General features: G+C 42.2%; 1 protein-coding gene across 1 annotated transcript; it reads right to left on the bottom strand.

Moving 5' to 3' along the window:
* Positions 1–35,274: 35,274 nt before the first annotated feature.
* On the bottom strand, positions 35,275–45,902 carry LOC131483229 (cytochrome P450 3A6-like; the record flags this gene model as incomplete). Its single annotated transcript, XM_058680737.1, has 6 exons — positions 35,275–35,352; positions 36,962–37,124; positions 39,986–40,212; positions 41,955–42,115; positions 45,478–45,544; positions 45,762–45,902. Coding segments are annotated over 6 exons (837 nt in total), but the record flags the coding sequence as incomplete, so codon positions are not given.
* Between the last annotated feature and the right edge of the window lie 26,187 nt (positions 45,903–72,089).

Here is a 72,089-nt window from a genome sequence, read left to right as displayed (position 1 = left end):
TTGTGGAGGATTGGGGTCAGCTCTCGTTGGAATGTTTTGTAGAATTCTATAGTGAAACTGTCTGGACCTGGGCTTTTCTTTGTTGGGAGATCTTTAATCACTGATTCGATCTCTGCCTCAATTATAGGTTTGTTCAGGTCTTTTGTTTCTTCTAGGCTAAGTCTTGGTAAGTGGTGGGAGTCTAAGAACCTTTCCATTTCCTGGTGGTTTTCTGATTTGTTGGAGTACAGTTGTTTGTAGTAATTTCTAATTATGTTCTTAATGGTTGCAGTGTCAGTTGCTATTTTGCCTTTTTCGTCCTTGATGCTATTAATTCTTGTTTTGTCTTGTTTTGCCTTTGTCAGTTGAGCCAGCGGGGTGTCTATTTTGGTTATTTTCTCAAAAAAAAAAAAAAAAAAGCTTTTTGAGCCATTGATTTTGTCAATAGTTTTTTTTTAATTTCAGTTTGGTTTATCTTCTCCCTTGTTTTGATGATTTCTTGTTTCCTTTTGGTTGCAGAGTCATTTTGTTGCTGTTCCTCTAGTATCTGGAGGAGCGTGTTTAACTCTTGTAATTGGTAGCTTTCTTAGGCGCCGGTTGCTATGAATTTACCATGCAACACTGCTTGGCGGTGTCCCATACGTTTTGGAATGTTGTATTTGAGTTTTCGTTGGTTTGCATGAATTTTTTTATCTCGTCCTTTATTTCTTCTCTGACCCATTGTTCCTTTAGTACCATAATGTTCAGCCTCCAGGTATTTACGTACTTCCTGTAGCATTTTGATTTATTGATTTCCAGTTTTACTCCTTTGTGGTCTGAGAAGGTGCATGGTATGATTCTGATTTTTTTGAAGTTAGTGAGGCTTGCTTTTTGCCCTATCATGTGGTCGATTCTGGAAAAGGTGCCATGCACTGCTGAAAAAAATGTATATCTGTATCCGTGGGGTGGAGGATTCTTTAAATGTCTACCAAGTCGATTAGTTCTATGGTCTGTGTGAGTTCTATTGTTTCTCTGTTAAGTTTCTGTTTCGTTAATGTGCCTATTGGTGTTAAAGAGGTGTTGAGGTCTCCCACGATTATTGTGTGTGTGTCTATGTCCCCTCTTAAGTCCATCAGCAATTGCTTCATGTAGCTGGGAGCACCTGTGTTTGATGCGTAGATGTTTATAGTGGCAATCATTTCTTGCTGGAAGCTTTCCTTCAGCAATATGAAGTGTCTATCTCTGTCTCTTTTGATGTTTGTCACGTTGAAGTCTAAGTCATCTGAGATTAGAACAGCTCCTCCAGCCTTTTTTTTCTCATCTGTTGGCGTAAAATATCTTTTTCTATCCCTTCCCTTTCAGTTTCTCAGCATCTTTTTTGGTTAGATGTTTCTCTTGTAGGTGACATATGCTTGGGTTCTGTTTGTTGATCCATTCTGCTAGTCTGTGTCTTTTGATTGATGAATTTAGGCCATTTGTGTTTAGGGATAATATTGAGAGGTTGTGATTTTGAGCTGCCATGAGCATGTGTATGCGTGCAAGTGGGCTTTTGCGTCTGTTAGTATCTCTGATTTGTTGACTTTCCTCGTATGGATTCTAGTGGGGAGACCTTCCCATTTTTTCTGGGTTTATCATCTTCCTAAGGAGATTTTCTAGAGCTGGTTTCGTGCTGATGTATGGTTCGAGTCTCTCTTTACTGTTGAAGAATTTAATTTCATTCTCAAATGAAAGCTTCACTGGGTACATTATTCTTGGTTGGCAGTTGTTTTGTTTCAGGGTTTGAAATGTTTTACCCCATTCTCTCCTTGCTTGGAGTGTTCCTACTGAGAGGTCGGCTGTCATTCTGATTTGCCTTCCTCTGAAAGTAATCTTATCCTTTCTTCTTACTTGTCTTAGAATAGTTTCCTTGTATTAGCTTGAGGGGAGCTTGAGGACCACATGTCTGGGTGATGATCTCTTTGGGTCGAATCTATTGGGGGTTCTTTGTCCTTCCTGGATTTGTGCTGGACTTATATTTCCAGTGTTGTGGAAGTTCTCCTGTATTATCTCATTGAGCACCCGTTGCAAGCCTATCTCTTTTTCCACTCCTTTGGGAAGGCCCATTATTCTAATATTTGACTTTTTGAGGTTGTCTTTCATTTCCTGTGTGGACCTGTTGGCTTTGTTCAGGTTTGCCTCCAACTGTTTGATGAGCTGCTGCCTTTCATTCTGGTTGTCTTCCATTTCTGATATTCTGCTCTCTGCTGTGTTCATTCTGTTGGTTAGGCTCTCAATTTTGTGCTCTAGATCAAGGATTCCCTTTTTGACTTGAGTTATTTCTGCAGTGACATGGTTTTTTAATTCCTTGGACTCTTCCCAATGCTTCTTGCTATCTCTGATGAATTTTATCATTATTTTCTTAAATTCCTTATCTGGTAATTCCTCCATGTTTTCATGTTGCATCTCAGAGATTGAGATTAGTTTTTGCTTGTATTGGGAGGGAGTGCTTGATCTTTCTTCTGAGTCATTACTTTTTCTGATACTTCTCCTCATTGTGTTGTTATTTCTTATCATTTTGAGATTTTAGCCTCTGACTTGCTTGTCCACAGCTGCTGCCTTCAGTGCTGTAGCCTAAAGCAGGTGTAATCCAGCTACTGCTGCATGGAACGTTGGCAGAAGCGTAATTCTTCTTGCTCTATTGGGGACAGCAGGCGATGGTGTGGTGGGGGTTGGGTTGTTTCGTTTGCCACTGGGTTTATGTGTTTGCAATCTGGTGCCATTGCAGCTAATTGGTTAGGTGTTGCCTTGCATGTGCCCATGGGGATAGAGTATAGATAAGAGACTTTGTAAAGTTGGGCTTCTTGACTTTGCTCTGGGTGGATGTAGAGCGTGCAGTTCCGCTCCCTAATACACTCTCACAAATGTGCTCCCTTGTGGGGAAACACACTGCTATGCCCTGCTTGCCTATGCCTCCACCCAGGTCAGCAGACTCTTCTGAATGGCGCCTGCCTCTGGGACTGGAGCTGAGCACAGCGGGGAATTCCGCCTGAGTCTCCAGCCACTTGCTGCTCGGAATCCACAGCCCTGGGCTTGGGTAGGGAAGTTCTGCAGCCTGGCCTCAGTGCCCGGCTCCTCTTCCTGTTACACTTTCACAAAGGTGTTCCCCTGTTGGGAGGCGCGCTGCTGTGTCTCTGCTTGCCTGCACCTCTGCCTAAGTCGGCAACATCTGTTGAGTGGCTTCCCGCCTCTGGGGCTTTTGCTGAGCACAACAGGGAGTTGCTCCTGAGTCTCATAGCCCTGAGCTGGGTCTGGAAGTTCTGTAGCCCCGCCCTCGAGTGGGACTCCAGTCGCCTCTGCACTTTCTCAAAGGTGCTGTCCTGTTGGGAGACACGCTGCTGGGAACCTCCTGCTTGTCCTCTACCTCTGCACAAGTTGATGGCCCTATGTTCAATCCTGCAGCCACCTCTAAGGTCTCCAGCACTCCAGTGGTCTGTGGCCCCCGCTGGTGTGGGTACTTGTTTTTCTAGCTGACTTTGTCTTGCCTGTATCGGCTGAGACTCCACCGGCCTTCCCCGTGCCTCGGGTCGCAACTCACCAAGTTTCACATAACGTGTTGCCTTTCCTTTTTTTCTTTTTCTGGCTGTTCCTCCAAGCTGTGTGGATCTTCTTACTTCAGTGAAGTCCAGTGACCTTCCCACTCCTCTCCCTGCAATTCTGTGTCTCCTGGTTTGTTCTTCTGCTGGATCAGTCCTTCTCTCTCTGTACTCCACCTTATACCAGCTCTTCGCGGTCTGCCATCTTTCCTCTCCTCTCCGGACAGAAGATCTTTGTCTCTGTTTTTATTCCTCTATATATCTGACTTTCTAATTAAAAATAAATCTTTAAAAAGTTAAATTCATGTTTTGCAAAAAATTTGAGATTGACTCACAGGTTTTCCTTTTTTTTTTTTTTTTTGATGGTCAATAAGTGAATTTTGTTAATAAACATGTCTATAGAACCCTTGTCTGAAAGGATCTCTTGTTTTGTATGTCCAATCCATTATTCCCAGATAAAGGTTATCCAATCAGTTGTTTTTAATACAAATGATCTCCAATCAATTGTCATCCTACAAATCTCCATTCCCTATTTTGTAAATTAAGCTTGAATATAGGTTTTTCATAATACATTTTTCATAAAATTTTTGAAGACCATTATACGCGTAGATTTCTATTCCTTGATTAAAATATCTCAATTTCATTTTCCATGAACTTTCAAAATTCATTTCTTTATCAGAAGATAAAGAGAAAGAGACACAAAACTTGTATTCACTGGTCACAACTCAAACGACTTCAATGTTCAGGGCTGGGCCAGGCCAAAACCAGTAGCCTGAACTCCATCTGGGTATCCTACACAGTACAGGGAGACAAGGGGTTGGACCATCTTCTGCCTCTTTCCCAGGCATATTAGCAGGGAGTTAGATGGAAGTGAATTAGCAGGGATCCTAACCAGTGTCAGCATTGCAGGCCTTGGCTTACCCACTGTGCCACAATGTCAGATACTCCATGAATTTTTTGAAATACGTTTGTATCATGATTGGCTCCAGCCACCAGGACTTGGGTACTACCGGCTTCTTAAGTTGTAGGAGGCAAGGAACACCAGAAAGTATTTTATTTCATGGCCTAGAATTTTAACTTCTTTCATACCTTTTAGTGGGCTCATTAAGTCTGTTTACAAAGCATGGTTTTGGAATATGGCATCTAGAGAATGGGTCAACTGACTACATCAAGAGCCTTTACCACGTTAGCCTCCATCATACTGAAAGCAAGCATCCTGAGAAAAAGCTAGGGAAGGTGAAAGGCTAGCTTAGTTATCAAAATGTTTGCAGCTGCAGTGATTTGATTTTCTGTTTTCTGTTTACAGAGGAGAGAAGTGGACTCATTCACATCCTGCAGCACAGGTCACTTTGCTCCTAGCATAGGTGTGGCTGCTTGTGGGAACTGTGAAGCTTCAAACTGGCATCATCCCACTTCTCAATGATCTGGTATGTTTCAATATCTGTTAGGCTTCAATTCAAGAATCTTCTCCTTCCACCTTGCTCAGGAATTTTTCAGCTTGAGCTGTTGGACCCAACATAAAACCTCTGGTGAGTTTGATAATTCCAATAATTTAAAATATACCATTCAATAGACATATGGTGGGATTACTACCATGCTGGGAATTTCAGTTCTGTTAGTCTAGGTATTCTCCAGCTGTAACAGAACAGAGCCATGGAGGGTCATTCACTTCAGCCACAGAGGCTGAGAAGCAAAGGACATGGTGCACAGGTTTGAGAGCCACACATACTTGGACTTAAACCCTGGCTTTTAAGTCTCCCTTGTTGATTTGGCAGCTCCTCCTCTGTTTCTTCACCTGCCAAATAGTATCAATAACCCTTGCCTGGTGATTGTTCTAAGAGTTAATTGCTGTGACAAAGCTGGTTAAGCTGCTACTTGTGACTCATATTGGAGTGTTGGTTCATGTCCTGGTGGCTCCACTTCTGATCTGGCTCCACACTAATGCTCCTGGAAGATGGCCCAAGTACCTGGGCCCCTCCCACTCATATGGAAAACCTAGATGAAGCTCCTGGCTTCAGCATGAACCAGACCTGGAAGTTGGGGGCTTGTAGGGATGTTGGGGCCTCCTACTCCCTCTTACAGTGACAGTAGATGAAGATTCTCTTCTCTACTTCAAATAAATACATTACAAAAAAACAGAGAAAAGTGCTGGCATATGATAAGTTGGTATATGATAAGCCTATGATTGGTATTGGTTTCCTTTCCATTCTCTGAGGAGTACTAGTTCAAGTACACGACTTCTACATGCAAGAACACAAGCATATATGGTGTAGTTATAGTCACACTCATACAGTCTCACCACCTGCCACATGCAGACTCATGGGATGATAAGGCTGCACTTAGGCAGGAGATGCAAGGGCTCTGACAGCTGGTAATAAGTCAATTCCAACTCATGTGTATGGCAAGCAAGTCCTTTCAGTAACCCTGCTTTTTTTGAAGATTTATTTATTTTTATTGCAAAGTCAGATATACAGACAGGCAGAGAGAAAGAAAGGAATGCTTCCATCTGATAATTCACTCCTCAAGTGTCACAACAGCAGAGCTGAGCCAATCTCAAGTGAGGAGCCAGGAGTGTCTTTTGGGTGCAGGGTCCCAAGGCATTGGGCCATTCTCGATTGTTTTTCCAAGCCACAAGCAGGTAGCGGATGGAAAGCATGGCAGCCAGGATTAGAACTGGCTCCCACATGGAATCTGGCACATTCAAGACGAGGACGTTAGCCAGTAGGCTATTGCTGCAGACCCTCAGTGACCAGCCTCCCTTTTTAAGATTTATTACTTATTTGAAAGAAGAGTGACAGGAGAGGCAGCGATCATCCAACACTGATCACTTTTCAGATCCCCACAATTCTCAGGCTTGATCCAGGTGAAGAAAGGTGTTCAGGTGTTAGGAACTTCATTCCAGTCTCTCACATGAGTGGCAGTAGCCTAAGGAGTTGGGCTATCTTCTGCTGCTTCCTCGTGTGTATTATCAGACAGTGATCTGAAGCAGGGCAACTGGGACTCAAACCCACGCTCTGACATGGAATGCTGGAGTTGCAGATTGCACTGGCTTATATACAGTGGCGTAATACTGGCTCTAGTCTTTCAGTCTTGTTTTTTTTTTTTTTTTTTTTTTTTAATCAATGTGCACTTTATTTTTTCTGGGCATCGTTATACTAAATTTTTTTGCAGGGCAAGCAGGAAGGCAAATGTTACTTATTAACCGGACAATAGCACAAGCCCCACTAAATAGGGATCACAAGGAATTTGGGAAGCAACCACCAGGCTTCAGGCAACAGCACAGCAAACATGAGTTACAGAAACCAATATCAGTAAACAAACATATAACAAGAAAAGCAACATAACAAAATAAGGAGAAAGGGTTGCTCACACATCCAGAAAATATAAATGAGATCACAATGAGACTGAGTGGAAGCACAGATAAATGTACCATTAGTGGATATTCGCTCAAACTGGCCAAAGACCAGGAGAGACCACCTCGTTTTCAGGATGTCATGCTGCTTTGCCTTGATTTGTCACGGTTAATTGCCACAGCTGCCTCCCTTACCTCTCTTTCCCTCTCTGCTGTTGCTTTGTCTGTTTCCTTCAAAGCTACATGGCAGTCTCTGGGCCACCCATCTGTGCAAGTTATGTGTACTAATGACTTTCATACCCTCACAGTTTCTTCAGTGTTGGATGTGTGCCACTGGGCCACAAGAAAAGCAGGCCTTATTGTAGTGCATTTTAGATGTTCCTGTCATGTTGACATTATGATCCACTCTTGCTTGACTTTGATTCCCATTTCCTAATTCTTTGTTGTTGTTGTTCTTGTTGCCTTTTCTCTTTATCACTGATATAATTGCCTTTTTATGATACAGTTTCATAGGCCATTCAATTTCCCTTATTCCCTTCTCCAGTTCTGTGATGCTGTTATGGGTTTCTCATATTAGTCTTCATTTGCTTCAAATAATTTTCTTCTGTAGCTACCTAGTTGCATTTTTTTTTATCTTAAGAATAATTTGAATCTTGAAAAAATTCTGTCTCCATGTATTTAAATCATCACAGAGTTTGTTCTTGATACTGTTTCCGTTTTGAATACCACATGCATTGAATTCTGAATGTTGTCACCTACTTGTGACATTGGGATAAATTCCACTTTATCATGGCATACGATCTTGTTGACAGAAGAAACAAAATGGAAAAATTCACAGTGAATTAACTCTAATATACCTTAAGAATCAATCTGGATTTCCTGAAGAGACTTCACACATTGTGTTCGAGAGGATGCAAAATGTGAGCTGTTGATTCTCACCAACTCAGTTGCATAGATTGCCATTTATTTATATATTTATTAAAATATTTATTTATTTTTATTGGAAAGGCAGATATACAGAGAGGAGGAGAGACAGAGGGAAGATCTTCTGTCTGATGGTTCATTCCCCAAGTGACTGCAATGGCAGGAGCTGAGCCAATCTGAAGCCAGGAGCCAGGAACTCTTCCAGGTTTCCCACAGGGTGCAGGGTCCCAAGACTTTGGGCCATCCTCTACTGCTTTTCCAGGCCACATGCAGGGTGCTGCATGCGAAGCAGGGCTGCTGGGGTTAGAACCAGTGCCCATATGGGATCCTGGCACGTGCAAGGCAAGGACTATGCTATCGTGCTGGCCCTAGATGGCCATTTAAATAGCCAGAATGTATTAGAAGAAAATTTTTAAAAGAAATTGGCATATTTAATGGATATTTTCTAGAGAATAATACAAACTATTACAATACAAATTACACTACTAGGGTGACCTTATTTATTCAATTCTATTTTATAATTACTGAAAAACTAGTAAGAATATTTAGTGTATGACCCAGCTAAGCAAGGGGTGAGAAGACTAAAAGAAGAGGGAGACAGATGATCAACAAGAAATAGAGAGTTTGAATCTACATATCTGGCACTGATTTAGTCAGCTCCTCTCTAATACACAAAAGAGAGTACTCTGCACACACAGATGGTTGTATGTGCCCATTCCCTGCAATGCTTCCTTGTGTGCCACAGGTTAGTTACAACATTATTTCCAACCATTATTATGAAAATGCATTGAGCTCTCTGGTGTTTTGCATACACTGAAGAGCAAGGACGAAGTCCAGAGGACAATCAAGGTCATCTCTTGACACAACCTTTAGAATAATGGGCTTCTCAGGCTTGAGGAATCCTTGTGTGGTTAATTTAGGGGAATCTGCAACAATTAAGTAAACTTATAAAGAAACAGGAAATGAAGCACAATCAATAACAGATGCAAAACAGAAAAGTTACAAGAATAATGATACTGAAAAATGCTAACATCATTCCTGAATATGGTTAACACATTTGGAAAAGTCTCATGAAGTTAATTTTTCTACATTGAAACATAAATAAATCTTGAGTGGGCAACACATTTTAAGTGTATAAATAGATCTGGTCTTATGGAAAAAAATTCCAACTTTGTTATGCGAAATAAAATGTGTTTTTGTTTGTTTGCTTGTTTGTTTCTCTCATCCCTTCTTGCTTTCCAACTGTATTGTTAATGGCAATTAGGAAAACTTGGTAGTTCTGAAGAGCTTTCATGAATCCTCTTAACGTCATTCTCAAGGAACTATTCATTCAGTGTGGGCAAGTAAGCAATAGGTCTCATCTCAGTAAAGACAAGCTGCATCAACTCCTTACAACGTGAGGAACAGCAGTATGAAGATGACTGGAAGCCTGCCAAGGAGAAGGTATCCCATAGCACGTGTGGCAGAGACCTGCTTTCCCAAGTGATGACTCCATCTCTTCATACACTTATAAACTTACACACTGGATTTCAGTTGGTGACCAATTCTACTCTCCTAGGTTCCTCTGCAAAAATCATAATGAAATCAGGGACATTGATGTTAAATGCAACTTAAACTCTAGACATAAGTTTCCTTGGGCTTTCCCTGGTAGGAATCAAAGAAACAGTCAGGTGAGCTCCTCACAAGACCAAATCCAGAGAAAGATGGAAAAAGATGAACACTGGACAGCTCCTGACAACCACTGGAACTGGGATTTTTAGCAGCCATTCCACACAATCACATGGCAGTTCAAACCTCTGTTACTGCATTTTCATGGTATTAACAGTTTGCAGTTGAAGATAGAATCAAGAGGGCTATAAACTGAAACATCCTGGGAGAGGAATTAAAAGCACTAAATCAAAAGTAATTGTAAAAATGATAATATTCACCTGAGGGTTACGAAAGTATGTACTTCAGAGCATCAAATATAACAATTAATTTGCCTTCTAACGCATAGGCAAAGTCACAGATTAGTTCTCATCTATCTTGATCGTCACGTTGAAGTTCTGAAAAAACCCCCATACGTGTGATGCTGATGATCAAATATAATGAGCTTTTGATTCTGTTCTATAAATTCTCACATTAATGGACATGAAGGAAGAAGATCATTGTTTACTATGAACATGACAAATGATTATATTTAAATTTGAAATGCCAGTCATGCACTGTCCTTAAGACATACACAGATAATTTGGTAATATTGTTTCAAGTAAATTCCAAATCAAAGTCAAATCATTCTTTAAACATGTTTTTTGCATGCTGTCACTGTGATAAGTGCTCACAAAAAAATACATCATTGAGTGTTTATTCAAGGACAAAAGTGACACTCAAGAGTACAGATTTGGCTTATTACCAGGCAGCTTTAGCACTTTTTCTTATGCCTGATAACCATTTGAATTTGTTCCTTTGTAAAGTGTCTGACTATTTAAAACATCACTGAGGTAGCACCTAACTCCAATAAGAATGTCTAACATACAGAAAGCCACCAACAACACTTATGGGGGAAAAGGAACCCTACTCCAATGCTGGAGGATTACAGGCTGGTGCAGCCTATATGAAAATCAGTATGGAGAATCCTCAGGCAACTGACAATCTGCATACCATATTACTCAGCAAAATCATTTCTAGGAATATATCTAAAACCTGTTAAATGAGAAAGCAACTTGCAACCCTATGTTCGTAGCAACACAATCAATAATAATAATAAAAAAAAAAAAAACATGGAAGCAAATAAAATGCCCGTCAACAGAAAACTGAATTAGGAAACTATGATACATCTACTCCGTGGAATACTATTTAGCGACTTATAAAAAATGCATTTTGGGCCCAGTACGATAGCATAGTGGTTAAAGTCCTCACCTTGCACGTGCCAGGATCCCATATGGGCGCTGGTTCTAACCCTGGCAGCCCTGCTTCGCATCCAGCACCCTTGTTGCGGTGGAGTTCCAACTGCCACTGCAACTCAGATATCTACTTACCTAATGCTTCTGGTTTTTCAGTCACTGCAATGCTACACCATTGTGTCTACTGCTGTCCTGTGTCTATCAGTCCACTGGCAACCCTCTGCTGTTGTTCTGTTCTCTCCAATTTCCTGGAATGTGCCTTCTCTGCTTCACACTGGCTAATGTTTCTCCATCTGAGTAAATGTATCCTTATCCTGTTCCACCATCTTGGTTGTTCGGGTTTACCATGTACAATTTCTATAATATGTTTAGGACATCCACGGCCATTGTGAACATTTAAGGAGTTAATGGATAGAAGTGCATACTGGGGCCCGGCAGCATGGCCTAGTGGCTAAAGTCCTCACCTTGAACGCCCTGTGATCCCATATGGGTGCCGGTTCTAATCCCAGCTGCTCCACTTCCAATCCAGCTCCCTGCTTGTGGCCTGGGAAAGCAGTTGAGGACGGCCAAATCTTTGGGACCCTGCACCCACGTGGGAGGCCCGGAAGAGGTTCCTGGTTCCCGGCATCAGATCGGTGCAGCACCGACCCATTGCGGCTCACTTGGAGAGTAAAACATTGGATGGAAGATCTTCCCCTCTGTCTCTCCTCCTCTCTGTACATCCGGCTTTCCAATATTAAGAAAATCTTAAAAAAAAAAAAAAGAAGAAGTGCATACTGGTTCACTTGCTGTGTCCTACTTCAAGAAAAAAAAAATTAAAAATTTCCAATACAACTAGAATAAAGAAAAATTAGATTGAAATGTATACAAAGATATAGTTACATGGATGTACTGGGATCAGTCTATTCTACTATCTAAGCCAACTATGAGGTTCTTAATTATTTTGCCAGATAGTTTGTGAAACTATCTTCTTGAAGCTAGTAGGTTGAAACTTAATATGATCAGAATATTTATGTTAAAGAAATAGGTTCCGGATTGGGGACGCTTTTGAGAGAGACAAAATAATGCGACATGGAGAAATTAAAAAAAAGTTCACTGACATCACTTGGTATGGTATCAATGGAAGTAACTCATTTCTGGTTCTCTGTAAATAAATTTGATTTCCACATTTTGATCACAGACATAATCTAGAAAGGCGACAACTCGGTAGCAATGATCAGTTCTAGCTCTCAAAAATCAGAGATGTAAGAAGTTATTTCACATCCAGCACAATGACCATGAGTTAATTTGAAACCCATCATTGCATGATCAAACCAGTAGATAGAGGTTTCAGAAGAAACTGCAAATACACAAATTCTTAAAAGTGTTCCCAACAGGGTGCATGTGTACTACAAGCATAAAAAGGAAATGTTATGGGAGATTAGGCCAGTAAGCACAACTTCACCAAGTAGTCCGACTTAATAAAATAGCTCTGGATACAATGACTGATTCCATGTATAAATGAACCTTTCCAGGCTGAGACTCTGACACAGGGATATTGATGTGACTGGGGATCTGCCACTGTTCTACCGATAATGGTGATCCATTGGCCACTCACCGGCTTTCTGGTATGAAATGCTACACTTCTTGTGGTCATGGCACTGGCTGGGAGAATTCACTCTGGCTACCACTGTCATATCTGAACACACATCCTTTTGCAAGTTGGAAGAATTGCTCACTTGCCTGGAAAATTGCATGCATATTTTGGAACAAATCCTCCCTCAGAGGCTCCACACCACAGACCTCACAGAAATCCATGGTTATCTTTTTAGGAATTTACTACTTTATAATTCTGGTATTTAATCATCAGTTGCAGAAAATCCACTTGGTGCTGAAAGAAAATTTTAAAGACAAAATAACCACTTGTCAGAAATGCATCAGAAGCTCAGGACTGCAACTGCTCTCTGAGAAGACCCCTCACAAGTCCAGAGGTCTGTCTGGAGTCGGGTGAATCATCATCTCAAAATTATCACTCAAAATGCTAATTGTCATACCTATCATTTTATTGTAAATGTTGTCACTGACGGCAGGGTACAAAATTAATGAACAAGAATCAACAGCCATAGTGTATGCAAACAGCCTCAAGTTGGAAAAAGATCTAATCAGCAAAATACCATTCAAAATAACAGAGAAAATTATGAAGTATCTGGGTATTAACCTAACCAAAAATGTAGGAGACCTATTTGAGGAAAACTGCAAACTACTTAAAAAAGAAACTGAACAAGACCTCAAAAGATGGAGTAGCATCCTATGCTCCTGGATAGGTAAAATCAATATCATTAAAATGTCTATATTGCCAAAGGCAATATATACATTCAACGCAATTACAATCAAATTGCCCAAAACACTCTTCACAGATCTGGAAACAATGATCCAAAGGTTCATCTGGAAACACAAAAAACCACGAATAGCTAGAACCATCCTGAAGAACAGGAAGTTGGCAGGGGGAATCACAGTTCCAGACCTCTGGACATACTATAGAGCAGTGGTTATCAAAACAGCCTGGAACTGGCACAAAGATAGAGAAGAAGATCAATGGAGAAGAATAGAAACACCAGATGGGAACCCACAGAAATACAGCCAAGTAATCTTTGACAAAAAGACAAATGACAATCGAGGCAAATGGGAAGGTCTGTTCAATAAATGCTATTGGGACAACTGGTTGATAGCCTACAGAAACAAAAAGATAGACCCACATCTCTCACCATACACCAAGATCAAATCTAAATGGATAAAAGATCTAAACCTGTATCCAGAAAACTTCAAACTTTTGGAAGAAAATGTAGGAAATACTCTGCAAGATCTAAGGGTAGGTCCCAACTTCCTAAAAAGGACTCCAAAAGCAATAGAAATCAAGACCGGATAAGGAGGAAGCTTGGATCCCAACCATGAAGACTCTCAGACCTTCACCACAAACTATTAATATGAGCAACAAGGACTGCATCCCAACTGCCAAGGAGGCCAAGGGAATTGGATGCCCTCAGAGGCCGAGTACTCTGAGGTCACTCACCCCTAACAGGAGCTTCCCCAGGGGATGGAAGAAGTCCAAACACTACCGCGCAGAAGCCAACATCATCGGAAAGACAACCAGAAGCCCTGAGTGGTCCGCAGAAACAGAAGAACAATAAATGTCCTTCGGGACCAGGGAGGAGAGCTTTCTCTGGTCCGAGCCTGGCTCCACTTCTGGACCCCCGCCCTCCCTCGCAATGACCATCGGGATTGCTCCGAAAACCCTTCAAACCAATCAAACAATCATACAAACTAAAAAAAAAAATCCTAAAATAAATAGACAAACAACAGAAAGTAGAGTTTGAAATCTGACAGGAAAGAGCTGGCATGGATTGGCTCATGCCTCACTGGGTGGGACAAAAATATTAGTTACTCCTCACCGTGGTGTTGAGGATTTTCCTACACACCCCCTCAAAAAACAAAACAAAAAAATGTGTTCTGCACCTTAAATGTCGACAAATATCCTGTTAGAGTTCCAAGCCAGTCTAGATTATCCTAAAATCTGCCAAGATCAGCAAAATTATACTTTAACACAACAAATGGTTAAATACTAAAATGAAATAGACACGAGACAGCTGAATGGTACCTTATAGCCATTTTAAGCTATATAGCAGCTGGTCCTGTATGTAAACTAAAATTGAAATGTCAATGAACTAATCATAGGTTGTGGTTGGAACATGTTTTTGTTTTTTTTTTTAACATACTGGTTACTCAAAACCATGTCAATTCCATAATATTGCAAATTGCTTTTGATGTTATATTAGGACTCTTAATTAACTGGGATGATATTCTACCAGCTCTAACTTCAGACCAGAAATGGTCTCCCCAAGAAACTGTTCAACCCATCTGGACAATAAGTAGCTGGACTCTATGCTTGGTATACGTTTTCAAGGAAAGAATTTTGATATACTTTGAACTGTAATACAGCATCAAGGTGGAGGAAGCCACCAGGGGGGAGGGGAGGGGGGGGAAGGGGTGGGGAGATTTCCAGAGCCTATGAAACTGACACATAATGCAAAATAATTAAGAAAAAAAGAAATCAAGACCAGAATAAACAAATGGGACCTCATCAAACTACAGCTTCTGTAGAGCAAAGGAAACAATCAATAAAGTGAAAAAGCAGCCCACAGAATGAGAAAAGATCTTTGCACTCTATATAGGTGATAGGGGGCTAATCTCCAGAACATACAAAGAACTACAAACCAGCCGAAACACCAAAATAAACAAGCCACTCAAGAAATGGGCATAGGAAATGGGCAGACACTTCACAAAGGAACAAACCCAAATGGCAAACAAACATATGAAAAAATGCTCAAGTTCCCTGGCAATAAGGGAAATCCAAATTAAAACATCAATGAGGTACCACCTAACGCCAGTAAGACTGGCCCACATGAAAACCATCAACAACACTTGTTGCCGAGGTTGTGGGGGAAAAGGTAACCCTACTCCACTGCTGGTGGGGCTGCAGGCTGGTACAGCCTCTATGGAAATCAGTATGGAGAATATTCAAACAACTCAAAATTGACATACCATATGATCCAGCTATAGCACTCCTAGGAATATGTCCAAAACACCTGTTTTATGAGAAACCAAAGTGCACTGCTGTGTTCATTGCAGCACAATCAGTAATTGCAAAAACATGGAAACAACCAAAATGCCCATCAGCAGAGGATTGGATAAGAAAGCTATGGTTCATCTACTCCATGGAATACTATTCAACTCTTAAAAAACACAAAATGCAGTTCTTTGTGGCCAAATGGGCCCAACTGGAAACCATAATGCTAAAGGAAATGAGCCAATCCCAAAAGGTTAAATACCACATGTTTGCCTTAATTTAAGAAGATATATTGTTATGCATAACAGGTTACGTTATGGATATTATGTCATATGTAGTATATAAACTAAAATGGAAATGTGAATGGGGTGGTCACAGAAGGTGGTTAAGAACTCTCATTTATTTTTAACATGTTGGCTGCTCAATACTATGTCAATTAATTCCATCACGATGTTAATTGTTGCTGATAATATGTTAGTGCTTTTATTTGATCGGAATGATACTCTGCTGGCTCTGCCCTCAGACCAGAGAGGGTCTCCCCAATAAGTAGTTGGACTTGACTGGAGTATAAGATGTTGGACTCTATGCTTGGCATATGCTTGCTAAGAGGGAATCTCAACTGAACTTGAACTATGGTTACGCAACAAGGTGGAGGAACCCACCATGGGGGGAGGGTGTGGGGAAGTGTGGGGAGAATCCCAGTTCCTATGAAATTACAACACAATGTAATTAATGAATAAATTTAATTTAAAAAATTCACACACACACACACACACAGAAATGTTGTCACTGACTCATTTTCATATCTCTTTTACAAACCCAAAATTCTTCATCACTCAAGAAATACAAACACTCACCTTAAACCTACAACTAACAGGCTCAACACAATAACCTAGTGGCTAAATCCTCACCCCAAATTCCATATGGGCACCAGTTTGTGCCCTAACTGCTCTACTTCCCTTCCAGCTCCCCTCTTGTGCCAGGGATAGCAATAGTGGAGCCCAAAGCCTTGGGACCCTGCACTCACGTGGGTGACTGAGAGGAAGCTCCTGGCTCCTGCTTTTAGATTAGCTCAGCTCCAGACATTGTGGGCATTTGGGAAGCGAATCAGCACACAGAAGATCTTTCTCTATGTCTCTACTTTTCTGTGTTTATCCACCTTTCCAATAAAATCAAATAAACGTTTGATTAAAAGATCAATCATAGTTACAGTTCCCAAAACTTGCCAAAAGCAGACCATTCTCATGTAGTATTGAATTTACCTCTTTATTCCTGAGGCAATTTTTTAAAATTTTTTCTACAGACATTTTTGAAAAATCTGTCCCGTCTTTGGTTTACCTAGTGATATACACTGTTTCATATACTGGAGTGAAGAAAGAAAGAGTGGTATAGAAAAAAAAACAATGAAAAGCAAATTCCATGTGGTACAATTGTGGTTTCTCATTCAGAGGAGTAAAAGTCATCAGGGTTCTCAACCAGGAAGCATTCCCTCCACACTTGTTTTGACTGCCAAGCTAATGGATGAACAGTGGCACATTCACACAAAGATGCCATCACTGGAACCTAGAGCATCAATGGTCTTCTCTTCATCTTTGCAAGGACCACAAGAATAGATGAGATTCCCAATTCCAGATGCCTTCAAAGATGGACACAATAATATATTTAAAGAACTAGTGTCACTTCTTAAAAAAATTTGCAAACCAGGGAAGAAAAATGAGTACATCTAGATTTGTTCTATGAAACTGGCAGTCCATATGGGCACTGTTTCATATCCGGATTGCTCAACCTCCCATCTAGCTCATGCTTATAGCCTGTGAAAGTAGTGGAGAATGGACTAAATTTTTGAGCTGGGAACCATTCACGAGGTCCAGAGGAGAATCCTGACTTCTGGTTTCAGATTTGTTCAACTCCAAATATCGTGGCTATTTGAGGAGCAAATTGGCAGATGGAACATCATTCTCTCAAAATTCCCAGTTTTTTTTAAAGATTTATTCATTTTATTACAGCCAGATATACACAGAGGAGGAGAGACAGAGAGGAAGATCTTCCATCCAATGTTTCACTCCCCAAGTGAGCCGCAACGGGCCGGTGCACGCCGGTCTGAAGCCAGGAACCTGGAACCTCCTCCGGGTCTCCCACGTGGGTGCAGTGTCCCAATGCATTGGGGCGTCCTCAACTGCTTTCCCAGGCCACAAGCAGAGAGCTGGATGGGAAGTGGAGCTGCTCGGATTAGAACCGGCACCCATATGGGATCCCGGGCTTTCAAGGCAAGGACTTTAGCCATTAGGCCACGCCGCCAGGCCCCAAATTCCCAGTTTTTAAATAAAGAAAGCTATATCACCACAGCAAGTGCAGTAGTGCCTTCAGTATAGACAGAGATCAAAATAACAGAAAGTCAGTCTAGAAGTAAATTTTATTTTCATGATCCATTAAATTTTGTGAAAGTATTGCAACTATTTAAGGAATGAGGCCTCCAATTCAGCAAATATTGCTGGCACATTGGACAGACACACACACAAGGAATAGAGTCAGTTCTTTGTTAAACATTCTGTACAAAGCTAACTCCAAGGGCTGGAGCTGTGGTGCAAGAAATTAAGTCACCCCACAGCAGAGGCATCCCATATGGGTTCTGCTTTAATTACAAGCTGCTCTGTTTCGTATCGATCATCCTGCTAATGTACTCTGGGAAGGTATGAGAAAATGAAACAAGTTCTCAGGCCCATACACCGTGTGAAGACCTTTACAAATATCCTGACCCTGGCCTTTCCTTGCCTGCCCTGAACCAGTGAAATAGTCTGGGAAATAAGCCAAATCAGAGATGAAAATTCCTCTCTGAATCTCTCGCCCCACCTCTACACTCATACTCCTTTTCCCTCATTGTAACTCTGTCCTTCAAATCAATAAAAATAATTCATTTTGGCGGCAACTCACTACCATTGCTGGCCATCAAATGGTCGGGAGCACGTGGAGGCCTATGGATGAAGGCGTGGGGCAGGAGAGGGATACAGTCATAGCACTGGTGGGCATATGGGGACCTGGAACCTTACCTCTAGGCAGATGGAATGAATCTGGTGATTACTCCATGTGTTTGGTCCTGGCTGAGGAGAGCATCCCAGCATACTGCCTTGGTGTGCTGGTGAACCAGGCTTAGAGAACTCCAATGGACTTTGATCTTGGGTGTGTGGAGGGGTAAGGCAACAGGCCAGCACATGTGGAGCTTGGGACCCTGGTGGTTAGGAGAATCTCAGATGAACATACAAGCCACTCAGCTTCCAAAGACGAGGCAGGAACACTCATCCACTCCTGGTCTCAATGATTGTGGATTGAATGGGGGAAGGAGCATGGAATAGGTAGTAGAGAGGGCCACTCTGGGAGTATCTTGCAGATGAGGAATGACTCCTGAGGAGCTCTCAATGACAGGGCCATTGAATCTATAGGTAAGCTAGGCAACTGTGACATTGCCATATACAGGGGAGAAGACAGAAGACCTTTACGGATCAGACCAATGCACCAGAACACATGGGAGACCTGAGCTGGGCTTGTTAGCGTGGAGCACTGTCAACCACCACACACCAGCCTACACAAAAGCTAGGACTTGGTGCAGCGGACCAAGGAACTGCATGGAGGGGTTCCAGAAGCTCCCTGGACTTTGAGCATCCAAGAAGAAACACATAACTCAGAAGGAATCCAGAGAAAGAAGGCAGGGAACACAGCGACCCACTCAAAATGTGGAGTCATGCTGGGAAAGGGGCGCACCAGTGGGAAACCCATTCGACCCAGGGCAGATGGAGACAGCTGGACAGTTTGCCTTTTGTGAACGCCCCCACCAGCAGCAGGGACCCCTCCCCTTCTGGTGGAATTTCCAGCGATCAGAGCTGTGAGATTGCTTGGCGTTCCGAGCAGCACAGGCCCCAGGCGGCACCTGGCTTGGAGGCTTTGTGTCACTGGCATCAGCTGCGCTGAGTCATGCAGGGTCCCAGGGAGGTGGGGATGGCTGGGGTGAAAAGCCCCTGAGATTCCTGAGAGAACCATATGAAGCTCGACCCTGCTTGGTGCTCCTCTCCTCCCCAGAATTCTCCCAGACTGAGGCTGTGCAACAACCGAAGGCTCCAACTAGTGTGGGGGCTGGGCGTGGAGCTCCTACAGGTCCCCCAGTGGTGCAGCGCAGCCAACATGCGCTGCTTCACTTTTTCTGCGGGACCTTGCTGGGCAGAACCTCAGCACACCAGCGCCTGGGGTTCATGCCAGAGCAGCATCCCACTGCTAAATGCCTGTAGCCCTGGGGCAGCAGGCGAAGGTGGGCAGTGCAGTTTCACTTTCTCTGCAGGACCTTGCTGGGAGGACCCTCAGCACACCAGCACCTGAGTTTCACATCAGGACAGGGCTGGGCAGCTCCACAACGGCAGGCTCCGAGACAGTGGCCCCGATGCACATAGCTAGAGCCCCCGACGGCTTGATGCATACTCCCTCACAGGCCTGAGGGGTACTGGGGGTCTCCCAAATCCACAAAGACCAGAGACAAGGACCTCTGAAGCTACAAAGTGCTGCTACTAAGCTCTACCCCTGAAGACACACACAGGACAAAAGGTCTAACCAACAGAGCTTAGAGAAACCAAGCTACAGAGGCTTATATACACCAAGGGGTTAACAAAGCTACCCCCCACCCTCACCAAAAGTCCCCAATAGAACTCAAAGAAATTCTATTCTGTAAGCAAACCATAAAGCAGTAGCAAACTCATACCTACTCCACACCACTGCACTGAGACCAGAAACTGTGGATAAACAAATCAGAGAATACATTCCCGCAAATCAACAAGAAACAATAATGCAATGGGAAGAAGCATCAGAAAAAATAAAAAAAAGATTCAGATGAGAGAGCCAGTACCTCACCAAAAACGTACCAAAAGCCATTATCTATTTTGGAGATGCGAGATGAAGACATGGAAGCTCTACCAGAAAAAGAATATTAAAAATATTATTAAAATTTGTCAGAGACAATGAAAAGAACTGGGAAGACTTCAAGGAATTCAAGAACCACATAGTCACAGAAATACAACAAGTCAGAAGCAGAATCCTTGACTTAGAGCACAAAGTTGAGAGCCTAACTAGCAGAATAAATGCAGCAGAAGAGAGGATCTCTGAAACTGGAGACATGCAAAATGAAAGTACCCAGCTCAGTAAACAGCTAGAAATAAGCCTGAACAAAGCCAACAAGACCATAAAGGAGAAGAAAGACAACCTAAGAAAATTGAATATTAGAGTTGTAAGACTTTCCAAAGGAGCAGAAAGGGAATCAAGAATGTAAACGGTGCTCGATGAAATTATACAGGAAAACTTCCAAAACACTTGGAACATGAACCCAGCCCAAATTCAGGAAGGATAGAGAACTCCCAATAAATATGATCCAAACAGATCCTCACCCAGACACATGGTGCTCAAGTTTCACTCCAGTGAAGACAAGGAATCCTGAGACAAGTACAAAGCAAAGAAAAGATAACATAGAGGGGAAAATTAATCAGAATCACTGCTGACTTCTCTGAAGAGACCCTACAAGCAAGGAGAGAATGGACAAAGATCTTCCAAATACTGAAACAGAACAACTGTCAACCAAGAATAATGTACCCAACAAAGATCTCATTTATATTTGAGAACAAAATCAGATACATTCATAGCAAAGAGAAACTCAAAGAATATGCCAGCACAAAACCAGCTCTACAAAATCTCGTTAGAAATGTGCTAAATTCAGAAAAAATGGGGGCAAATCATAAGCAAAGAGGGAAAGCAGGAAGGTCTCCCCACTAAAGTCCACACAAGGAGGGGCAATCAAACAAAAACCAACATCCACAAAAACACATATGTATGGCAGGGCAAAATCGCAACATCTCAATATTAACTCTTAACACAAATGGCCTAAACTCACCAATCAAAAGGCACAGATTAACGGAATGGATCATCAAACAGGACCCAATTATCTGTTGCCAACAAGAGACACATCTAACCAGAAAAGAAGATAAGAATCTGAAAGTGAAGGGATGGAAAAAGATATTTCATGCCAGTGGACGAGAAAAAACGGCTGGGGTAACTGTCCTAATTTCAGATGATATAGACTTCAATGTGACAAACATCAAAAGGGACAGGGAAGGACATTTTATATTGGTGAAAGGAAAGATCCACCAGGAAGTAATTGCCATCGTGAACATATATGCACCAAATTCCAATGCGCCTAGCTATTTGAACCAATTACTTACAGACTTAAGGAAAGACATAGATATGCATACAATAATTGTGGGTGATTTCAATACCCCATTAACACCAAAAGACAGATCAACGAAACAAAAACTCAACAAAGAAACAAAGGAACTCATACAAATAGAACAATTGGATTTGGTTAACATTTATAGAACTTTTTATCCTAAAGCCTCAGATTATATATTTTTTTCAGCAGTGCATGGCACCTTCTCCAGGATCGACCACATGATAGGACACAAAGCAAATCTAAATAAATTCAACAAGATATGAAACATATCATGTACCCTCTCAGACCATCATGGAATGAAACTGAAAATCAACTATTCAAAATGCCCCAGAATATACAGAAACTCTTGGAGGTTGAACAATATGCTATTTAACGAACAATGGGTCAGAGAAGAAATTAATAAAGATGAGATCAAAAAATATATGGAAACCATGCCATACGCCTGTGTTTTTGAGGTTGTTGGTAATTGATTGTCGTTTCTGTCGATGGACTTTATTGAGATCTCCCAGATTGCCACCCTTGCTTATGGCTTGCTTCCTTTTTCTCTGGGAGTAGCGCTTTTCTAAGGAGATTTTGTAGAGTTGGTTTTGTGTTGGCATATTCTTCTAATTTCTCTTTGCTGTGGAAGCATCTAGTTTTGTTCTCATATACAAATGAAATCATTGCTGGGTAAGAGTATTCTTGGTTGACAATTGTTCTCTTTCAGTACTTGAAAGATTTTGTTCCACTCCCTTCTTGCCTGGAGCGTCTGTTCTGAGAAGTCGGCAGTGATTCTGATGGTCTTTCCCCTAAATGTAAGCTTCTCTTTGGTTCGTGCTAACCTTAGGATTCCTTTTTTGTATTCATTGGAGGGTAACTTGATTACCACGAGTCTTGGGGAAGATCGTTTTGGGTCCACCCTGTGGGGAGTCCTCTGGCCTTCCTGAATTTGGATTGGATTCATGTTGCAGGTATTTTGGAAGTTCTCCTGCATAATTTCCTCAAATACTGGTTGTATGCCTGTCTCTCTTTCCACTCCTCTGGGAGCCCCATGATTCTGATATTTGACTTCTTGATGTTGTCGTTCATCTCCTGGATCATCTTGGTCGCTTTATGTAGTTGTGACTCTAGTTGGTTAATAATCTGCCTGCTTTCATTCTGGGAATCTTCCAAGTCGGATATCCTGTCTCCTGCTGCTGTAATTGTGTTGGCTAAGCTCTCAACTTTATTCTTCAAGTCTAGGATCTCATTTTTGAGTAATTTTGTTTCTGTGATTATGTGGTTTTTGAAATCTTTGAGCTCATCCTATCGTTTTTCATTGTCTCTGAAGAGTTTTATAATTATTTTTCTGAACTTCTTATCAGAGACGTCTTCAATTTCTTCATCTGTAATCTCTGCGATTGACCAGGATTTATGGTGGCTTTTTGGGGTGGCGCTAGCTGTTTCTACTTCACTAATTCTCTTATTGCATTTCATACTTGTGGCCCAAGGTGTTACTGGATTCTCACCCTTGACCTCTGTTGCCACCTAGTGGGTGGCCTGCGGTCTTGCTGGCCTAGGTTTTTGTTTTGCTTCTGGACCAGGGAGTTTTTGATTTTTGTTTCCCTTCAGGGTTTCAGGTTTCAGGGCCTCAGGTTTCAGTGCCTAGGCGCCCGTCCGGGTCTTGTCTCTTTGTCTCTTTGGTTGTTTTTTTTTTTTTTTTTTTTTTTTTTTTTTTTTTTTTTATCTGAGGCACGGGATCTGGCAAACCCACTCCACCGCCTCTTTCCCCTGGACTGTGTTGGCCCAGAATTTAGATTAGCTGTGATCCTGGGGATTTCATCCTCGCTGCCGCAGCTGCTGGCTACTGCACTTCAGGGTCCTAGCACCCTCCCGGTACCGTGGCATTTGGTTATGGGGGAGTGTGTGTCAGGTAGCCATCCCCGTCTTTGCCTGAGTCCCGCCAAGGTTATTAATATCTCAACCAGTGCTAGAGGTTTCAGCACTCCTGCAGTTTCTAGCCACCACTGGAGGGGCTTTCTGCAACGATTTCCTAAAGTTGCCTATGTATCCTCTGGTTAAAATTCCCGCCGGCCTTTCCCCTGCTGGGTTCTTTTTTTTTTTTTTTTTTTTTTTTTTCCCAGTGTGACCATTTTATTGCTGTTCTTTGGTGTCTATTACAGCCTAGCTGTCACATATCAGAGAAAACACATGATGTTTGTCTTTTTGGAACTGGCTTATTTTGTGAAGCACAAAGGTTTCCAGTGTGTTGCAAAAGATAATTAAGTTCATTTATGTGTGTTGATTTCATATCTTTCAACTTTGCCACACTCTTATGAGTTCCAATATTAGTAGTCTTTTGGTTCCCCATATGAGATTTCTAGTCAGAACGCATGGGTTATTCTGAAGTACATTTCAAGACTCCGTTTTCCCCACCTTACTTGCTCCTGCACAGCTGCTAACATGCAGTTGGCAAAAATCTCTAGTGTTTTGAAATCCTGGGTGCTATCTTGTCATCTCATCTTGTAGTAGGAGTCATCCTGTGTTTTGGATTTTAGTAGATCTGTTTTTTTTTTTTTCCAAAATGCTGCATTTTTTTATTTTTAATTAATATTTAGCATTATATGACAGTTTCATAGGCTTTGGGAATCCCCCTCCTCCTCCCCTCCCCCCTGGTGGATTCCTCCACCTTGATGCAGCATTACAGTTCAAATTCAATCAAGATTCTTTCCTTGCAAACATATATTAAGCATGGAGTCCAGCTACTTGTTGTCCAGATGGGTTGAACAGTTTCTTGGGGAGACCATTTCTTGTCCGAAGTCAGAGCTGGTATAATATCATCACAGTCAATTAAGAGTCCCAATATAACATCAACAGCAATTTGCAATATTATGGAATTGACATAGTTTTGAGTAACCAGTATGTTAAAGAAAAAAAAAAAAAGAACAAAATAACAAAAAAACAAGTCCTAACCACAACCTATGATTAGCTCATTGACATCTCAATTTTAGTTTATATACAGGACCGGACCGGCTGCTATATACCTCGAAAAGGCCACTGGGTACCATTCAGCTGTCTCGTGTCTATTTCATTTTAGTATTTAGCCATTTGTTGTGTTGAAGTATAATTTTGTTGATCTTGGTAGATTTTGGGATAATCTAGCCGAACCGCCGAGCGCTGCCTTGGTTTTTTATTGTTGTTATTTTTGGTTGATTCTCCAGATTGCATGGATCTTGTTGATTCCGTAGTGTTCTGGGAGGTTCACACACCAGCTTATACTATTTCTAACTATACTTGCTCATTCTTCTGGCACTTTTTGCCTCTCTCTCTGCCTTCCCCCTTACATCAACCCTCCATGATTGGCTATTTTTTCCGGAATACTACTCAGCTATTAAAAAAAAAGAAATGCAGTTCTTTGTGGACAAATGGGCCCAACTGGAATCCATCATGCTAAGAGAAATGAACCAATCCCAAAAGGTTAAATACCACATGTTTGCCCTAATCTGAGATGAAAAGATGACAATTTGGAAGATAGTACCTGTATATTGTAATATTAGTGTAATCTCTAACAACCTGTATCCAATGCAATAAGATAATGCGATATAATCTATAAACCAACAATTAATGTCAGAATACTTAAGATCTACATCGAAAAACTGCAAAACCTACTACACCCTCAATACCCTATGCTAATCTGTGATGGGGAGGGAGTGCAGGGAAGTCTTTTAGGACCATAATAAGAGTGAGGAAAATGTACAATATAGCCTATTAAGATCAAATCTGGTAATTCGTAGACAACAGACTCAAAGCGGCATTAAACAATAGTAAAACTACTATAGCAATGCATGAGGGGGGAATCAGGTGCTATCCTGACAACCTCTTAACAGGAGGTCATGTGCGTGGGGTAGGGGGGCACTCCAGATGGAGCAGGTAGTAAGGAGGAAGCTTGGATCCCAACCATGAAGACTCTCAGACCTTCACCACAAACTATTAATATGAGCAACAAGGACTATATCCCAACTGCCAAGGAGGCCACAGGGAATTGGATGCCCTCGGAGGCCGAGTACTCTGAGGTCACCCACCCCTAACAGAAGCTTCCCCAGGGGATGGAAGAAGTCCAAACACTACCGCGCAGAAACCAAAATCATCGGAAAGACAACCAGAAGCCCTGAGTGGTCCGCAGAAACAGAAGAACAATAAATGTCCTTCGGGACCAGGAAGGAGTGCTTTCTCTGGTCCGGGCCTGGTTCCACCTCTGGACCCCCGCCCTCCCTCGCAATGACCATCGGGGTCACTCCAAAAACCCCTCAAACCAATCAAACAATCATACAAACTAAAAAACAAACTGAAATAAATAGACAACAAAAAGTAGAGCTTGGAATCTGACAGGAAAGAGCTGGCGTGGATTGGCTCATGCCTCGCTGGGTGAGACACAAATATTAGTTACTCCCCACCATGGTGTTGAGGATTTTCCTGCATACCCCCCCCCAAAAATGTTCTGCACCTTAATTGTCGACAGATGTCTTGTTAGAGTTACAAGCCAGTCTAGATTATCCTAAAATCTGCCAAGATCAGCAAAATTATACTTCAACACAGCAAATGGCTAAATACTAAAATGAAATAGACACGAGACAGCTGAATGGTACCTTATAGCCATTTTAAGGTATATAGCAGCCGGTCCTGTATGTAAACTAAAATTGAAATGTCAATGAACTAATCATAGGTTGTGGTTAAGAACTTGCTTTTTTTTTTTTTTTAACATACTGGTTACTCAAAACCATATCAATTCCATAATGTTGCAAATTGCTGTTGATGTTATATTGGGCCTCTTAATTGCCTGGGATGATATTCTACCAGCTCTAACTTCGGACAAGAAATGGTCTCCCCAAGAAACTGTTCAACCCATCTGGACAATAAGTAGCTGGACTCTATGCTTGGTATATGTTTGCAAGGAAAGAATCTTGATGGAATTTGAACTGTAATACTGCATTAAGGTGGAGGAAGCTACCAGGGGGGAGGGGCGTGGGAGGGGTGGGGGGATTTCCAGAGCCTATAAAACTGTCACATAATGCAAAACAATTAATAAAAAAAAACAAAAAAATCTTATTGGATAGTGTAGTACTGAACAGCGGCTGGAATTTAACACCATGATGCTGAAAGGGATCCTGTCACTTTCCTTTTTAGTAACACCTTTGTTAAAACTTGCCTGTGTATGAACAAATACATATATATACACATATCTGCACACATAGTAATTATATAAAATATGTCATCACTTGAAAATGGATATTGTCTTTCAATAGCATCAGTGACACTTGAAAAAAATCTGTGAGTCATTGTTCATGTTTTTAATTGAAATTTTAATTAAAAAGCTCTAAACTGGTAAATATATATATATATATATATATATATATATATATATATATATATATATATATATGGAAACCAATGAAAACTCTGATACAACATTCCAAAACTTGTGGGACACCATCAAAGCATTGCTACAGGGTAAGTCTATCGCATTTGGAGCTCATGTCAAGGTCCAAGAAAGGCTTCAAATAAAAGAATTAAACACATACCTCCAGGAATTTGAAAAACAGCAGCAGAAGGGCCCCCCACACAAAAGGAAACAAGAAATCATCAAAACAAGGGAGGAAATAAATCAAATAGAAATAAAAGTCTATACACAAAATCAACGAATCAAATAGCTGATTTTTTGAGAAGATAATCAAAATAGACACCCCACGGGCCTGACTGACAAAGAAAAAACAAGAGAAAGACAGAATTAACAGTATCAAGGATGAAAAAGGCCACATAACAACAGACACTGCAACCGTTAAGAACATAATTAAATATTACTACAAAGCACTGTACTCCAAAAAATCAGAAGACCACCAAGAAAGGAAAAGTTCTTAGACTTCCACTATCTACCAAAACTTAGCCCAGAGGCAACAAACGACCTGAACAAACTCATAACCAAAGCAGAAATTGAATCAGTGCTTAAAGATCTCCCAACAAAGAAAAGCCCAGGACCAGACGGTTTCACTACAGAATTCTATAAAACATTCCAAACAGAACTAACCCCAATCCTCTACAAGCTCTTCAAAACAGTAGAAAAGGAAGCAACCCTTCCAAACTCATTCTATGAAGCCAATATATTCTTATTCCAAAACCAGATAGAGAGTCAACAGAGAAGGAAAACCACAGACCTATCTCTCTGATGAACATTGATGCTAAGATTCTCAACAAAATCCTAGCCAATAGAATTCAAAAAAACATTGGAGAGATCATTCACCTGGATCAAGTAGGATTCATCCCTGGAATGCAGGGATGGTTCAACAGTCAGAAATTCATAAATATGATACACCACATCCAAAAACTGAAGAACAAAAATCAAATAATAGGGCCTGGTGGCATGGCCTAGTGGCTAAAGTCCTCGCCTTGAACACCCCGGGATCTCATGTGGGCGCCGGTTCTAATTCGGGCAGCTCCGATCCCATCCAGCTTCCTGCTTGTGGCCTGGGAAAGCATTTGAGCACAGCCCGAGGCTTTGGGACCCTGCACCCACGTGGGAGACCCGGAAAAAGTTCCTGGTTCCCGGCATTGGATCGGCACGCACCGGCCCGTTGTGGCTCACTTGGGGAGTGAAACATCAGATGGAAGATCTTCCTCTCTGTCTCTCCTCCTCTCTATATATCCAGCTTTCCAATAATAATAAAATCTTTTTAAAAAATCAAATAATACTATCGATAGATGCAGAAAAAGCTTTCAACAAAATCCAACACCACTTCATGCTAAAAACCCTAACCAAGGTAGGCATAGAAGGAACAATCCACAACATAATCAAAGCAATATATGAAAAACCCAATGCCAGCATCATGCTGAATGGAGAAACACTTGATCCCGTCCCACTGAGATTTGGAACAAGACAGAGATGTCCACTTTCTTCACTCCTATTGAACATATTCACAGAGGTCCTTGCTGAAGCCATAAGACAAGAAAAAGAAATCAAAGGAATTCAAATAGGAAACGAAAAAGTCAAGTTTTCACTATATGCAGATGATATGATTCTTTATATAGAAGAGCCAAGAGCCTTAACACAGAGACTGCTAGAACTTATGTAAGAGTTTGGTAGAATGGCAGGGTACAAAATTAATGAACAAGAATCAACAGCCATAGTGCATGCAAACAGCCCCAAGTTGGAAAAAGATCTAACAAGCAAGATACCATTCAAAATAACAGAGAAGAGTATGAAATATCTAGGAATCAATCTAACCAAAAATGTAGGAGACCTTTTCAAGAAAACTACAAACTACTTAAAACAGAAATTGAACAAGACCTCAAAAGATGGAGTAGCATCCCATGCTCATGGATAGGTAAAATCAATATCATTAAAACATGTATACTGCCTAAAGCAATATATACATTCAATGTAATCACAATCAAAGTACCCAAAACATTCTTCAGGGAACTGGAAACAATGATCCAAAGGTTCATCTGGAAACACACACACACACACAAAAACACGAATAGCTAGAACCATCCTGAAGAACAGGAAGTTGGCAGGGGGAATACCAGTTCTGGACCTCTGGACATACTACAGGGTGGTGGTTAGCAAAACAACCTGGAACTGGCCCAGAGATAGTGAGGAGGACCAATGGAGCAGAATAGAAACAACAGATGGGAACCGACGCAGATACAGCCAAATAGTGTTTGACAAAAACCAGACGACAATCCAAGCAAATGGGAAGGTCTTTTCAATAAATGCTGTTGGGACAACTGGTTAATAGCCTGTAGAAACAAGAAGATAGACCCACATCTCTCACCATACGCTAACATCAAATCTAAATGGATAACAGACCTAAATCTACATCCAGAAACCTTCAAACTTTTGGAAGAAAATGTTGGAAACACCCTGCAAGAGTTAGGGGTAGGTCCCGACTTCCTTACAAGGACACCAAAAGCAATAGCAATCAAGACCAGAATAAACAAATGTGACCTCATCAAACTAAGAAGCTTTTGTACAGCAAGGGAAAGAATCAACAAAGCAAAAAAGCAACCCACAGAATGGGAGAAGATCTTTGCTCACTACATAAGTGATACAGGGTTAATCTCCAGAATATACAAAGAACTACAAAACAACCAAACTGCCAAAACAAACAAACCACTCAAGAAATGGACATGGGAAATGAGCAGACATTTCACAAAGGAGCAAATCCAAATGGAAAACAAACGTGAAAAAATGCTCAAGTTCCCTGGCAATAAGGGAAATCCAAATTAAGACATCAATGAGGTACCACCTAACACCAGTAAAATTGGCCCACATACAGGGAAACCACCAACAACACTTGCTGGTGAGGATGCAGAGAAAAGGGTACCCTTCTTCACTGCTGGTGGGGCTGCAGTCTGGTATAGCCTCTGTGGAAATCGGTATGGAGAACACTCAAACAATTCAAAATCAACATACTGTATGATCCAGCAATAGCACTCCTAGGAATATATCCAAAATGTTACATAGAAACCAACATGCACCCCCATGTTCATAGCAGCACAATCAGTAATTGAAAAAACATAGAAGTTACCCAAATGACCTTCTGCAGAAGACTGGATAAGAAAGCTGAGGTTTATTTACTCCAGGGAATACTACTCAGCTATTTAAAAAACGCAAAATGCAATTCTTTGTGCCGAATGGGCCCAACTGGAAACCATAATGCCAAGGGAAATGAGTCAATCTCAAAAGGTCAGATACCACATGTTTGCCTTATTTAAGATGAAATGATGTCAGTATGTAAAATAGTACATATAAAACGTAATATTATCTCTACATTAAACAGCCTATCACCTATCGCACATGCAATAAGACTTTGGGAAGTCAGACTGCTTATGATCTACATCAAAGAATTGCACAACCTAATATACTTTTTAATACCCTATATTATTTCATAACAGTGCAGGAGAGCGGAGTAATGTTCCATCACCCTACTAGGTGTGAGGGAGACATGAAATATTAGTTACTCCTCACTAGGATATTGAGGATTTCTCTGCATACCTCTGCTGTAATTGTTCTGCACCTAAACTGTTGACAAATGTCTCCTTGGAGTTATTAGCCAGTCTGGAATATCCGAAAAAAATCCCAAGTTCAGCAAAATTATGCCTCAATGCTATAAAAGGCTAAATATTATAATGATTGGCCCGGCAGCATGGCCTAGCGGCTAAAGTCCTCGCCTTGAATGCCCTGTGCTCCCATATGGGTGCCGGTTCTGGTCCCGGCAGCTCCACTTCCCATCCAGCTCCCCGCTTGTGGCCTGGGAAAGCAGTTGAGGACGGCCCGAGGCTTTGGGACCCTACACCCAGGTGGGACACCCGGAGGAGGTTCCTGGTTCCCGGCATCAGATTGGCGTGCACCGGCCCATTTTGGCTCACTTGGGGAGTGAATCATCGGACGGAGGATCTTCCTCTCTGTCTCTCCTCCTCTGTGTATTTCTGACTAATAAAATGAATAAATTTTTTAAAAAATAAATAAATAAATAAATAAATATTATAATGAAAACAGACAGAAGACAGCTGAACAGTAATCTATAGCTATTTTAAGATGTATAGAACCCAGTTGTATTTAAACTAAGATTGAAATGTCAATGAAATAGTCACAGGATGCGGTTAAGAACTTGCATTTATTTTTAACATATTGGTTGCTCAATACGATGTCAATTAATTCCATAACATTATAAATTATTGCTGATGTTATGTTGGAGCTTCTAATTGATCAGGATTTTACTCAGTTGGCTCTACCTTCAGACCAGACAAGGTCTCCCCAAGAAGCCATTGAACTTGACTGGACAATAAGATGCTGGACTCTATGTTTGGTATACACTTGCAATGGGGAAATCTCAACTGAACTTGAGCTGTGGTTATGCAACAAGGTGGAGGAATCCACCATGGTGGGAGGGTTTGGGGAGGGGTGGGGAGAACCCAAGTATCTATGTAACTGTGTCACATAATACAATGTAATTACTGAAGTTAAATAATAAATAATTAAAAAAAAAAAAGAGTTTGGGAGGTGAGGCATTGAGATAGGCATGACCATGGAACCTGCCAACACTGGGGTTCTGTGAATAGGCTCAGGCTAAGCAGGTCCAGACTGCAGCACCCACATGAACACAATAAAAGAGGATGTAGAGCAGACTGGGATACAACATCCCCTAGCTCATACAAGGCTATGGTGAGGGTAGGCCGCCAGATGTCTAGGCAAGGGCCTAATACCCTCTGGTATGTGTGACATGTCTAGGAGCAGGCTAAATGGGAGAACTTGGGAAACTCCATTGGTAGCTCAAAGCATCCACTGGTGAACAGGTGGTCCAGGTCTGGGTTGGGCAGCCTAGGCAAGATAGTTCCATCCACTGGCAAGTTTGTGGGTTGGTTTTGGATGTGGGTGGAATAGGCTGGCTGAGCAAACCTTAGCCTACTGGTGAGTGCAGAAACCTGGCTGGAATGTCAGTCATGCTGTGCTAAGGTGTCACACCTACTGCTTTACATGAGCCAGGGATGGGAGCAGACTGAGCACGGCCAGATTGCAGCACCTGCCTGCAAGTGTCAGGACTGGTTGCAGGCAAGATCAGGCCTGGCTGTGGCACCCAAACCCAAAGTCAAAGGCCAAAACAGGTACGAAGCTATACAAAGCTGGGCCTGGTAGGGGTTATTCTACCTCACTCTGACTAGGCTGCAGCTCCCATTGGTTTGCATGAACGCTAAATGTGTGTGGTGAAAAGGATGTGGCTAAGCTGCAACACACATTAATTTGCTCAGAAGACAGGATTTGAGATTACTGACCCAGCCATTGGCATTAACGCTTTGTGCATAGGTTGATTTGGATGACAGACTGTGCCAGACCCTGTATTGGCAATTGGATCTGGGATTACCTCAGATAAAGTTTCTTTTGGAATCCCCCCAACTGAAGTGCTGGCTAAAAAGCTCCAACCATGGAGGAAATTGCAGGTTCCATGGTCTGAACATGGAATGTATGTGTCAGATCTGGGCCTCTTCAGTGGTTTTGAAGGAGCGGTGGACAGTATATTCAGATGCATATGGAGGATATGCCTTACACTGGAGCCTGCAGAGAACAAATGGAACCATAGTAGAGGATGGAAGATTTGCTTCTGGCCATACAGTGCCTGGGGGCAGTTTGGTTTCACCCCAGAATCTCTTAGGCAGCCTCGGGTGACCTGTGGACTAACATGGGAGCTAGAGAAGTCAGCCTGGGATCTTGCTCAGATGAACAGGGGATGGCAGAGTGGAGGGGGACTGGGGTCTTTCACTCATTCTCACTCTCTTCATTTCAAATTAAACAGAATTTAAAACAATGCCCAAAATGGAAGCAGGAATTCCTTAGGCCAAGAAATTCTGTACAGAAAGCCATGAAGAAGAGACACAGGGAAAGGCCTCAAAGCATTTGTAAAGGGCTGATAACAAGCAACAAATCACTTGTACAAGGGACACAAAGTACATTTCTGTGCTGTTTTATCATTGGATTTCCAGTTTGCAGTTGGGTGTCTGCAAACACAGAATCATTGTTGTGCATGCCCTGAGAGGAAAAAAAAATGTTATTCAATTCCTTAGGATCCAACAGTACACCAAAAGAAACGTAATGCCTGTCCCTAGAACAGGGAACACAAAAAAGTACAGTATATCCCAAATGTGCACCTAAGTCAAAGCACATGTTTAAAGATTTTCTGTTACTAATTTGACTTAAAATAAAAAGAGCACATGGGAATTTTACCTTCTAACTATACATCACAGAGATGTGAGAACAATGCAGCAACAATTCTTATTTTCACTGTCTTCACCACAGTTCCCAACTGTTGCCACCAGAGTGAATGTCTCCTTTTTCCAGTTTGAAGTAATGATGAACTTTATATTCAGAATTGGCTCGCTAACAGGTTCACATCTGAAGCTTCTCTATGAAAAGACAAATTCACAGGAGAAAAACACACGAAATGCAAGAGGATGTAACATGCAGAATCTATTTAACCATAGTCACCTCTGTGTCCCTGGTCATTGGGAACAGCAATGCTTCATTTTTCAAAATACAGAGGGGCACACTCAAGCAGGAGCATTATATGATCTGACTCAGGAGAGAATGACTAGGGTAGGGGACACTGACCTTCCTTCTGCTGCTTTCCCAATGCCAAGAGTCTGTACGGTAGAAGTACGTGTCCTGAATAATATCGATATCAACACAATGAGACCAGGAGAGTCCCTCACTGCATTTCTTTGTCCGATCAGACACTGAGTCCACAGAAAGAGAAAAATCATCAAAATGCGTTTAAGGGATAACCCATAACTCTGCCACATGGCACAGAGATTGGGAAAGGAAAGGGACAATTAGGGGGGAGAAGATGTTGGGGTAGTTCTTCAGTCCAGAAATACAAGTAGTCAAGAGTGTTGCCATAAAATTCTCTTCTTCACAACTCACAGGGCAACATCTCTGAGGCTGATAATGGGAATGACTGAAACTCAGAAATTTCTCTCCAGAATCCAGCTAGTCACTCTGAGCAGTGACCTCCAGGGATTTGATCTGGAACATTGAACTTACCACATTGTTTATGAAACTTATTGAGCACTCTAGGAAGAAATGATTTGATTTGCACACATCAATGATACAATAATGAGCCACACTATGATGTCTCAATACATCTATACAGCATGTATTGATCAAGTCAGATTAATTAGCACTGACATTGTACACCACTGCTTTACACTTGGGACCTTTAATCTCTTCTAGCTCTTTATTAAAAACAATCCAAAACAACTGTTAGTATGAACTGCAGTCACCCAGCAGAATGTGATGTGGAGCATTCACAATTATACCTTCCATTTAGCCATTTTGGGACCTGTTGTCCAATCTTGAAAAACACTACCTCTTCTAATTCTTCTCCACAACTTCACAACAATTTTTATAGGTTTTCTTGAAAATAGCCATTATAACTGGCAGGAGGTTACTTTCCATTGTAGTTTTGACTTCCATTGCCTGGTTACTTGAAATATTGACAATCTACTCATATTCTTTATTCTATTAATTTCTTAGTTTTTGATCAAGGTACTTGGGGTTTGCTGTTGAGTTCCTTATATGATCTGGAAAATGATGAACAGTGTTTAAATATACTCTCCCTGTAATATACCTGAAGAATCAATCTGGAATTCCTGAAGTAGCATCACACAGTGTGTTCATGTGGATGTAAAATGTCAGCCATTGGTTCTCACTGATTCAGTACCATAGATTGCCATTTAAATAGGAAGAATATATTAGAAGAAAAAATTTTTAAAGAAATTGGCATATTTAATGGTTATTCTAGTAAATACAAGCAAGAAAAAATACAAATGTCGCTACTAGGGTGACCTCATTTATTCAAATCTTTGTTTTCAGTATTATTGGTAAACTACTAAGAATGTTATATTGTGTGATCCAGCTAAGCAAGTGATGAGAAGACTAAGAGAAGAGGAAGAGAGATGATCAACAAGAACCAGAGTGTTTGAATCTACATATCTGGCACTGATTTAGTCAGTTCCTCTCTATTACACAAAAGAGAGTACTCTGCACACACAGATGGTTGTATGTGCCCATTCCCTGCAATGCTTCTTTGTGTGCCACAGGTTAGTAACAACATTATTTCCAACCATTATTATGAAAATGCATTGTGGTCTCTGATGGTTTGTGTACATCTTTCATGAACAGCAAAGACGAACTCCACAGATAATCAAGCACAATGTACATTTCAATTTCTTGACACAATCTTTAGAATAATGGGCTTCTCAGGCTTGAGGATTCCTTGTGTGGTTAATTTAAGGGGCATCTGCAACAATGAAGTAAACATACAAAGGAACAGAAAAAAACCACAATCAATAACAGAAGCAAAACAGAAAAGCTACAAGAATAATGATACTGAAAAATGCTAACATCATTCCTGACCATATGGTTGACACATTTAGAAAAGTCTCATGAAGTTAATTTTTCTATGTTGAAGCGTAAATTACTCTTGAGTGGATAACATATTTCAAGTGTATAAATAATTCTGACCTTATGGAAAAGTCAATTGCATTTAATGATGCAAAAGAAAATATGTGCTTTTTGTTTCTAACATTCCCTCTTATTTTCCAACTGTACTATGAATTGTAAATGCGGGAATTCTGAAGTTCTGAAGAGCTTTCATGAATCCTCTTAGCTCCATTATCAGGGATCCATTCAATTAGTGTGGGAAAGCATGTAATAGGTCTCATCTCAGTAAAGAGAAGCTGCAGCAATTTCTTACAACGTGAGGAAGAGCAGTATGAAGATGACTGGAAGCCTACCAAGGAGGAGGTATCCCATAGCACGTGTGGCAGAGACCTGCTTTCCCAAGTGATGACTCCATTTCTTCACACACTTATAAACTTACACACTGAATTTCAGTTGGTGACCAATTCTACCCTCCTAGGTTCCTCTACAGAAAACATACTGAGGTCAAGGAGATGAATATTAAATGCAACTTAAACTCTAGACATAAGTTTCTTAGGGCCTTCCCTGGTAGGAATCAATGTGCCCATACTCTGTAATGATGCTCTGCCACAGTTCGTCACAGGACCAAATCCAGAGAAAGATGGAAAAAGATGAACCCTGGACAGCTCCTGACAACCACTGGAACTGGGATTTTTAGCAGCCATTCCACACAATCACATGGCAATTCAAACCTCTGTTACTGCATTTTCATGGCATTAACAGTTTGCAGTTGAAGATAGAATCAAGAGGGCTATAAACTGAAACATCCTGGGAGAGGAATTAAAAGCACTAAATCAGAAGTAATTGTAAAAATGATAATATTCACCTGAGGGTTACGAAAGTATGTACTTCAGAACATCAAAATGTAACAATTAATTTGCCTTCTAACGCATAGGCAAAGTCACAGATTAGTTCTCATCTATCTTGATCGTCACATTGAAGTTCTGAAAAAACCCTGACAGATGTGATGCTGATGATCAAATATAATGAGCTATTGATTCTCACTGATTCTGTTCTATAAATTCTCACATTAATGGACATGAAGGCAAAAGATCATTGTTTACTATGAACATAACAAGTGATCATATTTAAATTTGAAACTCCATTTATACACATCCATTGGAGAAATACAGAGATCTCTTGATAATATTGTTTCAAGTGAATTCCAAATCAAAGTCAAATCATTCTTTAAACATGTTTTTTGCATGCTGTAAGTGGGATGAGCCCCCTAAAACACATTATTGAAGATTTATTCAAGGACAAAAGTGACACTCAAGAGTATAGATTTAGGGAAGCATTCAGAGATGTAGGAATAACCAAACCAAATCTAATGATGTAATGACAAAATATTCTATTCGAACACAACAACATTCAGTTTTTTTAGAAAGTCGCCAGAAAAGGATTCTCACTACATGAAGTACACTAACCTGAGTTTCCTCACAAGGCTTGAAGGAGAAGTTCTGTATTAATCTGACGAGAGCAAGTTTTACATTTATGAGAGCAAACCTCATGCCAATGCAACTTCGAGGACCAGCTCCAAAGGGAAGGTATGCGTAAGGATTGATTTTGTCCTTGTTTTTCTTATTGAACCTGATTCCACAGCAGAAATGAGCACACATTAGTGATGCGTAGAGCCACAAGAATCACTTAGTTTGAGTTATCAATTGGACCTTTGAAATGATTATGGCTTGGCCATTCAAATCTTACTGTTATTGAGCTTTAAGAGTTCTAAATTGGACAGCTGTTCCAGTTAGCAATTACCCTCACCACACAGGACTTTTCTGTCTTGTTGGTGAGATAATGTGAGTGCTGTTTAAAAAGACACTTACCTTTGCACCTTACAATTACATTAAAGGTGGTGATGAGCTCATATTTTGGAACACATATGGAAAGTAAGGATGGTGAAAGGAAAAGCAGGTTCCTGCTTCAACTGACAACCATATGAATATATGTTAACTAAGGAAGAAGATGATGCCTCTTAGCATCTAAACAAAACTACCCCCAATTTCTCTCTTCTCCAGCCTCCTTCCCACCTGCTTCCTCCTCATTCTCTTTCACTCTTTCACTTCACTCTTTTTCTATATACTTAGTTTCTTTCCAAATTCTCCATAAAATACTCTTTGGCATTACTCCCTACCAGCATACTCCTTCTCTCTTGCCATAATTGTTTAAGCGAGATACTGACACGACATCTGATGCTATCATACTTTAATGACATCAGTGATATATATCTCTTCAATCAGGCCATAAATTATTTGAATATAAAGCTATCATTTATTCATGCAATTCCTGATAGTTGATGGTATTGAGAAGATAATGTTTATATTGGGAAAAATGACCATGGAATATTGTTCTTTGATTTTAAAATAGAGCTACAGTTTTGTACAATATTCTTAGATTTCTAGATTTTTTTCTTTTTAAAGATTAACCTATCATTTTTATTGGGAAGTCAGATATACATATAGGAGGAGTGACAGAGAGGAAGATCCCCATCTGCTCTTTCACTCCCAAAGTGGCCACAATTGCTGTAGCTGAGCCAATTCAAAGACAGGAACCAGAAGGCTCCTTTAAGTCTTCCACACGAGTGCAGGTTCACAACGCCCTGGTCCATCCTTGATTGCCTCCCTGGATATTAGCAAGGAGCCAGATAGGAAGCAGGGATTCCAGACATTAACCAGCACTCACATGAAATCCCGGTGCGTGCAAGGCAAAGACTTCAGCTTCTATGCCAATGCACTGAAGCACTATAGGTTGCTTTGCTCAAAATATCTTATCAACAGAGGGAGGGCAGTAAATATTTTAGTCGCAATAGCATATCATCAGAGCAATGTAGTGTATGAGAGAGCTGACATAGGTGCTGGGTATTTGTACAAGTATTAGGCCCATGCACTTGCAGTAGAAGTGCCCCCATAGACTTGTATTTCTCTGTTACATATGGGAATATTTCAAACATTCTCCAGCTTCAACATTGATAACATCCAATGTTCTCATTGTTTGGCCCAAGCACTGACACTTAAAGGTTGGTGACTAATATATAAATAAATTTTAAAAATCTAAAAAAAAAGAAAAAAAGGGTTGATGACTAAAGCAATCAAAGAGATCCCTATGGACTTATCACTGAACATGAATGAAGCTACAGAAAGTAGAAGTCCTGGCCTCAGGACACAAAGAATTCATGGCTTTGAAAATAAAGGGTTATGTGAACACTAATTTACTTGACTTATAATTACCACATGAGCACCCTGTGCCATCAGTAGGGTCAAAATGCCCACAACAAAATTTCTGTCAACAGAAAGCCCATCTGTTGGCGATAAAAATGTCTTCATTCCTGGGGCCCGGCGGCGTGGCCTAGCGGCTAAAGTCCTCGCCTTGTAAGCCCCGGGATCCCATATGGGTGCCGATTCTAATCCCGGCAGCTCCACTTCCCATCCAGCTCCCTGCTTGTGGCCTGGGAAAGCAGTTGAGGATGGCCCAATGCATTGGGACACTGCACCCGCATGGGAGACCCGGAAGAGGTTCCAGGTTCCCGGCTTCAGATCGGCGCGCATCGGCCCGTTGCGGCTCACTTGGGGAGTGAATCATCGGACGGAAGATCTGCCTCTCTGTCTCTCCTCTGTATATATCTGGCTGTAATAAAATGAATAAATCTTTAAAAAAAAAATGTCTTCATTCCAAGACTTCTGACTTTCCAGCCAGTGTTCATTTTTCCTTGCCAAAGCAACAATGGTAGCTGAGCAACCACGTCCAAAGTGTACAATGTCCAAAAGCCTGGCCTATATTACTATTCCAAGAATAGCAAACAGCTTTGAGACCCAGTGACTTCACAGTGAAAAAAGGGTTCACTCACTACTAAGTAAGCGTGTGGGCTGCCAGAAGATAGCAAGTAGAACCAGGATCAGGGTACCCAGACTCTCCTGACTTGACTGAATCTTCTGTCCATCCATGATGAGGACTTCTCATTAGCACAGCCTGTGGTTTTACAATTGGTTTACAGGAAGAGGCCACCAGATTCAAGGTGGAAAGCTTTTCTATAAGTACTGTGACATTTCACAGCCAAAGTAGTTAGCATAGGAAAACTGGAAAGAATTTTTTAAAGCCTGTACACTTAAAATAAACTACAGTCAATAAATTACAGCTAAATGCAAATATTACCAAAATTGTATCAATAGTCCCTAATAGAAAATTACATAGCATTTTCAGAGCCTCCTGTGTAATTTAAGCTCACGAGATGCAACAACGGTTTGGATTCAAGGATGAAAATAGTACTCTTTCTCCAGTTACCACTTTGGACAATTTTGAAAACAATCATTATTTTTCCATAAGAAAAGCTTCTAAAAATAATGGACACAAATGATTCTGTTCTCACGCGTTCCTTGTCTTCACACAGATTTACCACATATGCTTGCACTAAATTGTTTCAACATAGGTTCCCCATTCCAGGGATCCTGTACCTTTCAGGGCGGAATTCACAAGGCTCTGTCCAGTACTTCGGATTCCGGTGGAGGACATACATCGGAATTGCCACAATTGTCCCTTTGGGAATGAATATCCCATTTATTTCAATGTCTTTCTTGCATATCCTCTCAAATCTGCTTCCAACTGGGTATAATCTGAATGATTCATTCACCACCATGTCCAGATATTCCATCTGCATGACAGCATCAGATGTGACAAGTGTCTGGGTAGAAAGAAACACATTTTGACAAAATGAGATTTGAAATTAAAACAGATGTGTCCTCCATCCTGTTCAATGAACAGTGTATTCCGATGTGGAAAGTAGTTGTGAACAAGGAGATTTTGAGGACAAACCCCTAACCAGGCCCAGAAAACATAAGCATGGCCTTACAACACTCATGCTGCCTCATGTGTATAAAAGAGATAAACACTGGACATGGTATGGTTGCCTAATGGCTAAAGAACTCGCCTTGCATGTGCCGGGGTCCTCTATGGGTGCTGGATCTAAATAGGGCAGCCCCACTTCCCATCCAGCTCCCTGCTTGTGGCCTGGGACAGCAGTTGAGGACAGCCCAAGGCCTTGGGACTCTGCACCTGCATGGGAGACCCAAAAGAAGCCCCTGGCTTCAGATTGGCTCATTTCTGGCTGTTGTAGCTACTTGGAGAATCAAGCATCAGATGAAAGATCTTCCCCTCTGTCTCTGCTCCTCTCTGTATATCTGACTTTCAATAAAAAAAAAAAAAAACCAAAAATGACAAATCATTTTTAAAAAGACAGATGAACAGAGTAGAACACTGTGCTTAAAGAAAATATGCAAAGTAGCAGTCACCTCTCAAAGAGAGTCTACAATACTGCCAACAAACTGGAACATTAAAAGCAAAGAATCCCTTAACCTGCCTCAGAATTTTCTCCTCAAAAATTCTGGTTAGAAACTGCTTTGACCCCATATAAAATATCAGAAAGGGCCAAAATTGGCATGTAGCAGGTGAAGCCACCACTTGCAATGACACCATCCCTCATGAGGGTCAGCAGGTATCTATTCCATTTTCATCCGTCTCACGGATAATGATCTGGAAATGGCAACACAGTGCATTCCAGGACTTTCTGTCCCGGTCACCATTAAGGGAGACCATAAGCAACTCTGACTCTTGCCTTCATCTTGATGTCACACTTGGCATTGTGGACATAAAAGAGTGGCAAGAACATGAAATCTCTCTCTATCCCTCCTTCTCATTTTTCCTTTCTCTGCATTTGTCTTTCAAAATAAAGAAAGAAAGAAATAGTTTTTCTAAATTGTCCTACTAGGCCCCCATTATTTTTTAATATACATATTTATATGACAATAAATTCAGGTCAAGTGAGGTTCTACAGAGAAAAGAAAACACTTTCACTCCACATATTATTTCTAGAACAGTCCCTCATGCATAGCTTAAGGCTATGTTTATCTGGCCATCAAACAGCCATGTCACGCTAGATTTCAGGCTGCTTCACAATCGACAGCAAACACCCTGGATTATCTCATGTCTTCTTTAACACTGGTGGTGTGAATGGAGGATGAGAATGGCAGGAAACAGAGCACAGTCTGCCGCCCTAGGCCAGCCCTGGACAGCCCAGGCCAGCCTCACTCAGCCAGCAGCCCAACCAGACTAAATTCAGCCAATGGAAGCAGAGCTAATGACCACAGACTTGAGTAGCAAAGACTCCTTCTAGGTGCCATTGTGGATTCTTGTAACTGACACGCAGGACAAACACTGATTTACCAAGTTGTTATAGTTCTGTGAGTAGCACCTTCAGCCCTTTTTCCAAATGAGTTTTTCTCTTTAGATTATTCCTTTACTGGTAAATGAAGTATCTTCATTTCATACTTTGCAAGCAGTGCCCTGAATAGTGCTCTGGAGGCATTCTATCAAGACACTACTCCTGCCCCACAGTGCACCCATCCCAAGTACCACTCATTCACTCACCTTATTGGGAAAAGCTGCATCAACCTCCTGCTGCAGTTTCTGCTGAATATCAGGGTGAGTGGCCAATAAATACATGGTGAAAGAAAGAGTATTGCTAGTGGACTCATAGCCAGCAAAAAGAAAGGTAATTGACTGAGCTACCAATTCTGTATCAGTCAGAGCTAACGAGAGAAGAAAAACATTTTAAGCAAAGTAGGTCATTGTGAATCACCCTATAGTAGATGAAAAAATCCATATATGAACAGATGTTATTGTACATCAAGTTAAGCTACTGCCTACAGAGACAGCATTGCATTTGACTGCTGGATTCACATCCAGGTTCCTGATTCCAATTCAGCATTGTGGCAGTGATTCTGGAAAGGAATAAATATATGGCTACACTACTTGTGCCCCTGAACATGAACAGGAGATTTCCAGGTTCCTGGATTTTCCCTGGCCAGCCCCAGCCATGGCAGCCATGTGTGGAATCAACCAGTGATGGAGGAATACTCACTCTCTGGTTCCCACTTTAATTCTAATTTTAAGTAAATAAATACTTAAAGGAACAAAAAGATTACAAAAGTTTCAAAATTCTTGTAGGAAAAAAATGTGTAAGTACCCAGCAGGTTGGCTCAATTGGCTAATGCTTCACCTCCCATTGCCAGCATCACATATGGGTGCCAGGACTTATCCCAGATCTTCTACTTCCCATCTAGCTCCCTGCTTACAGCCTGGGAAAGCAACAGAGTAGGATCAAAGGTAAGGGTTATGCAATGGTATGGGAGAGTATGAAAAAGCCCCTGACTCTCGGTTTAGAATTGGCTAAACTCTTGCCATTGTGGCCCTTAGAGAGTGAATCAGTGGTTCAAGTCTTTTCTGTCTTTCCTTTACTCTGTAAATCTGATTAGCATTTCCAATGACATTTTTAAAAAGAAAAAAAAAAAGAAGAAATTCAATGAAAACAGATGAATGTTATTCACACAGAGTCAGGAAAAAAATATTTCCTTGACTTCACTTTATCCGAGCCCATCCCATGCACTGCTATCCTCTATTATACTATCCTTATCACCAATTCAGTTAGGTGATGTCAGGAGAAAACTTCCCTGTCACACATGCACAGTGCAACCAGTACACCATTTGGATAATATGTGGTAGCATTGTTCTTAAGGAAAATACATTGAATTCTTTTTTTTATATATTTTGTTTTTTTTATTCATTGATTACATTGTATTATGTGATACAGTTTCGTTGGAACTGGGAATCACCCCACCCCTCCTCTGCCCTCCCCCCATGTGGAATATTCCAGCTTGTTGCATATCCACTGATCAAGTACAGTTGAGATTCCCTCTTTGCAAGCATAAACTAAACATAGAGTCCAATATCTTATAGTCCAATCTAGTTCCTCACCTTCCTGGGGAGACCCTGTCCAGTCTGAGGGCAGAACCATCAGATTATCAACCCGATCAATTAAAGGCTCCAACATACCCTCAGCATGTTGCTCGGGGTTTGTGGTCCGCAGCCCCAAGCTGTGTCAGGAGGCTCTATGCTCCAGCCCTAGTGCCAGGCCTTCCCCCTGCAGCTCCCACTCAAAGTCGTTGCCCCACTGGGAGACACACTGCTCCACGCCTCTGTCCTGGTTAGTTGACTCTGCTGAGCTGTGTCTTGCCTCTTGGGCTCAGGGCCTCTGCGCGACCTCAGGCCACAGGTCTGAAGAGCCGCGTCTTGCCTCTTGGGCTTAGGGCATCTGCGCTACCTCAGGCCACAGGTCTACAGAGCCACGTCCCCGTCTTGGGCTTTGGGTGGGAGCTGCGTGTAGCTGGGGCCCCTGCGCCACCTCAGGCCACAGGTCTGCAGAGTCTCATCTTGCCTCTTAGGCTCGGGGTTTCTGCGCCACCTCAGGCCACAGGTCTGCAGAGCCGCGTATTGCCTATTGGGCTTGGGGCTGGGGCCACGTGTAGTAGGGGCCTCTGCACCACCTAATGCTACAGGTCTACAGAGCCGCGTCCTGCCTATTGGGCTTGGGGCGGGAGCCACATGTAGCTGGGGATCCTGCGCCACCTCAGGCCACAGGTCTGCAGAGTCTCGTCTTGCCTCTTGGGCTCCGAGCCAGCCGTGCCTAGCCAGGGCCTCTGTGCCCCCTCGGGCCACAGACCTGCCCAGCTGTGTCTTGCCTCTTGGGGTGGGGACCCATGCTGCACACTGCGGGGTTTCTGTCCTGGGCCCCTGCCTCCTGTGGTTTGGAATCTACACCCTAGGCTGGGTTGGAAAGATCCCTCAAGTTCTTCCCCCTGGAATTCCCACTCAAAAGAGTTGTCCCACTGGGAGATGTACTACAGCGACTCCGCTGCCAGGCCAGCAGGCGTTGTTTAGCAACCTCCAGGTTCTATCCACTGGGAGAACTTGCCTTGTGGTTCTGCAGAACCAGCTTTGCTTCGGGGTCTCCTGCTGAGCTGAGCACAGCAGGGGATCTGCTTGAATTCACAGTCCTGCCCTGCCCCCTTTACAAGGCTTTTCTTTTTCCTTTCTCTCTTTTTTTTTTTTTTTCTTGCACTTTCTCAAAGGTGTTCTGCCTTTGGGAGCAGAGCCGTGGGAGTCATGTAGCCATGCTCCCACCAGCCTGCACCTCTGTCCAGAGAGGCTCTGCCGAGTGTTGCCCCGCTCCTAGTGCTCAGGCTGAGCCCAGCAACAGTTTCCACTGGAGTCTCTTGCAGCTAGTCAACCATTCGGAGCTGAGTTGGGGATTACTGTAACCCGGTCCCAGAGCGCAGCTCCAGTCCCCTCTGCACTATCTGAAAGCTGCTGACCTGCTGAGAGGCACATTTCTGGGCAACCCCCCTGCTTATCTTCGTGGGTTGATGCCCCCTTTGTTGAATCCAGTAGCCTCCATAAGGGTCTCCTGCACTCCAGCAGTCTATGCCCCTGTCAGTGTGGATGCCTGTCCTTTCAACCGCTTTTGTCCTCCCTGGAAAGGCTGAGATTCTGCTGCCTTCCCCCTGGCGGGAATCGCAACTCACCAAAATTCTCACGACATGCTGTCTCCTCTTTTTTGCTTTTTATGGTTGTCTCTCCACGTTGTGTATATCTTCTTACTTCAGCGAACTCCAGTGACCTTCCTACACCTATCCCCACAATTCTGCGTCTCCTGGTTTTTTTCTGTGCTGGATCGGTTCCCCTGTGTCCCCACTCTGCCCTACACCAGCTCTCTATGTTCGGCCATCTTAACACATAGAGAAAACATTGAATTCTACTTAAAATATTTGAAAACACTGAGTGTAAAATAATAAGACTTTACTGTATAAAAACTAAAGGATGTTTCACTTACGTATATGTGAGTTAAATTAAGGGGACAAGAAGGGGCTACAGATAAAATTGTGGCATTTAGAATGTAGTCCAATGATGAACTGCACCTAGGAGCTCATGAAAAATTCAGATTTCCAGCAAAAATTACACAGGACAACATGGAAATTCTTTAGAATTCTGAAAATAAATCTACCATCTGACACAGCCATTTCTCCCTCTGAGTTTCCCATGCATTCTTGGTTACCTTTGTAGGAATCAACTTCCTTGGAATTCTGGGAGTTAATCATGAGTTGCAGAAAGTCCACTCGGTGCTGAAAGAGAGGTCAAAGACAAGATAACCCTAAGTCAAAAGTCCATCAGGAGCTCAGCACTGCGGCTGCTCTCTGAGGAGACCACACTCAAGTCTAGAGGTCTGCCTGGAGTGGCCTGAGTCATCATCTTAATACTATATCTCAAAACAATCATATGGCTGAAACCCCAAAACCTGGGGAAAAAAGAACATCCTCCTGCAAGTAGCATCAGATTTACCTTTTTGTTATCTTTGAGACGTTCTTCTTTAATCTTTTCAACAAAGGTTTTCAAAAAATCTGTAACATCTCTGGGGTACCTACTGATATTCAATGCTTCACATACTGGGGTAAGGAAAGGAAAGAGTGCTACAGGAGAAAGAAAAACAGAAATTATAATGAAAAGCAAAATTTATGTTACACAATTACAATCTCTGAATCAGGACAGTAAAAGTCCTCAGCGTTCTCAACAAGGAAGCATTCCCTCAGCATTTTCTTTAGTTTTCCAGAACAAACACTGAGCAATTGCACAACCACATACAGAGGCCATTGGTAGAATGGACCATCAATGACCTTTTCTCCATTTTTGCAATGAAAGGGCCCTTGACTGAAACTCACTGGATAGAATGACACAAGTGACTGCAAATCAAGAACAGGGTACTGAACACATTCCTTAAAATGAACTGTAGACCCATGGTAACGCAACTTAGAAAACAACCTAAGAGAAATCTAATCAGAAGTGCAATGACCAAGAGCAAAAGAAGAGACAGGCACAATGAATATTGTAATGCCTCCCCACAATAAGAAGTAAAAATTTTTATCAACTGTGAAATAAACTGAGGAATACATTGAGGAAATGGGGGATAAAGAATTTTAAAACTGACATTCCTTTGCTGAGATGGTGAGGGGATGGGGAGCGGTCTGTAACAGCTCATGGGAGTCTGAGGATATGGGCTTGGTAGGGGGAGGAGGACATATCACCAGCGGGGCACATGAGGACCTTAGAGTTCACATCTAAGCAGGCAAGCAAACCTGGAGAATTCCTCATGTTCTTGGTGCCAGATGAGGTAAAGATAGGGGCAGGCAGAGCCACAGGGCAACATGCTGCCCTGGCGTGCTTGTTGACCAGGCCTGGAATACTTCAATAGGCATGAATTATGGGTGGGCAAAGGAGTAAAGCAATAGGCTAGCACATGTACCAGGAGCGTGAGACTTCGGTGGGCAGATAGAGCTCTGGACCAGCACACCACTCACTACGCTTGCAAAGGTTGAGCTGGAGAACACAGGCACTGATGGACACAATGATTGTGGATTCATTAGGGAAAGGGGTAAAGGGATATGGGAAAGCGGTAAAGGGATATGGGAAAGGCAGGACCACTCAGGGAGTTTGTTGCAGTAAGAAATGATTCCTGAGGAACTCCCAGCAACAAGGCCATTGTACTTGAGAGCTGACCATATGGAGGGAGAGGCTAGGTCTGGGTCTGACTGATGGACTGCAAAATGGCAGAACTGAGTTGGGCTTGTTAGCATGAAACACTGCTGACCACCACAGGCCAGCTCACCCAAAAGCTAGGGCTAGGGTCCTTCCTGGCAGGATTAGATCACAGTATCTGACAGTGAGTGTTGTCATAGGGGAAGGGTAATATTAGGCTGGCCCATGACACCAGCATAATAGAGAAGCAGGCCCAGGGGTCGATTCTGTGGGCGATATGTGGGCCTAATGCTGTGGAATCACAAGTACTGCTGGTTAGTCGAAGATTTGGGATAGTGCTGGGCTGAACTAGGCATGACCATGAAACCTGCTGGCACTCATGGATAGTGGGGGTAGGAACTGGCACAGCAGGTTCCAGTTGCAGCACCTGTATATGCACCACAAAACAGGGTATGGGGCAGACCAGGCCAAAACATTAACCAGCTCATGAAAAGGCTGGGATGAAAGGGCAAACTACGCCAGGTATGGATCTATACCACCTGCCATGTGTGGGATCTAGGTCTGGAATTGGACAAGGTGAGGAACTTTGGAAACTCCCCTGGTGGGCCATAGTTCTCGCTAGTGAACACATGTCTCAGGTCTGGATAATGGGCATGCTTTGCATGGTAGCTCCACCCAATGACAAGTGTGGAATGGTTTTGAAAGGCTGTGGAACAGGCAGGGCCAAGCAAACCTTAACGAAATGACAAGCGCAAAAAATATGTAGTAGTTTGGGTCATGCCAGGCTTGGCTATCATACCTACCAGTTTACATGAGGCAGAGATGAGAATAGACTGAGTAAGGCCTGGATGCAGCACTACCTACGAAAGTTGTGAGTAGGGCCAGCCAAGTCAGGCTAGGCTACGGCATCTGAAGGCAAAGCGCAAGACAGGGGAGGGGATATACTAAGCTGGACCAGAGCAACCAATGCCATGCACATCATCTGTGCCTGGGAACAAGCCTGGTTGCAGAGTTAAGGGAATGCCCAGGCTGAATAATGTCATATCTGGTGAGTGTAAGGTTAGAGTGGGGGCTGTAATCTGCTCTGGGCATTGCTGTAATGTACCTAGGAAAGGGTGTGGACTACATATGGTGTGTGACAGACTAGATTACAATTCAGAACCCACTGGTGCTCATGAGAACCAGGGTGGATAAAGGACAGCCATGCGTGAGCCATGCCTGGGTGTGAACCAGGCTTTGGTGGGCTAAGCATCCAACAATGTGTGAGGTCAGGTCAGGAAAGGCCATTGTTCCTGTTAGGATAGGGCATATTTTAAGTTGGCTGGGCATGGACCCACCTGTATGTGAGAGACCTGGCACTGGAACAGTATCTGAGGGAGGAGCTTAGGGAACTCCTCTGTTGGTACACAGTCCCTGCAGGTAAACACAAGATTCAATGCAGGAAGCAGCCAAGACCAGGCCAGTTTATGGCTCAGGTCTGGGGCAAGCCAGGATGGGCCAATTCATATGACCCTCTGGCGAATCTGAGCACAACAATGCAGTGTGGGTTGGACAAGTTGAACCACAATACCAACCAGTTCACATTATGGCCAGGACGGGAGGAGGAAAGCAAAGCTGAGCCATGGTAGAACACCAACTGTCAAATGCCGATGTGAGGGGCTCATGCTAGACTGTAAAACATTTAAAGCAATAAAGAACAGCACACAGTGATCAAAGAATCCAAACAGCAAGAAGAGATCAACTGACAGGTTTATTAGGATTTTTTTTTATCTCTAAATTAACTTGTTTTTTCTCTTGCTTTTCTTTGCTACTCTGGGTAAAACAGTGCTTTGTTCAACTTCTTTTTAAAAATAGCGTTTTCCTGAGAACCAGGGCTGGAGGCAGACCTGACTAGACAGGTGCTGATACCCACTGTCATGAGTGTGGGGTGGAGGGTGGAGTCAGCTGAGATGAGTTAGCCTGCAATGGCCAATTATGTATACAAGAGCTGAAGGGAAGGTAAGACAGACTGGACCAATCCATTGCACATGCTGGCAGACACAGAAACTAGGACTCGGGTCCAGCTCAGTGGAAGTATTTGGAGGTCACTCTGAGTGGACTATAGCTCCCGATGGTGTACATGAGGGCTAACTATGTGGAGGACAGGGTTGGGGTGGGCCACAGCACCCATTCTTTTGTGTAAGAAATGGGACTGGAGAAAATCAAGCTGGTGGAATAAGGTTATGACACATTTAAATAGACAAATATTAGCCAGGGTCAAGCAGAGAGGACACCTACCAGGAAATAGGAGAGGACAGACTAACACCAGAGGGGCATTTGGAGACTGATAGACGTAGTAAAGCAGTGAATACAATGGTGTGGTGCTACAGTGACTGAATACATCAGTAGCATTCAGCAAGTGGTGATCTGAACTGCACCAGGAGTCAGAAATCCACCAGAAACGAAGTGAGAAGTGGGACTCCTTGAGAACTCAGGAGGTGAACCCAGTCAAAGCATTGCCCAACCTGCTGGTTTGTTTGAGTTGACCAGGAGCAGAGACAGAGCAGCAAATTTCAAATAGGTGGTGCGGGAACAGGGTGGATTTTATAAACTAAGTCCACTAAAGCCAAATCGAGTGCCCTCTTGTGTAGAGAGGTAATGGCTATGAGACAGAACTGTGCATGAACTAAGTTGTAAGTGAACACATTTGTGGCTCAATGAACTGCAACAATGTGGCATCCTTCAAGTTTCACCCAAAATGGGTCCAGGTGGCCCCCAGACCTAATGGCCAGCAGATGAAGAACTCCACAAATTTCACATGAGCTGTCATTTGGTACAGTGTGGCAAAAGCTTTGCCACTGTAGGGACAAGGGTGAGCTGCACATATGCTATCATCTTGGGAATTACGTGAACTGAAACTGGGAGAAGCATTCAACAGACAATGGTGCAAGAATAGTGCAGGGTTACAGGAAATAGAGAGTGGTGAGCCAGGAGCTGAGATATGCAGACCATGGTAGAAGTCTAACATAAGAGCACAGATATGAGACTAGCTGAAGGAAGTGGTAAAAGTGACTGCAAACGAACAGCCATGTACCAACCAGAATAAGTAAAATTGAGTTGCAGACCTGTGGGTGACAGAGCTTGGAAACCTGCCCCATAGAGATGAATCTGATAATCAGAAGTAAAATGACCAAAACAAAAGATGACTCAAAAGCACAATTTATATTACTGAAGAATCCCCTGCAGAGGAGCAAAAATCTTTGCCAACCTCAGAATCATTGAGGAAGACATAGAGAAAATGGGGGATACCGGATTCAAAACACTTGTTATAAAGCTTCTTATCAACAATGAGAAGCACTTAAAGAAAGAGTTCAAGGAGTTTAAGCAATATGTTACACAGGAAATAGCAGGAATGGATCAAATGAAAGCTGATATATCAGAAATTCAGAATAGAGTGGAGCAAATTAAAAGTCCAGTAGAGAATCTCCAAAATGGAATGAAGGAAGCAGAAGAAAGAATTTCAGAATTTGAATATATTTCCTTTCAGCAAGGGGAAGCAAACAAAAAGCTGCAAGCAGACCTGGGTCAAGCTGAAAAATGTATTAAAAAACTGAGAAACACCATTGAAAGGACAAATATAATTGTTACGAGAGTCCCAGAAGGTACAGAAAAAGAAGCTGGGTTTAAAAAATATATTTAAAGATATAATAAAACAAATCCTGCATAATCTGCAAAAAGAATTGGGAAACAACATTCTGGAGGGGCACAGAACTCCCAACAGGGTTGAATCAAAGCAATCTTTACCATGACACATGGAAATCAAGCTCTCTTCAATCAAACATAAGGAAAGGTTCCTTAAATATGCTAGTGAAAATAACCAATTGACATACAGAGGAATGACAACTAAATTGACAGCTAATCTCTCACAGGAAATTCTACATGTCAGAAGAGAATGTTGCAACATATTAGATTCTAAAAGCTAAGAATTGTCAGCCCAGATAATGTTCACAGCAAAGTTGTCCTTCGTCTTTGAAATGAAATAAAAATTCTTCCACAATAAATAAAAGTTAAACGGATATGCCTCTTCCAAACCTGCCCTACAAGGGATAGTTACAGATGTTGTCTTGACAGAAAAAAAGGAATAGCCCCACCAAAATGAAAGACAAATGTGAAGAACATTGCAGTAAAAAACAACAATAGACTAAATCAATGAAGAACCCATTGCTAAAATGACAGGACCACATTGCCACCTATTTATATTCACCCTGAATGTAAATGGCTTAAACTCATCAATCAAATGTCATAGAGAAGTAGACTGGATTAAAAAGACAAAACCCATCTATTTGTTACCTACAGGAGATACATCTCACCAGCAAAAATCAGCGGAAACTAGATCTCATGGATTTTGATATTTTAGTTACATTTCTTCAAAACATGTTTTATTTTTCTCGTTAATCTTTACTGAGTCAGGTCATACAGTAGCATCATTTTATTCATAACGGTTTTTTATTTCCTTTTATTATTTCTTCAGCAGCACATTAGTCATGCAGTAGCATGCTACTTAACTTCATGGTGTTTTTCATTTCTTCTTTTCTTTCTGTTGTTGATTTTCTTTGGTGGCCCTTCACTTTGGGGGATTTACACTGTGTAGTGGAGAATAACATGTTCAGATGTGAGGATACCGTGCAGTATGCAAACCTACTTCTGGATCGAGAATGCACTTCCAGTGAAACTGTTGAAAATTTGACTTAACAATGGGATGCTGTCCATGCCCACAATGATGGATTTGTGACACTCTATTTTGAACTATGCTGTTGCAGTGCTATGGGAGACCTCAGTGGGTGGAGTGGGGTTAGAGAACGGGATAATGGAAATCCCAGGGCTGATGGAACTGTTTCATAAAATGATGATAACAATAATAATAAAGCTTATAAATAATTAAATAAACCTAAAAATAAAGGGGGCTCGAGATGGATCTGACCTAGTAATTGCAATTATCAGTGTGAACATAGGATGCTATGGGAGAAAGAACAATCTGTACCCATAAGAGTGGGTGCAAACAGAAGAGTTGGATCTGATACCACAGGGGACAAGAGTGCTTCCAGGATCCCAGAGCAAAACTGCTAGACTCATAACTCCAACCATGGAGAGAGTGGCAGTACCAGCGGTCTGTCAATGGAGGTGCATGTGTCCCAATTAGGCCTCCTCAATGGCTTTGACAGAGCAGTGGACAGCACATCCAGAAGCACATGGAGAATATGCTAGGCCATTGGAGCCTACAGAGGACACCTAGTACCATAGCAAAGAGGTCAGAACAAACTGGACAACTACCCCAATGAAGCATGACAGCACATATCAGAGCCAACTTAGAGGTGGATTGTGCCAACCAATGAACATTGGAAAGATATCCTCATCCTTGCATCTGTGAGATCAATGTTGAAACCTCTTGAGTAAAACCCTTGAGGCATGCTCCAATTCAAGGACTTTGCAATGACATCTGTTGCCATGCCCCATTCCTCCGGTACTGAGGTGTTTTGGAGGCCGGGTGTGGCTTCTCCCTTTACTCTCTCCTTCCCCATATACAGGAAGAAGGAGAGGAAAATGTGGACACAATGGTTTCACCCATTTTGCCCCTGATCCTACATCTTTTGTACTTCAATTGACATAAACATCACCAAAAAACTTTCAAAAAAACAAAAATAAAAACTGCTCATTTCCATTGCTATGTGTAGTTTTTTAGTTTCAATTCATTTTGATGTGATTTTTTATCATTTCCTGCTTCCTGTTCACTTTTTCTGTTTTAATAATCCTTGAGATGCATTATCAGGGACTAAGATGGCCAACCGTGGAGAGCTGGTATAAGATGGAGTAGAGAGAGGATGGGACCAATCCAGCAAACAAACAAAGCAGGAGACACAGAATTGCAGGGAGAGGAGAGGGAAGGTCACTGGAGTTCACTGAAGTAAGAAGATCTACACAGCGTGGAGGAACAGCCATAAAACGACAGAAAGGAAAGACAGCACACTGCATGAAACTTGGTGAGTCATGGTCCCAGGCAGGGGGAAGGCAGTGGAGTCTCAGCTGACCCAGGGAAGACAAAGGCAGCTAAAAAAAAAAAGTGCCCACACCTGCAGGGGCACAGGCCACTGGAGTGCTGGAGACCCTAAAGGTAGCTACAGGACTGAAAATAGGGGCCATCAACCCGTGCTGAGGTAGAGGAAAAGCAAGGGGTGTTTTCTAGCAATGCGCCTCCCAGCAGGTCACCAACTTTGAGAGAGTGCAGAGGGGATTAGAGCTGCGCTCTGGGGCTGAGTCGCACCAATCCCCAAATCAGCTCCAAATTGTGGACTAGCTGCTAGAGACTCCAGTGGAATCTCCTGCTGTGCTCAGCCAGAGCCCCAGAGGCTGGGCAACACTTGCCAGAGCCTCCCAACCTGGACGGTAGGGCAGGCTAACAGGGGCACGGCTACGTGCCTTCCACAGCTCCGCTCCTTTGAGAGAGTGCAACAGGGAAAGAAGCTTCGCATGAGAGCAAGGCAGAGTAGCGAACTGGGCGCAGCAAATAACTGAAGACTCAGGTGGATTAGCCTGCTGTGTTCAGCTCAAACCCCAGAGGCGGGACTTTGCTAAAAAATCTGCAAACCCCAGCGGGGCAGCATTTTTGACAGAAAGCTCAGGGGAGAGGAGCAGGGCACTAGGGTTGGATCCACAGAGCTTTCCTAGCCAGCTCAGGGCTGTGGATACCTAGTGGTGGGCAGCTAGAGGCTGGGGCAGAACCCCCTGCTGTGCTCGATCCAAGCTCCAGAGGCAGAATGCTGCTCAGCAGAGTCTGCTAATGTGGACTAGTGGAGGCACAGTAGTGTGTCCCCAGCAACTGCGGGTGGCTAGAGGCAGGGACAGAGGCCCCTACTGTGCTAGGTTTAAGCTCCAGAGGAGGAACGCTGCTCGACAGAGTCTACTAATGTGGACTAGCAGAGACACAATAGTGTGTTTCCCAGCAGCTGTGGGCGGCTAGAGGCTGGGGCAGAACCTCCTGCTGTGCTGAATCCAACCTCTGGAGGCTACTCAGCAGAGTCTGCCTATGTGGTCTAGCGGGGACACAATAGTGTGTTTCCCAGAAGCGCAGCGTCTTTGAGTGGCAGTTGCAGGGGAAGGGGCCTGGCACCAGGGCTGGGCTGCAGAGCCTCCTGACCCAGCTTGGGGCTGTGAACTACAGACTCCAAGCAACAAGCAGTTGGAGAATCAGGTAGTATCCCCTATTGTGCTCAGCTAGAGCCCCTGAGGCAGTATTGCCACCCAACAGATCTGCTGATCTGGGAAGAAGCACAGGCAAGCAGGGCCATGGCAGTGTGCTTCCCAACAGGGGAGCACATTTGTGAGGGTATAGTAGGGTATGGAACTGCACGCTCTACGTCTGCCCAAGGCAAAGATAAGAGGCCCGAGGTTGCAAAGTCTCTCATCTATACCCTATCCCCACTGGCATACGCAAGACAACACCTATCAACTAGCTGCAATGGAACTAGATTGCAGAGACATAAACCCAGGCGCAAATGAAACAACCCAACACTCACCCCACCATCACCTGCTGTCAACAATAGAGTAAGAAGAATTACGCTTATGCCAACGTTCCATGCAGCAGCAGCTGGATCACACCTCCTATAGGCTACAGCACTGAGGGCAGCAGCTGTGGACAAGCAAGTCAGAGATTAAAATTCCAAAACGACAAGAAACAACAAAACAATGAGGAGCAGTATCAGAAAAAGTAATGACTCAGAAGAAAGATCAAGCACTCTCCCCCCCCCAAAAAAAACAAAGTCTACTCTCAATATCAGAGCTGCAAGATGAAGACATAGAGGAAGTACCAGATAAGGAATTGAAGAAATTAGTGATAAAATTCATCAAAGACAGCAAGAAGCGCTGGGAAGAGTCCAAGGAATTCGAAAACCATGTCACTGCACAAATAATTCGAGTCAAAAAGGGAATCCTCGATCTAGAGCAGAAAATTGAGAGCCTAACCAACAGAATGAATACATCAGAGGACAGAATATCAGAATTGGAAGACAATCAGAATGAAAGGCAGCAGCTCATCAAACAGTAGGAGACGAATCTGGAGAAAGCCAATAGGTCCATACTGGAAATGAAAGACAACCTCAAAAAATCAAATATTAGAATAATAGGCTTTCCCAAAGGAGTGGAAAAAGAGATAGGCTCACAACGGGTGCTCAATGAGATAATACAGGAGAACTTCCAGAACACTGGAAATATAAATCCAGCACAAATCCAGGAAAGACAGAGAACCCCCAAGCAGATTCAACCCAAAGAGAGCCTCACCCAGACATGTAGTCCTCAAGCTCCCTTCATGCGAATACAAGGAAACTATTCTAAGACAAGTAAGAAGAAAGGATAAGATTACTTTCAGAGGAAGGCAAATCAGAATGACAGCCGATCTCTCAGAAGAAACACTCCAAGCAAGGAGAGAATGGGGTAAAACATTTCAAATCCTGAAACAAAACAACTGCCAACTGAGAATAATGTACCCAGCAAAGCTCTCATTTGTATTTGAGAATGAAATGAAATCCTCAACAGTAAAGAGAAACTAGAAGAATACATCAGCACGAAACCAACTCTAGAAAATCTCCTCAGGAAGATGCTAAACCCAGAAAGAAAAACTGAAAACCAAAATCAAAGATGGCTAATGGGAAGACCTCCTCAATTAAAGCCATATGAGGAAAGTCAACAAGTCAGAGATTTTAATAGATGCAAAGACACACTTGCACGCTTACACGAACATATGGCAGCTAAAAATTACAATCTCTCAATATAATCCCTAAACACAAATGGCCTAAACTCACCAATCAAAAGATACAGATGAACAGAATGGACGAAAAACAGAACAAAACCATATGATGCCTACAAAAGATGCATCTAACCAAAAAAGATGCGAAGAAACTGAAAGTGAAGGAGTGGAAAAAGATATATCACACCAATGGATGAGAAAAAACGTCTGGGGTAGCTGTCCCAATGTCAAATAGAGGTCGCCTTAGTAGTGACATTTTTATTTTTTATTGTTTGTATTTACTAGAATAAATATCCATTAAATATGCCAATCTCTTTATAAAGTTTTCTTCTAATACATTTTTGGTGTTTAAATGGCAATCTATGGTACTGAATCAGTGAGAACCAATGGCTAACATTTTACATCCACATGAACACATTGTGTGATGCCGCTTCAGGAATTCCAGATTGATTCTTAAGGTATATTACAGGGAGAGGATATTTAAACTCTGTTCATCATTTTCCAGATCATATAAGGAACTCAACAGCAAACCCCATGTATCTTGATCAAAAACTGAGAAATTAATTACAGTTCTCCAAAGAACCTCCAAATAGAATAAAGAATATGAGTAAATTGTTAATATTTCAAATCACCAGGTAATGCAAGTCAAAACAACAGTGAAAAGTAACCTCCTGCCAGTTATAATGGCTATTTTCAAGAAAACCTATTAAAATTGTTGTGAAGTTGTGGAGAACAAATAGAAGAGGTAGTGTTTTTCAAGATTGGACAACAGGTCCCAAAATGGCTAAATGGAAGGTATAATTGTGAATGCTCCACATCACATTCTGCTGGGTGACTGCAGTTCATACTAACAGTTTTTTTGTTTGTTTTTAATAAAGAGCTAGAAGAGATTAAAGGCCCCAAGTGTAAAGCAGTGGTGTACAATGTCAGTGCTAATTAATCTGACTTGATCAATACATGCTGTATAGATGTATTGAGACATCATAGTGTGGCCCATTATTATGCATCATTGATGTGTGCAAATCAAATAATTTCTTCCTAGAGTGCTCAATAAGTTTCATAAACAATGTGGTAAGTTCAATGTTCCAGATCAAATCCCTGGAGTTCACTGCTCAGAGTGACTAGCTGGATTCTGGAGAGAACTTTATGAGTTTCAGTCATTCCCATTATCAGCCTCAGAGATGTTGCCCTGTGAGTTGTGAAGAAGAAAATTTTATGGCAACACTCTTGACTACTTGTATTTATGGACTAAAGAACTACTCTGACATCTTCTCCACCCTAACTGTCCCTTTTCTTTCCCAATCTCTGTGCCATGTGGCAGAGTTATGGGTTATCCCTTAAAGGCATTTTGATGATTTTTCTCTTTCTGTGGACTCATGTGTCTGATTGGACGCAGAAATGCAGTGAGGGACTCTCCTGGTCTCATTGTGTTGATATCGATGTTATTCAGGACACATACTTCTACCGTACGGACTCTTGACATTGGGAAAGCAGCAGAAGGAAGGTCAGTGTCCCCTACCCTAGTCATTCTCTTCTGAGTGAGGTCATAAAATGCTCCTGCTTGAGTGTGCCCCTCTGTATTTTAATAAATGGAGCATTGCTGTTCCCAATGACCAGGGACACAGAGGTGACTATGGTTAAATAGATTCTACATGTTACATCCTCTTGCATTTCGTGTGTTTTTCTCCTGTGAATTTGTCTTTTCACAGAGAAGCATCAGATGTGAACCTGTTAGCGAGCCAATTCTGAACATAAAGTCCGTCATTAGTTCAAACTGGAAAAAGGAGACATTTACTCTGGTGGCAGCAGTTGGGAACTGTGGTGAAGACAGTGAAAATAAGAATTGTTGCTACATTGTTCTCACATCTCTGTGATGTATAGTTAGCAGGAGGTAAAATTCCCATGTGCTCTTTTTATTTTAAGTCAAATTATTAAGAGAAAATCTTTAAAAATGTGCTTTGACTTAGGTGCACATTTGGTATATACTGTACTTTTTTGTGTTCCCTGTTCTAGGGACAGGCATTATGTTTCTTTTGGTGTACTGTTGGATTCCACGGAATTTAGTAAAAAAATTTTCCCTATCAGGGCATGCACAACAATGATTCTGTGTTTGCAGACACCCAATTGCAAACTGGAAGTTCAGTGATAAGACAGTACAGAAATGTAGTTTGTCTCCCTTGTACAAGTGATTTATTGCTTGTTATCAGCCCTAAACAAATGCTTTGAGGCCTTTCCCTGTGTCTCTTGTTCATGGCTTTCCGTACAGAATTTCTTGGCCTAAGGAATTCCTGCACCCATTTTGGGCCTTGTTTTAAATTTTGTTCAATTTTAAATGAAGAGAGTGAGAGTGAGGGAAAGACCCCAGGCCCCCTCCACTCTGCCGTCCCCTGTTCATCTGAGCAAGATCCCAGGCTGACTCCTCTAGCTCCCATGTTAGCCCACAGGTCACCCGAGGCTGCCTAAGAGATTCTGGGGTGAAATCAAACTGCCCCCAGACACTGTATGACCAGAAGCAAATCTTCCATCCTCTGCTATGGTACCATTTGTTCTCTGCAGGCTCCAGTGTAAGGCATATCCTCCATATGCATCTGAGTATACTGTCCACCGCTCCTTCAAAACCACTGAAGAGGCCCAGATCTGACACATACATTCCATGTTCAGACCATGGAACCTACAATTTCCTCCATGGTTGGAGCTTTTTAGCCAGCACTTCAGTTGGGGGGATTCCAAAAGAAACTTTATCCGAGGTAATCCCAGACCTAATTGCCAATACAGGGTCTGGCAGTCTGCCATCCAAATCAGCCTATGCACACAGCGTTAGTTCCAATGGCTGGGTCAGTAATCTCAAATTCTGTCTTCTGAGCATATTAATGTGTATTGCAGCTTAGTCACATCCTTTCCGCCACACATTTAGCGTTCATGCAAACCAATGGGAGCTGCAGCCTAGTCAGAGTGAGGAAGAATAACCCCTGCCAGGCCCAGCTTTGTACAGCTTCGTACCTGTTTTGGCCTTTGGCTTTAGGTTTGGTTGCCACAGCCAGGCTGATATTGCCTGCAAACAGTCCTAACTCTTGCTGGCAGGTGCTGCAATCTGGCCCTGCTCAGTCTGCTCCCATCCCTGGCTCTTGTAAGGCAATAGGTACGATACCCTAGCACAGCATGACTCACATTCCAGCCTGGTTTCTGCACTCACCAGTAGGCTAAGGTTTGCTCAGCCAGCCTATTCCACCCACATCCAAAACCAACCCACAAACTTGACATGGATGGAGCTATCTTGCCTAGGCTGCTCAGCCCAGACCTGCACCACCTGTTCACCACTGGGCGCTTTGACCTACCCACCTAGTTTCCCAAGTTCTCCCATTTTGCCTGCTCCAAGATATGTCACACATACCAGAGGGTATTAGGCCCTTGCCTAGACATCTGGTCCCCTACCCTCACCATAGCCTTGTATGAGCTAGGGGATGTTGTGTCCCAGTCTGCTCTACATCCTCTTTTATAATATTCATGTGGGTGCTGCAGTCTGGACCTGCTCAGCCTGAGCCTATTCACAGAGGCCCAATGTTGGCAGGTTCCATGGTCATGCCTATCTCAATCCCTCACCTCCCAAACTCTTAAGCTAACCAGTGGGACTTGTAATTCCACAAGGTTAGACCCATATATTCCCTAAAGAATCTACCCCTGAACCTGATTATCTTGCATGCTGGTTTGTGTCATGGGCCAGCCTAATGTGACCTGTCACCTGTTCTGACACTCATTGTCAGAACCTGGGATATAGCCCTTGCCAGACATGCCCCAAGCCCTAGCTTTTGTGTAGGCTGGTGTGTGGTGGATGACAGTGCTCCACGCTAACAAGCCCAGCTCAGGTCTCCCATGTGCCCTGGTGCATTGGTCTGATCCATAAAGGTCTTCTGTCTTCTCCCCTGTATACGGCAATGTCATGTTACAGTCGCTTAGCTTACCTATAGATTCAATGGTCCTGTCATTGGGAGCTCCACAGGAGTCATTCCTCACCTGCAAGATACTCCCAGAGTGGCCCTCCCAACTACATATTCCATGCTCCTTTCCCCATTCAATCCACAATCATTGACCCAGGAGTGTATGAGTGCTCCTGTCCCGTCTTTGGAAGCCAAGTGGATTGTATGTTCATCTGAGATTCTCCTAAACCGCCAGTCCCAAGCTCCACGTGTGCTGGCCTGTTGCCTTAGCCCTCCACACACCCAAGATCAAGGTCCATTAGAGTTCTCTTCCATATGCAAATTCTCTTCCTTATGCAAACCAAAAAGCAGTAACAGACTCACACCTACTCCAGACTTCTGCACTGAGACCAGAAACTGAGAATAAACAAATCAGAGAATAAATCCCCCAAATCAACAAGAAACAATAAGGCAATTGGAAGAAGTATCAGAAAAAGTAATGATCCAGACGAGAGAGCCAGCACTCCACCAAAAAAAGACCAAAAGCCAATATCTATTTTGGAGATGTGAGAGGAGGACATGGAAGTTCTACCAGATAAGGAATTTTAAAAAATAATGATAAAATTAGGGGCCCGGCGGCGTGGCCTAGTGGCTGAAGTCCTCGCCTTGAAAGCCCTCGGATCCCATATGGGCGCCAGTTCTAATCCTGGCAGCTCCACTTCCCATCCAGCTCCCTGCTTGTGGCCTGGGAAAGCAGTTGAGGATGGCCCAATGCATTGGGACACTGCACCCGCGTGGGAGACCCAGAAGAGGTTCCTGGTTCCCGGCTTCAGATCGGCACTCCGGCCCGTTGTGGCTCACTTGTGGAGTGAATCATTGGACGGAAGATCTTCCTCTCTGTCTCTCCTCCTCTGTGTATATCTGACTGTAATGAAAAATGAATAAATCTTTAAAAAATGATAAAAGTCATCAGAGACAATGAGAAAGACTGGGAAGACTTCAAGGAATTCAAGAACCACATAGTCACAGAAATACAATAAATCAAAACCAAAATCCTCAACTTAGAGCACAAAGTTGAGGGTCAAACCAAAAGAATAAATACAGCAGAAGCAAGGATCTCTGAGACTGAAGACATGCAGAATGCAGGTACCCAGCTCATGAAACAGCTGGAGACAAGTCTGAATAAAACCAACAATATCATACAGGAAATGAAAGACAACCTCAGAAAATCAAATATCAGGATTATAGGTATTCCCGAGGGAGCGGAAAAAGAGTCAGGAATGCAAAGGGTGTTCGACGAAATTATACAGGAAAACTTCTAAAACACGTGGAAAATGAGCCAAGCCCAAATCCAACTGGACAGAGAATTCCCAACAGATACGATCCAAAGAGACCATAACCCAGACATACGGTGCTCAAGCTCTACTCCAACGAAGACAAAGAAAGAATCCTGAGACAGGTACAAAGCACAGAAAAGAACTCGTATAGGGCAAACCCAATCAGAATCACAGCTGACTTCTCACAACAGACGTTCCAAGCAAGAAGAGAATGGAATAAAGTCTTTCAAATCCTGAAACAGAGCAACTGTCAACCAAGAATAATTTGCCCAAAAAGATCTCATTTGTATTCAAGAATGAAATTAGATACTTCCATAGCAAAGAGAAACTAGAAGAACATGCCAGCACAAAACAGCTCTACAAAATCTCCTTAGAAATGCACTAAATCCAGAAAAAAAGGAGACAAACCACAAGCAAAGAAGGCAAAGAGGACGGTCTCCCCACTAAAGTCCACACAAGGAGAGGAAATTAAACAGACACCAACACCCACAAAAACACACATGCATGGCAGGGCAAAATCTCAACCACTCAATTTTAACTCTTAACACAAATGGCCTAAACTCACCAATCAAAAGACATAGATTAACGGAATGGATCATCAAACAGGACCCAATTATCTGTTGCCTACAAGAAACACATCTAAAGATGATATGATGTTAAGCACAACATGTTATGTTATGGATATTATGTCATATGTAGTATATAAACTAAAACTGAACTGTGAATTGGGGAGGTCACAGAAAGTGGTTAAGAAATCGCATTTATTTTTAACATGTTGACTGCTCAATACCATGTCAATTAATTCCATCACGATGTTAATTGTTGCAGATGGTATATTAGTGCTTTTATTTGACCGGGATGATACTCTGCTGTCTCTGCCCTCAGACCAGAGAGGGTCTACCCAATAAGTAGTTGGACTTGTCTGGACTATAAGATGTTGGACTCTATGCTTGGCATATACTTGCAAAGAGGGAATTTCAACTGAACTTGAACTATGGTTATGCAACAAGGTGGAGGAACCCACCATGTGGGGAGTGTGGGGGGAGAATCCCAGATTCTATGTAATTACAACACAATGTAATTAATGAATAAATTTAATAAAAAAAGGTGGTATGATGTGGGATGATACTGAGGTTGAGGCGATGAAAACACCAGGACTTCCTGTGGGAAGCCAGTTTAAATGCCAAGTAAAATACCTGCGAAGAGCAGAGGGAAGGAAGATGTGTCTCACGGAACTGCAAACCCTAAAAGTCAATGGTCTGTAATCGGTCTGAATGCCACGGGTTTTTGTAGAGACCAGGGATGTGTTAACTTTATGCTGCAGGAGCCTAAATTAGGGGAGAACAGTAACATTGACTGCTTACATCCTATATCCTACATGTCACTAAACTATCATGAAGGTAACAGGAAGATTCAATAATCTGTTTTAGTGAATGAAAAACAAAAGATCACCAAATGTTTAAAATCTTGCAGTAGGGTGCTCTCAGCATTTCACCCTCATGTGAGGGCCTGCCACATGATCTTTCACATCCAACTGCAAGCATCTGCTTCTGTCTGTTGATATTTTTATCCCAATCATGGATAAGATTCTAGCCAGAAGTTACTCAGGAATTAACAACCCAGGAACAAAGCTCAACCTGGGGCTCTTAACAAACACTTCATCTTCTTGTTTTCTGTTTAGGAGAATCTGAGGCTTGTGTTTTTAGATCATTACTCAAAGCCTTTCTGCAGGACTGGTTTCCAGCTACCCTCCACAAGCTCAGCTCTAGTAATTCACCTTAATGTAACTTCTGTTGGGGATAATGGACCATGCATTTTTTATTATAAGTCCTCTTACATACCTACTTGCACAGCAGTTTTACGGAACGGTTTATAGTAACTGACTCTATGGATTGCAATTATTCTAAGAATTTCTAGTAGTAGGTCTGCCATCAGTGAAGAAGAACCCAAGAAGAACTGACCATTCTATGAAATCAATCCATTCATTTTGTTACTTTTTTGAAACTTACTTTTTATGGCTATGCTATCTACTTAATATTAACCATGACTAGTTCGTTTTCCTAAATTGATCTATATATTGAGTGCAATCTCAGCTTCAATCTGCAGGTCATGTAAAGGAGAAATGAAAAAGGGAAAAAAATAATGACTTTATTTAGGCATTTTGAAAAAATTTTAAGAACCCATAATATAAGAATAAACAATGAAAACAGATTAAGCATTTTTTGCATAATATTAAATGTATAAAATTGCATTGTATGCTTTAAAATATATGCAATTATAAATCAACAGAATAAGTATGGTGGTTTATTTGAAGAAACTATGTTTGTAATTAATTCCAAAGCATTTGCATTATTGAAAGTGTTGAGTGTAATAAAATAAGAATATATTCTAGGTTATTTAGCATTATGAAATTTTTGCAATAGGATACAGAACTGAAGGTGATAAAAAAAATACATGCAGCAAAATAGTGGTGATAATAAAGAGTTTGGAATTTCAAAAAAAAAAAAAAAAAGAAATACATCTAACCAGAAAAGACACTAAGAAACTGAAAGTGAAGGGATGGAAAAAGAAATTTCATGCCAATGAACAAAAAAAAAAAAAAGGCTGGGGTAGCTATCCTAGTTTCAGATGATATAGAATTCAATGTGACAAACATCAAAAGGGACAGGGAAGGACATTTTATATTGGTGAAAGGATTGATGAATCAGGAAGTAACTACCATTGTAAACATCTATGCACCAAATTCAAACGCTCCTAGCTACGTGAAACAATTACTTATAGACTTAAAGGGAGATATAGATGAACATACGATAATAGTGGGAGATCTGAACACCCCATTAACACCAACAGACAATTCAACAAAACAATAGAACTCAACAAAGAAACAACAGAGCTAATACAAACACTAGAACAACTGGACTTGGTAGACATTTATAGAACTTTTTATCCTAAGACTACAGATTATACATTTTTTTCAGCAGTGCATGGCACCTTCTCCAGTATTGACCACATAATAGGACAAAAAGCAAATTTAAATAACTTCAGAAGATAGGAATCATACCATGTACCTTCTCAGACCACCACGGAATGAAATTGGAAATCAATAATTCAATATGCCCAAGGAAATTTAGAATCTCTTGGAAATTGAACAATATGCTATTAAACAAACAATGGGTCAGAAAAGAAATTAAAGACAAGATAAAAAAGTAAATGGAAACCAATGAAAACTCTGACAAAAGATTCCAAAACTTGTGGGACACTGCCAAAGCAGTGCAACAGGGTAAGTTCATCGCAATTGGAGCTCATGTCAAGGCCCAAGAAAAGCGCCAAATACAGGAATTAAGCACACCTCCAGGACTTGGAAAAGCAGCAACAGATGAGCCCCACACACAATAGGGAGCAAGAAATCATCAAAACAAGGAAGGACATAAACCAAATTGAAATAAAAAAGTATATGCAAAATCAATGAATCAGGAGAATGCGGAAGATGGCCGACCATAAAGAGCTGGTGTAGGGCAGTGTGGGGACAGAGGGGAACTGATCCAGCAGAGAAACAAACCAGGAGACACAGAAATGAGGGGATAGGTGTAGGAAGGTCACTGGAGTTCTCTGAAGTAAGAAGATCTACACAGCATGTTGAGACAACGATAAAAAGGAAAAAAAGAGGGGACAGCACGCCGTGAGAATTTTGGTGAGTTGCGATCCCAGAAACGTGCCTCCCAGCAGGTCAGCAACTTTGAGAGAGTGCAGAGCAGACTGGAGCTGCGCTCTGGGTCCGGGTTACAGTAATCCCCAACTCGGCTCCGAAAGGTTGACTAACTGCAAAAGTCTCCAGTGGAAACTGCTGCTGAGCTCAGCCTGAGCATTAGGAGCGGGGCAACACTTGGCAGAGCCTCCCTGACTCCCATGGCTCTGCTCCCAATGGCAGAACACCTTTGAGAAAGTGCAAAAAAAAAAAAAAAAAAAAGAAAGAACAGCCTTGTAAAGGGGGCAGGGCAGGACTGTGAACTTGAATAGATCCCCTGCTGTGTTCAACTCAGCAGGAGACCCTGAAGCAAAGCCGGTTCTGCAGGACCTCAGGCAAGTTCTCCTAGCGGACCTGTGTCCTGAGGTGGCTCAGAGGCCCCAGCTACACACGGCTCCCGCGGGACAGGCTCTCTAGACCTGTGGCCTGACGTGGCGAAGAGGCCCTAGCCACACGCGGCTCCCACCCAGAGCCCAAGAGGCGGGACACGGCTCTGTAGACTTGTGTCCTGAGGTGGCGCAGAGGCCCCTACTACACGCGGCTCCCACCCCGAGCCCAAGAGGCGGGACCGACTCTGTAGACCTGTGTCCTGAGGTGGCACAGAGGCTCTGAGCCCAAGAGGCAAAACACAACTCAGCAGAGTCAACGAACTCAGACGGAGGTGTGGAGCAGTGTGGCTTCCAGTGAGGCAACGACTTTGAGTGGGAGCTGCAGGGGGAAGGCCTGGCACTAGGGCTGGGACATAGAGTCTCCTGACCCAGCACGGGGCTGTGGTCTGCAAACTCCGAACAACAAGCAGCTGGAACCCCGTGCTGTGCTTAGCTATACTTAGGCCAACACTCCATACAGCATTTGCAGGATCAGACTTTCTATAAGCTACAGCACAGAGGGCAACGGCTCTGGACAAGAAAGTCAGAGGCTAAAATCCCAAAATGGCAAGAAACAACAACACAATGAGGAGAAATATCAGAAAAGGTAATGACTCAGAAGAAAGATCAAGCATTTCACCCCAAAACAACCAAAAACTAATCTCAATACATGAGATGCAAGATGATGACATAGAGGAATTACCAGAGAAGGAATTTAAGAAACTAGTGATGAGATTCATCAGAGACAGCGAGAAGCGCTGGGAAGAGTCCAAGGAATTTGAAAACCATATCATTGCAGAAATAAATCAAGTCAAAAAGGGAATCCTCGATATAGAACACAAAATTGAAAGCCTAACCAACAGAATGAACACAGCAGAGGAGAGAATATCAGAATTGGAAGACATTCAGAATGAAAGGCAGCAGTTCATCAAACAGTAGGAGACAAATATAGAGAAAGCAAATAGGTCCACACAGAAAATGAAAGACAACCTCAAAAAATCAAATATTAGAATAATAGGCCTTCCAGAGGGAGTGGAAAAGGAGATAGGCTTGCAAAGGATCTTCAATGAAATAATACAGGAGAACTTCCAGAACACCGGAAATATAAATCCAGCACAAATCCAGGAAGGTCAGAGGACCCCCAATAGAGTCGACCCAAAGCGATCCTCACCCAGACATGTGGTCCTCAAACTGCCTTCAAGCGAATAAAAAGAAACAATTCTAAGACAAGTAAGAAAAAAGGATAAGATTACTTTCAGAGGAAGGCAAATCAGAATCACAGCAGATCTCTCAGAAGAAACACTCCAGGCAAGAAGAGAGTGGGGCAAAACCTATCAAATCCTGAAACAAAACAACTGCCAACCAAGAATAATGTACCCGGCAAAACTCTCATTTGTATTTTAGAATGAAATTAAATATTTCAACAGCAAAGAAAAACTAGAAGTATACACTAGCATGAAACCGGCCCTAGACAACCACCTCAGGAAGGTGCTAAACACAGAGAGAAAAAATGAAAACCAAAATCAAAGATGGCAAATACGAAGACCTCCCCACTAAAATTCATAAGAGGACAGTCAACCAGGCAGAGACTCTAATAGTCGCAAATACACACTTGCACACTTACACACACTCATGGCAGCTCAAAATCAATTTCTCTCAATATTATCTCTAAGCACAAATGGCCTAAACTCACCAATCAAAAGACACAGATTAACAGACTGGATCATGAAACAGAACCCATCAATCTGTTGCCTACAAGAGACACATCTAACCAGAAAAGCCTCTAAGAAACTGAAAGTAAAGGGATGGAAAAAGATATTTCATGCCAATGGATGAGAAAAAAAGGCTGGGGTAGCTGTTCTAATCTCAGATGACCTAGACTTCAAGCTGACAGACATCAAAAAGGACAGAGAAGGACATTATATAATGGTGAAGGGTCTGATCCATCAGGAAGTAATTACAATCGTGAACATATATGCACCTAATACCAATGCACCTAGCAACGTGAAGCAATTACTTACAGACTTAAGGGGAGACATAGATACACACACAATAATAGTGGGCGATCTTAACACTCCGCTAACAACTATAGACAGATCAACAAAACAAAAACTCAACAAAGAAACAACAGAGCTCATACAAACATTAGAACAACTGGACTTGGTAGACATTTATAGAACTTTTTACCCCAAGGCCACAGATTATACATTTTTTTCAGCAGTACATGGCACCTTCTCCAGGATTGACCACATGATAGGACACAAAGCAAACCTAAATAACTTCAAAAAGATACGAATCATACCATGTACCCTCTCAGACCACCACGAAATGAAATTGGAAATCAGCAATTCAAAATGCCCCAGGAAATACAGAAACTATTGGAGGCTAAACAATATGCTATTAAATGAACAATGGATCAGAGAAGAAATTAAAGATGAGATCAAAAAATTTTAGGAAACCAATGAAAACTCTGACACAACATTCCAAATCTTATGGGACACGGCCAAAGCAGTGCTGCGGGGTAAATTCATCGCAATTGGAGCCCATGTCAAGGACCAAGAGAGGCGCCAAATACAGGAACTAAGCACACACCTCCAGGAATTGGAAAAACAGCAGCAGATGAGCCCCACATACAACAGGAAGCAAGAAATCATCAAAACAAGGGAGGAAATTAATCAGATAGAAACAAAAAAAACGATACACAAAATCAATGAATAAAAAGTTGGTTTTTTGAAAAGATAAACAAAATAGATACCCCGTTGGCCCGACTGACAAAGAAAAAACAAGAGAAAGCAAGAATTAACAGCATCAAAGATGAAAAAGGCGACATAACAACAGACACTGCAACCATTAAGAACATAATCAGAAATTACTACAAAGCACTATACTCCAACAACAGAAGACCACCAACAAATGGAAAAGTTCTTAGACTTATACAACCTGCCAAAACTTAGCCCCGAGGCAAAAACCGACCTGAACAAACCCATAACTGAAGCAGAGATTGAATCAGTGATTAAAGACCTCCCAACAAAGAAAAGCCCAGGCCCAGATGGCTTCACTACAGAATTCTACAAAATATTCCGACCCGAACTAACCCCAATCCTCTACAAACTCTTCAAAACAATAGAAAAAGAGGCAACTCTTCCAAACTCATTCTATGAAGCCAACATTACCTTAATCCCAAAACCAGACAGAGATCCTACAGAGAAGGAAAACTACAGACCTATCTCTCTGATGAACATTGATGCTAAGATACTCAACAAAATCCTAGCCAATAGAATTCAAAAAAGCATCAGACAGATCATTCATCCGGATCAAGTAGGATTCATCCCTGGAATGCAGGGGTGATTCAACATTCAGAAATCCATAAATGTGATATACCGCATCCAAAAACGGAAAAATAAGAATCACATGATAGTATCAATAGACGCAGAAAAAGCTTTCAACAAAATCCAGCACCACTTCCTGCTAAAGACCCTAACCAAGGTAGGCATAGATGGAACAATCCACAACATAATCAAAGCAATATATGAAAAACCCAACGCCAGCATCATACTGAATGGAGAAAAACTGAAACCCTTCCCACTGAGATCTGGAACAAGACAGGGATGTCCACTTTCTCCACTACTATTCAACATAGTCCTAGAGGTACTCGCTGAGGCAATAAGACAAGAAAAAGAAACCAAAGGAATCCAAATGGGAAATGAAGAAGTCAAACTTTCACTATACGCAGATGACATGATTCTTTATATGGAAGAGCCAAGCGGCTCAACCCAGAGACTCCTAGAACTTATACGAGAGTTCGGTAGAGTGGCAGGGTACAAAATTAATAAACAAAAATCAACAGCCATAGTGTATGCAAACAGCCCCAAGTTGGAAAAAGATCTAACCAGCAAAATACCATTCAAAATAACAGAGAAAAGTATGAAGTATCTGGGAATTAACCTCACCAAAAATGTAGGAGACCTATTTGAGGAAAACTACAAACTACTTAAAAAAGAAATTGAAGAAGACCTCAAAAGATGGAGTAACATCCCATGCTCCTGGATAGGTAAAATCAATATCATTAAAATGTCTATATTGCCAAAGGCGATATATACATTCAACGCAATTCCAATCAAATTGACAAAAACATTCTTCATGGATCTGGAAACAATGATCCAAAGGTTCATCTGGAAACACAAAAAACCACGAATAGCCAGAACCATCCTGAAGAACAGGAAGTTGGCAGGGGGAATCACAGTCCCAGACCTCTGGACATACTATAGGGCAGTGGTTATCAAAACAGCCTGGTACTGGCACAAAGATAGAGAGGAAGATCAATGGAGCAGAATAAAAACATCAGACAGGAACCCACATAGATACAGTCAAATAATCTTTGACAAAAAGACAGACAACAATCCAGGCAAATGGGAAGGTCTGTTCAATAAATGCTGTTGGGACAACTGGTTGATAGCCTGCAGAAAGAAAAAGATAGACCCACATCTCTCACCATACACCAAGATCAAATATAAATGGATAAAAGGTCTAAACCTGCATCCAGAAACCTTCCAACTTTTGGAACAAAATGTTGGAAACACACTGCAACACTTAGGGGTAGGCCCTCACTTCCTAAAAAAGACTCCAAAAGCTGTAGAAATCGAGACCAAAATAAACAATTGGGACTTCATCAAACTAAGAAGCTTCTGTACAGCTAGAGAAACAACAAAGTAAAAAAGCAGCCCACAGAATGGGAGAAGATCTTCTCGCACGACATAGGTGACAGAGGGCTAATTACCAGAATATACAAAGAACTACAAAACACCAAAATGTCAAAACAAACAAGCCACTCAAGAAATGGGTACGGGAAATGGGCAGACACTTCACAAAGGAACAAACCCAAATGGCAAACAAGCATATGAAAAAATGCTCAAGTTCCCTGGCAATAACGAAATGCAAATGAAGACATCGTTGAGGTACCACCTAACTCCAGTAAGGATGGCACACATACATAATACCACCAACACTTGCTGGCGAGTATGTTAGGAAAGGGGAACCCTTCTCCACTGCTGGTGGGACTGCAGACTGGTACAGCCTCTATGGGAATCAGTTTGGCGAATACTCAAACAACTGAAAATCAACATGCCATATGATCCAGCAATAGCACTCCTAGGGATATATACAAAACATCTCCTACACAAGAAACCAACATGCACGCCTATGTTCATAGCAGCACAACCTACAATCTCAAAAACCTGGAAGCAACCAAAATGCCCATCAATAGAAGACTGGATAAGGAAGCTATGGTTCATCTACTCTATGGAATACTACTCAGCTATTAAAAAAAACGAAATGCAGTTCTTTGTGGACAAATGGGCCCGACTGGAATCCATCATGCTAAGAGAAATGAGCCAATCCCAAAAGGTTAAATACCACATGTTCACCTTAATCTGAGATGAAAAGATGACAACTTGAAAGATAGTACCTGTATATTGCAATATTAGTGCAATCTCTAACAACCTGTATCCAATACAATAAGACAATGCGATATAATCTATAAACCAAAAATTAATGTCAGAATACTTAAGATCTACATCGAAAAACTGTAAAACCTACTATACCCTCAATATGCTATGTTAATCCGTAATGGGGGGAGTGCAGGGAAGCCTTTCAGGACCATAAAAAGAGTGAGGAAAAAGTACAATATAGTCTATCAAGATCAAATCTGGTAATTCATAGACAACAGATTCAAAGCGGCACTAAACAATAATAAAACTACTATACCAATGCTTGAGGGGGGTATGGGGTGTGATCCTGACAACCTCTTAACAGGAGGTCATGTGCGTAGAGCAGTGGGCACTCCAGGGTGGAGCAGGTGGCAAGGAGGAAGCTTGGATCCCAACCATGAAGACTCCCAGACCTTCACCACAAACTATTAATACGAGCAACAAGGACTATATCCCAACTGCCAAGGAGGCCACAGGGAATTGGATGCCTTGGAGGCCGAGTACTCTGAGGTCACCCACCCCCAACTGGAGCTTCCACAGGGGATGGAAGAAGTCCAAACACTACCGCGCAGAAGCCAACGTCATCGGAAAGACAACCAGAAGCCCTGAGCCATCCGCAGAAACAGAAGAACAATAAACGTCCTTCAGGACCAGGGAGGAGAGGTTTCTCTGGTCAGAGCCTGGCTCCACCTCTGGACCCCCACCCTCCCTTGCAATGACCATCAGGATCGCTCCGAAAACCCCTCATAGCAAACAAACAATCATATAAACTAAAAAACCTAAAATAAATAGACAAACAACAAAAAGTAGAGCTTGGAATCTGACAGGAAAAAGCTGGCATGGATTTGCTCATGCCTCGCTGGGTGGGACATGAAGATTAGTCACTCTTCACCGTGGTGTTGGGGTATTCCTGTACACCCCCCCCCAAAAAATGTTCTGCACCTTAATTGTTGACAAATGTCTTGTTAGAGTTACAAGCCAGTCTAGATTATCCTAAAATCTGCCAAGATCAGCAAAATTATACTTCAACACAACAAATGGCTAAATACTAAAATGAAATAGGCATGAGACAGCAGAATGGTACCTTATAGTCATTTTAAGGTATATAGCAGCCGGTCCTGTATACAAACTAAAATTGAAATGTCAATGAGCAAATCATAGGTTGTGGTTAAGAACATGTTTTTTTGTTTTTTTTTGACATACTGGTTACGCAAAACCATGTCAATTCCATAATGTTGCAAATTGCTGTTAATGTTATATTGGGACTCTTAATTGACTGGGATGATATTCTACCAGCTCTAACTTTGGACCAGAAATGGTGTCCCCAAGAAACTGTTCAACCCATCTGGACAATAAGTAGCTGGACTCTATGTTTGGTATATGTTTGCAAGGAAAGAATCTTGATTGAATTTGAACTGTAATACTGCACCAAGGTGGAGGAATCCACCAAGGGGGAAGGGCGTGGGGACGGGTGGGTGGATTCCCAGAGCCTAAAAAACTGTCACATAATG

This window comes from Ochotona princeps, chromosome 24, assembly GCF_030435755.1.
Source record: "Ochotona princeps isolate mOchPri1 chromosome 24, mOchPri1.hap1, whole genome shotgun sequence".
In the NCBI taxonomy this organism is placed as follows: domain Eukaryota; kingdom Metazoa; phylum Chordata; class Mammalia; order Lagomorpha; family Ochotonidae; genus Ochotona; species Ochotona princeps.
Note: the sequence above shows the minus strand (reverse complement) of the source record. Positions and strands in the feature narration are given on the sequence as shown.